General features: G+C 36.4%; 2 protein-coding genes across 4 annotated transcripts; one reads left to right on the plus strand and one right to left on the minus strand.

The window, feature by feature from the left end:
- The first annotated feature begins 20,128 nt into the window (after positions 1-20,128).
- LOC104241721 (probable indole-3-pyruvate monooxygenase YUCCA10) lies at positions 20,129-28,350 on the plus strand. The gene is made up of 4 exons (XM_009796655.2): positions 20,129-20,755; positions 26,265-26,498; positions 27,208-27,330; positions 28,174-28,350. The coding sequence occupies exons 1-4, from the start codon at positions 20,129-20,131 to the stop codon at positions 28,348-28,350; spliced, it is 1,161 nt and encodes a 386-aa protein (XP_009794957.2).
- Positions 28,351-28,611: 261 nt separating this feature from the next.
- Positions 28,612-46,739, minus strand: LOC104218561 (protein HESO1-like). 3 transcript variants are annotated; one of them, XM_070168036.1, is made up of 10 exons: positions 46,644-46,733; positions 46,503-46,573; positions 44,755-44,943; positions 44,410-44,586; positions 43,989-44,173; positions 31,648-31,743; positions 30,754-30,799; positions 30,284-30,390; positions 30,111-30,215; positions 28,612-30,030 (listed from the first exon to the last, which is right to left on the minus strand). In XM_070168036.1, the coding sequence occupies exons 2-10, from the start codon at positions 46,525-46,527 to the stop codon at positions 28,999-29,001; spliced, it is 1,962 nt and encodes a 653-aa protein (XP_070024137.1). In that variant the 5' UTR covers positions 46,528-46,573; positions 46,644-46,733; the 3' UTR covers positions 28,612-28,998. The 3 variants fall into 3 exon arrangements, with proteins under 3 accessions (XP_070024137.1, XP_070024163.1, XP_070024180.1); XM_070168062.1 differs by having other exon boundaries at positions 30,114-30,215; positions 46,503-46,739; XM_070168079.1 differs by lacking the exons at positions 44,755-44,943; positions 46,503-46,573; positions 46,644-46,733 and adding an exon at positions 44,655-44,748.
- Between the last annotated feature and the right edge of the window lie 25,350 nt (positions 46,740-72,089).

The raw sequence follows: 72,089 nt of genomic DNA on the forward strand, positions 1-72,089 counted from the left end.
TGTTTGCTTGAATTATATATTTTTAAAAATAATTTTTGCTATCTAACCAAACACCGAAAAAATAAGTAAGAAAATATTTTTCAAAGAAATTTTCCATTCATACCAAACACAATCCGAGCAATCATGCAAAACTTTTACATAGGTTATAACTGTTGAATTTGGCAAAGTCCCACATTGGTGGGTTAGCCATTTGGTTGGGAAATTTTCCCTATAAAAGAAGGTCTAATATTTAGGATTTAAACACACCTCTTATTTGCCTTCTCATCTGTTTAAGGCATTTGTATCTTCTCTCTTTAGTATTATTTCACTTGTATTTTTGGATTGGAATAAAATATTGGTTGTGTCCGAGGAGTAGGCAAAATTAGCCGAACCTCGTAAATTCTGGTGTTCCCTTTATTGTTGTTTATTGTCTTATTTATTATTTGGTGGCTGTCATAATTTTTGATATAGTAGTTGTGACTTATTCACAATATATACATTTGGCTTCCGCAACAATTGGTATCAGAGCCAAGGTACTGTCTAAGTATGCGCTGTGGTTGCAGCATAGTCTGATCTTCCACATCAGAAAAGATTTATCTTGGTAACTGAGTCAAGGTTCTGTCTGAGTATGCTCTGTGGTTGTAGCTTAGTCTGATCTTCCACACCATAAAGGAAATAATCTTGATTTGTGTCGTCAGCTATTAAATAATAGTGTCAAAGATGAGAGACAATAAACAAGAAGAATCTATATCAAGTATCAACAATATGTCATCATTGGCATCTTCGCTTATGACAAGAATTGTGTCAAATGCGAAATTTGCGGTAGAAATATTTGACGGGTCCGGACATTTTGGGATGTGGCAAGGCGAGGTTCTAGATGTCCTTTTTCAACAAGGGCTAGATCTGGCCATTGAAGAAAAGAAACCAGATGTTATTGGAGAAGAAGATTGGAGAATTATCAACCGTGTTGCTTGCGGTACCATTCGATCCTACCTTGCTAGAGAGCAGAAATATCCATACACAAAGGAAACTTCTGCAAGTAAATTATGGAAAGCACTGGAGGATAAATTTTTGAAGAAAAACAGTCAAAATAAATTGTACATGAAGAAGAGACTGTTTCACTTCACCTATGTTCCTGGTACCACGATGAATGAACATATCACCAGTTTCAATAAGTTGGTCACAGATTTGCAAAATATGGATACAACTTATGATGATGGTGACTTGGCCTTAATGTTGTTGGCGTCACTTCCTGATGAGTACGAGCACCTTGAAACTACTCTACTCCATGGAAATGACGAAATTTCTCTCAGAGAAGTTTGTTCGGCTTTGTACAGCTATGAACAAAGAAAGCGAGAAAAACAGAAGGGCGGAGAAGGAGAAGCACTATTTGTGAGGGGTCGTCCTCAAAATCAAACGAGGACAAAGAAGGGAAGATCCAAGTCAAGATCCAGACCCAGCAAAGATGAATGTGCCTTTTGTCGAGAAAAAGGGCACTGGAAGAAAGACTGTCCGAAGTTGAAGAATAAGGCCAAATATAATAATGGAAAGGCCATTATGGATTCAAATGTAGCTGATTGTGATGATTCAGACTTCTCATTAGTTACAACAGAGTCATTAACATCATCAGACATATGGTTGATGGACTCGGCTTGTAGCCATCATATGTGTCCCAACAGGGACTGGTTTGTGGAATTTCAAGAAGGAGAATATGGAGTCATCCACACAGCGGATAACAGCCCTCTTACCTCATATGGCATTGGTTCAATACGATTAAGGAACCATGATGGAATGATCAGAACATTAACAGATGTTCGATATGTACCAGACTTGAAGAAGAATCTCATCTCTGTGGGAGCCCTAGAATCAAAAGGGTTCAAAATCATTGCAGAAAATGGAGTGATGAGAGTATGCTCAGGTGCACTAGTGGTAATGAAGGCTAATCGGAAGAACAATAATATGTACCGTTATCGTGGTAGTACAGTTATTGGGACAGCAACAGTGACATCCAGTGACGACAAAGAGGCATAAGCAACCAAGCTATGGCACATGCACTTGGGACATGCTGGAGGAAAGTCCTTGAAAACTCTATCAGATCAAGGATTGTTAAAAAGAGTCAAGGCTTGCAACTTGGAGTTTTGTGAGCATTGTGTTAAAGGGAAACAGACAAGGGTTAAATTTGGTACAGCGATCCATAATACTAAAGGCATTTTGGATTATGTATACTCTGATGTTTGGGGTCCTTCCAAAACACCTTCAATGGGTGGAAAGCACTATTTTGTAACCTTTGTTGATGATTTTTCTCGAAGAGTGTGGGTGTATACAATGAAGAGCAAAGATGAAGTGTTGGGAATTTTTCTCAAATGGAAGACGATGGTGGAGAATCAAACAGGCAAGAGGATCAAGTGTATTCGCACAGACAATGGATGTGAATACAAAAATGATCATTTCAATAAGGTCTGTCAAAATGATGGCATCGTCCGACACTTCACTGTCAGACATACACCACAACAAAAATGGAGTGGCTGAACGTATGAACCGGACCTTGCTGGAGAAGGTACGGTGCATGTTGTCCAATGCTGGCTTGGGCAAAGAATTTTGGGCTGAGGCAGTTACATATGCATGCCACCTCATTAATCGCTTACCATCTGCTGTTATTGATGGCAAGACACCATTTGAAAAATGGTATGGAAGTCCTGCTGTAGATTATGACTTTTTGCACGTGTTTGGCTCAACTGTATATTATCATGTGATGGAATCAAAATTGGATCTAAGGGCAAAGAAGGCTATTTTTATGGGAATTACTTCTGGAGTCAAAGGATATCGCTTATGGTGTCCTATGACAAAGAAAGTAATATTCAGCAGGGATGTTACCTTTGATGAATCTGTTATGGTAAATAAGGTAACAGAAGATACCAAACAAAATAAAGGTGATTCTAAGTAGGTGGAGTTTGAGGGAAAATTTATTTTTCCTACACAAGAAGCTTAGGAGGAACAAATGAAGATTACCCTCTGGAAGGAGAGCCAGCAGAGGAGATTCCAACTCAGGAACCTCAACAACAACTTGAATCAATAACAACCAGCAGGCCAAAAAGAACAATAACGAAACCTGTTCGTCTCATAGAAACGGTTGCTTGTGCAACCTCAATTGTAGTTGATGATGTTCCTACTACTTATAAAGACGTTGTCCAAAGTTCAGAAGAAGATAAGTGGAGGATTGCCATGAATGATGAAATACAATCCCTTCATCAGAATCATACATGGAGATTGGCCAATCTCCCGAAGGGAAAGAAAGCAATTGGGTGCAAATGGGTATTTGCAAAGAAAGAAGGATTTCCTAACCAAGTAGATGTTCGCTACAAAGCAAGATTGGTGGCCAAAGGATATGCTCAAAAGGAGGGAATTGATTACAATGAAGTGTTTTCTCCAGTTGTAAAACATTCCTCCATTAGAATTATGTTGGCTTTGGTAGCACAATTGGATTTGGAACTAGTTCAGATGGATGTAAAAACTGCGTTTTTACATGGAAACTTGGAGGAGGAAATCTACATGACTCAGCCAGAAGGATTCAAAGTTGCTGGAAAAGAAAATATGGTGTGCAAACTTGAAAAATCATTGTACGGATTGAAACAATCTTCTAGACAATGGTACAAGCGATTTGACGAGTTTATGTTGCGGCAAGGGTACAAGAGAAGCAAATACGATCATTGTGTGTATTTGCACAAGCTTAAAGATGGTTCCTTTGTATATCTTCTCCTATATGTTGATGATATGTTGATAGCTTCCAAGAATTTGGAAGAAATTGATAAGTTGAAGATTCAACTGAAGAAGGAGTTCGAGATGAAGGATTTGGGTGAGGCAAAGAAAATTCTTGGCATGGAGATAATTAGAGATAGACGTTCAAAGAAACTCTGTTTATCTCAAAAGGAATATTTGAAGAGAGTACTTCAACGTTTTGGCATAGATGACAAGACTAAGTCAGTTAGTACTCCACTTGCTCCCCATTTTAAGCTAAGTACTACTATGTCGCCAATGGATGAAGCTGAACGAGAGTATATGTCAAAGGTACCATACGCAAATGTTGTTGGTAGCTTGATGTATGCAATGGTTTGCACAAGGCCTGACATTTCACAAGCTGTTGGAGTTATTAGCAGATATATGCACAATCCAGGGAAGGAGCATTGGCAAGCTGTGAAGTGGATTCTACGGTATATTCATAATACTGTAGATGTCGGGTTAGTTTTTGAGCAGGAAGACAATCAGTCTGTAGTTGGATATTGTGACTCAGATTTTGCGGGTGATCTGGACAAACGAAGATCAACTACTGGTTATGTGTTTACTTTTGCAAAGGCACCAGTTAGTTGGAAGTCTACTTTGCAGTCAACAGTTGCTTTGTCTACAACAGAGGCAGAGTACATGGCTATTACAGAGGCTGTGAAAGAGGCAATTTGGCTTCAAGGATTGCTAAAGGAGCTTGGTGTTGAACAAAAAGGTATCACAATTTTTTGTGATAGTCAAAGTGTTATTCAATTAGCGAAGAACCAAGTTTATCATGCAAGGACGAAGCACATTGATGTTCGGTATCATTTCGTACGAGAAATCATAGAAGAAGGTGGAGTCACGGTGAAGAAAATTCATACTACGGAGAATCCTGCTGATATGCTGACAAAGGTGGTGACTGCGGTCAAGTTTCAACATTGTTTGGATTTGATCAACATTGTTGAACACTGAAGATTGAAGATGAAGACACAACCAAAATTTGTTATTGAGAGAAAATTGAAGATGTGGAATTTTGCCAAGGTGGAGATTTGTTGAATTTGGCAAAGTCCCACATCGGTGGGTTAGCCATTTGGTTGGGAAATTTTCCCTATAAAAGAAGGTCTAATGTTTAGGATTTAAACACACCTCTCATTTGCCTTCTCATCTGTTTAAGGCATTTGTATCTTCTCTCTTTAGTATTATTTCACTTGTATTTTTGGAGTGGAATAAAATATTGGTTGTGTCCGAGGAGTAGGCAAAAATAGCCGAACCTCGTAAATTCTGGTGTTCCCTTTATTGTTGTTTATTGTCTTATTTATTATTTGATGGCTGTCATAATTTTTGGTATAGTAGTTGTGACTTATTCACACTATATACATTTGGCTTCCGCAAAAATAACAATAAAAGTTTATAAGCATTCAATGTTATATTTAACCAAATAATTTATCTCTAGTAGTTAAAAATTGTAAAAATTGCATGGGCGCCTGAAGTGAAAAATGAAGCAACCCTACTTTGGAAAAGGAGATTTTGATGTTTGGTTATGTATGGGAGTGTTGGGAAGTGATCTTTCTTTGTTTTGCAATATTCCAAAAACGCGTGCCGAAATGTGGGTTATGAAGGAATACGGGGTTGAAGAATCTTGGACAAAGATGTTTACCGTCAATTGGCCTGATTATAAAGTGCAGTATGCATTCTGTCCTCCCTTTTGTATGTCAAATAAAGGTGAAATTTTGTTTTGGTTATCAACTTTCATGATATACAATCCAAAGGATAGCTCTATCAGATATCCAGAGGTTACCAATCTTGGTGTCATTTATGAGGCAGATATCTACATTGAAATCCTAGTTTGGCCTGTTTTTACAAAACAAACAAGGATGCAACAACAACGAAGGTTGAAAAAACTCAGATGAAGACGATCGTGTAATTGATAACTAGTAAGAGTTCTCTTATACATTTTCCTCAATATGCTGTTAAATTCTGTTTTCTTTGTCAAATTTAGTACAAGATATTGCATATTACAAATATCAACCATATTTGCTGGGAGAATTTGTTGGTCCTTTTTCGGGTTTGCTAAACAACAATTCCAGATAGAACAGTTATTTGGTTTAACTACTTGGTATTCTTCATCTTCTAACTAAATGGCACTCAACATTATTTCTCTTCTTGTTCAGTATTTAAGGGGGATGTTATGCCTCTAGACCCAGGGACATGGAAATAATGACACGTGAATGCGCCAATAACGCCTGTGTGTTGCCCTTGCCAGGATTGTTGTTTGATCTAGGGGGTTTCTTCAGAAACCTTCTTTAGGTGAAAACTTAATAAGGGAAAAGGAAGAAATACAAGAATTCTTCAATGATCTTCTTTTGGTGAAAACTTAATAGGGGAAAAGGAGGAAACACAGGGATTATGGAACAACTGTTAAGGTCTAACGTAGTCTCTAGTTTTGGTACTGTTCTTGCTGCTAATAGCTAATTTGTTTCTGTGCTACTAATAGCCACTGTATAATCTATTATCATACTCTGAAAATTTGTACTTAGGTCAATGTAGCCAAGCTATACAAACAAGGAAAAATAGCTAATCCGTGTAAGAAACAATGTCAAGAATTTGATAGACATGCATTGACTTAAATTTTGGTTCAATTTGCTGATATGTGTCCTTTGTGAGCCATTAAATTGAGGAAGCAAGGGAGAAATGCCGCTAAGCCCAAGGTAACTTATTGTGCATTAGTGGAACAATATTAAGGAGAAAAGGGAAAGAAGCCAAAAGGTTTGTATGTGGAAATTCTTTGCAATTTAGATTTACTGGAGCTGGAGAGGGGCATAGTTTCTTAAGTTGCTCGGACTCAGGTGCGGGTTTCCTATACGGGCACGGATCCGAGTATCGGATTCAGCAAAATCTAAATTTTAAGATTTGGGGGTGCGATCCAGGTATATATATGGGTGCGGGAATTTGGCTAAGAAAATTTAAAATTATAAAAAATAGAGCTATAAAGATGTTATAAATTTTGAGAGATATTCTGTAAAAAACCATCCATCTATATCGCTGCTAGAAATCCAACTCAAAAAACAACCCCTTAAATTCTTGATTTTTCTGAAACATAAAGCAGCAAATATGAGACAAAAGTACTACAATATTGGAGGTATGTCATTTCTCATGTCTTAAATCCGTTTTATTTTTAATTTTGAGAAATCAAAATCTCAATTTTCCCCCAATTTGTCGATGAACTGGGGTCAGAGTATCCACCAAATCCGGGTCGTATGCCGCGCCCACACCCGCACCTGTGTCGAAATGGGTGTTGCACCAAAAACGAAAAGTCTGCGCAACTTAGATGGTTTCTACGTAAATCTCCAGCTTTAAATCAACTATGAACTACCTATCCATTTTTGTGCAGCATAATATGTTGGATCAGCATGAGTATTGCTTTGTGATTTATTGTTAAGTTGTATCCATTCAGTACTTATAATAAACTAGATGTATACCACTTGACGTTGCACTCTGTTCCATCAAGACATCAGATAAGTCAAGACCAGTAAATTTGTTTGTGTTCATTGCTTAAGTGATGAACGGGAGCAACTTTTGACATGTCATAAATATAGTCGGTAGCGAAATGGAGCTCGTGTTTTTGCTTTAACAAGGCCTGCAGTTTCTAATGAAGTGATGTTAGTGTAGACCATGTATGGGATAACCCTGCATGAGGTGGTTTCTTAATCCACACTGCTTTTAATTTGTGAGGCGCTTTGTTGATTGTTACTCCCTATGTTCCGGTTTATGTGAATCTATTTTCTTTTTGGTCCGTTCCAAAAAAAAATAACCCCTTTCTAAATTTGGTAACAATGTAGGTTAAACTTACAATTCTACCCTTAATGAAAAGCTTTTACAACCGCACAAATATTTTGGCATCCTTTTTGACTTGTTTAGAACCACAAATTTCAAAAAATTTATTTTTTCTTAAACTCCGTGCTCAGTCAAACAGGTTCATATAAATTGGAACAGAAGGAGTATAGTATATACTATTGAACTTCCAAGAAGTGAATGCAAATGTTCGGAACAACTAACCTATCCCTTGTTGACTGCGGCGCTCCAAATGATGAAGCGTGGCTTTTCCCTATCTATCAATGTTTACTATGATGTACGAATGTTATTTCCATGTGTTTTGAGCAAGATTAACCTATGTTAGCTAATTGCATATCACATTTTGTTTGCAGTTTGAAGTTAAGTTTGTCGTGAACAAGGTTGAACAAGCTTCTTCTTCCCTTGAATATCTGTTACATGTAGTATCAGATTGTTTATCAATGTTCACTATGATGTATGAATGTTATTTCCAGGTGCTTTGAGCAAGATTATGTTTGTCGTGACAAAGGTTGAACGATCTTCTACTTCACTTGAATATCTGTTATATGTAACAACCACATACTCTTCTCCGATCTGCTTGATTACACATAAGTGCTATGTCTGCAGGTTGCCAAAATTGAATCAGAGAAAATGCTATGGTTGAAACTAAATTTTAGCAGAGGAAGTAGATGGGTGCATATGAAGGTCAACCTAAAGGGAAATCCCACTTTCTTGTTATAACATCATATTGTAGAAAGTGATTTGTTAGGACTTCGCTCTCTGTTATTAGAAGAAGCGGTGCGACCTCACTCAGCTGGAAAGAACGGGTCTGCTGCTCAGTTGAAAACTATGAAACAAGTCTGCGGTAGTTCAAAACTGGAATTGGCACAATATCGCAAAGTGGCCGCCCTTGCTCAATTTGGCTCAGACCTTGATGCTGCGACTCAGGCATTAATCCTACCTTTTCTTTATGCGTAAATCTGGTAAAAAAGCTCCCTTGCGGCTTTATAAGATAGCTTGAAAATCCGGGCATTTCGCTCCCTCCAAGTATTATATATGGTTTTCCAAAAAAAAAAACAGTTTCGTAATAGAGCTAATGAGACCATGCCCCGGATAATGGTGCATCACCTCTTTCAACTAATCCATACTTTTCATTTCCTTCTCCTCTGGTTCTTGTTTGTTTTTCTTAGCGGTATAGTACGGCACATGAGAAATCACAATTAGAGAGAAGTAATGATCCTTTATATCCACAGGAAATAGCGAAGTACATGAATTCTCTATCTCTTTCCTTAGTTACTGTGACATTTGCTTGCACCTCTAGTTATGAATACTGTTTATTTTGGTCCCTACTATATACTACTATTAGACATTTATAGTCCTTTGAGTATGCAAAATTGGTCATTTTTAGTTTAGGGATAAAAACTATATGATTCTTCAACAGTTATTTGTGTTTTACACTATTTGACAGTTGTGCTGGTTAAAAATTTCCATTGATCGTCTAGTAATCTATACTATATTAAAAGTACGAAAGCCCTTAGCGAAATGTCATTCGCCTTTTTTACCCTTTTTAAAATAGAGTTCACATTAGACAAAATAGTCATTTGATTATTTCCCTAATATTTAAACATAGTCATTTAATTAATTCCCTACTATTTAGGAATAGTTATTTAATGTGACGACCCGACCAGTCGTCTCATGAGTTACCGCTCCATTTCCCCCATTTCAGCTTCTTTACGCTTCATTATCCGTGTTTTATGTGATTGAGTTTATTAGTTCGAGTTCGGAGAGGATTTGGTAAGAAATGAGACACTTAGTATCTTTAAGAAGGTTTAAGTTGGAAAAGTCAACCGGATGTTGACTTATGTGTTAGAAGGCTCGGAAGTGAGTTCCGATGGTTCAGTTAGCTTCGGGAGGTGATTTGTGACTTAGGAACGCGATCGGAATGGGTTTTGGAGTTGTAGAGAAGATTTAGGCTTGAATTGGCGAAATTGGTATTTTGGCAAATTCTGGTTGATAGGCGAGATTTTGATATAGGGGTCGGAATAGAATTCCGAGAGTTGCAGTAGCTTCATTGTGTCATTTGGGATGTGTGTGCAAAATTTCAGGTCATTCGGACGAGATTTGATAGATCTTTTGATCGAAAGCATAATTTAAGAGTTCTTGGAGTTCTTAGGCCTGAATCCTATGTTAAATTGGTGATTTGATGTTGTTGTGAGCGTTCCGAAGTTTTGAGCAAGTTTGAACGATGTCATGAGATGTGTTGGTACAATTGGTTTGAAATTCCGGGAGTTCCGGGTAGGTTCCGAGATGTTTTAGTGCAAAAATCATAGCTGTAGCAGGTCTACAGGGGTTGCAGGCCCCAGAACTCACCCATGAGGTCCACACAAAAATGAGTGCGCCCGCGTTGAGTGTTGTACGGACCGCACAAAATGGTGTGCGGCCGCGGTGGAGAACGATCTGCTGGTCCTACTTCGGAAGCTCATATCTTTTGATCTACAAGGAATTGTGAGGTGATTCAAAAACGAAAATTATAGCCCTTCGTGTCTAGTTTTCAGAAAGGTAAAGACATTACAATTTGGACATCTGTAGCAAAAGGTATGGCCAAAATACTAAAGCCTGTCACTGAAGAGGGAGGCCTGTGCGGCCGCACGTTGCCTTTGCGTGGACCGCACTGGCTTGCGCGGACCGCGTGAGTTTTGGTGCGGCCCGCTGTAGCTGATACCTGAGGGGTACTTATAAATATGAGGTTTTGGATTTTATTTAATATTTTGACCTAGAGAGCTCGGATTTTGGTGATTTTTTGAAGGTTTTTCAAGAAATTCATCGCGCTAAGTGATTTTAACTCAGATTTGGCTAGAATACATGAATCTATCACTGAATTCATCATTTAATTCGTGATTTGAGATGGAATTTGGGAAGAAAATTGTGAAACCTTTCAAAAATGTAAAATGATGATTTGAAGGACCAAATGGTATCGGAATTGGATAATTTTGGTATGGTTAGACTCGTGAGGGTATGAGGATTCTGAAAATATAAATTTTACCCGATTTCGAGACGTGGGCCCGGGGCTCGGGTTTTGCTAATTTCGAGATTTTTGATATTTTTCGAATGTTTTCGCTTGGGCTTTGTTCCCTTAGCATATTGTGACGTATTCGTTCTGATTTTGGATAGATTCGACGCGCGTGGAGGCCAATTCGAGGGGCAAAGGCGTCGCGAGCTAGAGAATTAGCCAGTTCGAGGTGAGTAATGGTTGTAAATGATATCCTGAGGGTTTGAAAACCCTGATTGCACATCGTAGTGCTATATTGAGGCAAGATACGCGCTGGATGATGAGCGTGGGGTCTTTTACTACTGGGGATTGTGACTTGGTCCATCCCGATTGATGACTTTACTGAATATTTGACTGAAATTCATTTGTTATCATCATGATTTGGGCTGATTGCCATATTTGAGCTTCGTGCCAACTATTTGAACCCTTCGGGGATTTTTATCACTGTTTCCTTACTGCGTGACTTATTATTTGAACTCAGTCCTGTTGATATCTACTGTTTGACAAACTCATCCACTTTTACTCAGATTTGAAACTTAAATGATATTTCTACATCATGTTTTGGGCTGAGAACTACTGTTTTACTAATGCCCAAGGGGCTTATGATGATTTCTGGACTGAGTGAGGCCGAGGGCCATATGTGAGGAGATGCTGAGTGATGATGCCATGAGGTGGCTTGATATAGCGCTTGGGCCGTAAGGGGCCCCTCCGAAGTCTGCACACCCACAGTGAGCGCGAGTACCCATGTGATTTGAAACAGTGGTAACAATGACACTGTTTGATGCAATTTGGTCAGGTAACAATGGTTGACCATTATGCTGAGTGATTGTGAGGTAGCCCGAGGGGCTGATACTGTACTGAGAGTGAGCCCGAGGAGCTGATACTATGCTGAGTGATTGATATTGTGACCGAGGGGCGGATTTCTACTTGTTAATTACCTGTTAAATTACCTGTTTTACTTGTTTTAAAAAAGGAATACCATTTGATTTCTTCACTGATTTACTGTTTTAAGGGATTTTACTGCTTGATATGGAATTGCTTTGTGCCTTTACGTGTTTTCATACTTTCAGCCATTATTTGTAATTATTACTCACTGAGTCGGAGTACTCACATTACTCCTTGCACCGTGTGTGCAGATTCAGGTATAGCAGAGTCCGCACCTGACCGCTGATTCCTTCCAGGCTAGGCAGTGATTTGGAGTTACGAGGTAGCTGTTGACGTCCGCAGCCCCTTGTCTCTCTTATCCTCTATCATTTATGTTTTCTTCAGACTGTTGTATCGGATTCCGTACTTTGTAGACCTATAGCAGATTCTGTAGTAGCTCATGACTTGTGACACCCCGGTTTGGGTTGTGTCGGGATGGTTCCTGCTGTTATTATCGTTAATTCCGCAATTTATGAACATCATATTATATGTTACTACTGTTTATGATGGTTAACTGTTTAAAAGAGGTGTTCCGTTTTGGTCTGGCTGGCCTTATCTCCGCGAGAGGCGTCATCACGATCGGGTTCGGGGATTGGGTCGTGACATTTAATTACTATTCCTATAATACTTATAATTGACACACATACTAGGAAACATTTTCATTCTCTACACAATAGGAAGTTTTCGCCCAACTCTATATTTAGGAGTACTATTAAATTTTTCTTTCTAATTTAGGAGGATCTTTTTTAGTTAATAAAAATTTGTCCAATTTACACACAATACGAAGGTTTCAGTTTTTCTTTAGTTAATAAAATTTTAACTAATTCACATACTAGGAAACTTTTGATACTTTCAACTATATTTAAATTTAGGAGTATTAAAATTTCACACTTGAAAAGTTCTTAAATTTTGACTAATTCATGCATACACTAGGAAAGTTTTGATATAAATTTTTGACACTGAATTTTTTATAACTATATTAGATGAAGATGAGCTCTTTGAAAACTTATAAAAATCTTTTTTTTAATAAAATTTTCACCTAATTTTATATACGTCTTCTATAAAAAGAAGTTACAATTTCATCTTTTCATCATCATAATTTTGCCTTGTTGGAGCAACAGCTACAAAATTAAGGGTTTTAGGTTTTCTTTCTTTGAGCAATTTTTTTACTAGTAGTTGAATTTTGCATTCATGTATTTGTATTAGTAGTTGAATTTTGCATGCACGTACTTAACCAATACATCTTATTTTGTTGATCTGGATTGTAAAGCTTGGTTGAATAGAATCTTTTTTGCATTAGACTGTATGCTTTAACCTTTAGTCAAGTTATTTCTTTTACTATTTTTTCGTGCTCTTATTGGACCTTTTTTCTCCGTTTTTAGTTGCTTTTAATAGTTCTTATATTGGACAAAACTGTATTAAATTATTTTTCTTAAAATTTTAAGATTTTGCAATTAACTAAAATTTTAGTTATAATTTTTTTATTTGAACTACGTAAGAAGTCCTAATATGTAATACTCTAAAATCAATTAAGATTTTACCTTATCAAATTTTTAAAAATAATTTATTCATTGGAACTAAAAAGCACGAAGGCCCTAAACGAAATGTCGTTAGTCTTTTTTACCCTCTAAATATAAAGTTCACACTAGATAAAACAGTCATTTAATTATTTCTCTAATAATTAAAAATATTTTGTTTAATAGATTTCCTAATATTTAGGAATACTCATTTAATTATTCTCCTACTATTTAGGACTTTAATTTTTCTATTCCTTTTAGATCTACAAGTCGTGCCTTTTCAAATCCATGTAGATTTAGTAGTATTAAATTTTATGAACTTTCAATTACCACTAGGAAAATTTCTGAAACTTGTACCACTTTTATGTTTAAGATGATCTTTTAATAAATCACTTTCAAATTCCATTTAATTTTAGACTTATGATGGTTTTTCACTTTCTACCTCCACTTAAATTTAGCAGTATTAAATTTTAAACACGATTTATCCTAGGAAAGTGACCACTCTGTAACTCCTTTTAGTTTTAGGAGGCTTTTTAAATAAAATTTTGACTCAATTAAATTTCAAGCACTTTTGTTTTATACTAGGAAAGTTTCGATCACTTTGTACTCATTTTAGATTAATTTTTTATAAGTTATTAGGTAAAAAAAAATAAGTACTTTGAACTCCTTTTTGTTTTAGGAGTCTCTATTTTTTCTTTAAAATCTTTATTTATTTTAACTATATATAATTTTATCTTACATAATCTTTTCCTGTTTCAATTATATATGTAATGCTTCTATAAAAGAAACTTTACTATTCTATTATTTTTATCATCGAAACTTACGCAATTTTTCTTTAGAAAGTGTCAAAAAAATTGCACTGAACAAAATAGTTATTTAATTATTTTTTGAATATTTAGGACTTTAATTGTTTCTTAAATATTTAGGACGTCAAAATTAATTAAATTTATGTATTAAATTTTTTTCTATTCTGATTATGTACTATACCTTATTTGTAAAAGAAAATCACGTTTTTAAATTTAGAATCTTAAAATCCATATATTACAAATTCAAATTAGTACTTCCAAGTTCCAAGGCACGTAGGCCATATGCCTTGAAATCATACTTTTAGCTTCGAACATCAATTTTAGGTTCAAGGGTCTTAATTATTATAGTTTTAAAACTTTCAAAGCGGGTAGACACAAAATATAGTTTCATCTTTCAATCAAATGTTATTCCTCTGATATTTTTATATAATAAAGCAAGGGGTGTCAAGCGACACCTCTTCGCCGGAAAATTACATTATTTTTCTAGATAAATTTTTTTATTTTATGTATATTTACTATACGTTGACTCCCCTTGACTTTTCGATATATCTAATTATTTATATTTTGACACCCCTTGATGAAAAATCTAAATCCGCCACTGAAAGCAAGTATTAGAACAAACTAAAGGAAAAACTACTAGAATAGATCAAATTCCTAAACATGATTAACACAATTATCATTTAAAACTTATAATTTTTTGTTAATTCTTATATTATAACGTAAACACATTTTTTGAATAATATTTATGTTATTTTTAAAAAATTATTCTCATTAAAATCAGGTAACACCCAGTGAACGTACAATAAAATGCAACACGTACTTTCCATCTATTGATACGATATTAAAAGCAAGAAGCTCCTTAGCAAAATTTATTGTATTTTTTATCCTTTAAAATAGCTTTCATATTGGTCAAAGCTATAATTTAATTAATTCTATTATCTAAAATTTTAAAATAAAATAAAATTTTAATTATTAAAACTTATTTTTTCTTATTTTAACTATATAGAAACTCCTAATATTTAGAACTACATCGTCAATAAATTTTCTTTCACATATTTGACATAAAATTTTACTCTCCAAAATATTGTTACTACAGTTTTTTTTTCTAACATTAAATGTACGTACAATATTTTACTCCTATGATTAATATTTTTTTTAGTAATTTACGTGTATTTTTTACCCCACAATAATATACATGCATATTTACTTTTAATATTCTTTGCTAAAATATTTGGCATTTTAGTAAATGCATCATAACAAACTTAATCAAATTATTTATCGTAGGTCCAATTATTGTAACTCTAACTATTGCATTAACTTAATAAACAAATGTTTGCATCTACTTTAATGTCCATTACAATTTTACATAACTTGTTCTTTTACATAAATTTTAATTGATTGACGCGATAAATACGTGCAACGCACGTACCCTAAAGCTAGTACTATATTAAAAGCACGAAGGCCCTTAACGAAATATCGTTTGACTATTTTACCCTTTTAAAATAGAGTTCACATTAGATAAAATAGTCAGTTGATTATTTACCTAATATATTTAGGATCTTATAATCACCTAAAATTTTATATATTGAATCCTGCCTTATTTAAAATACTAATCTATCTACAAGAAGTTCAAATATTTAGGACTTTAAAGCAATTACAATTATAACTAATACAGTCTTTCCAAACATGAGTTGTCGACATAAAAACGTAAAGTTTACATGGAAACTTTACCTCATTAATATGGTGGTAAAACTAGAGCATCTTTATGAGATATATTTTAAAATTCAAGTATATGTTATATTCAACTAGATTATATGTATGATTGATATTATTTGGTTGAGTATTTAAATGATTGATTCATGGGTAAAATATTGGCACTTCGGTCCAAATTAGAATATATTGAATTTTCTGATAAGTCTATTCATTCATACTAACATTTATTTTACAAATTGAAACTAGATAAAAAGAGAAAAATCAGATTTATATAATTATAAAACCAAACAAAAAGCATGATTCAGTTGGATTAAAATAAAATACCACAAAAATTATATAGTGTTGGATTTAGTCTCAAATTTTTTTTGAATCGCAATACTTTGAAAGTTACGAATACCAATCTCAAGCTACCTTAAGAAATAAAAAAACTAATGTAAACATATACATCTTATAAATTTATTTAATATTTCAACTAAATCTTGCGCATTAGATCCTTTCCTTATTTTAATCATGTGATATAGTAATTTTATAAAAGAAAATTAATACCAAAATTGAAACTAGATAAAAAGGGAAAAGTCGGATTTATATAATTATAAAACCATACAAAAAGCACGATTCAGTTGGATTAAAATAAAATACCACAAAAATTATATAGTGTTGGATTTAGTCTCAAACTTTTTTGAATCGCAATACCTTGAAAGTTATGAATACCAATATCAAGCTACTTTGAGAAATAAAAAAACTAATGTAAACATATACATCTTATAAATTTATTTAATATTTCAATTAAATCGTGCGTATTAGTTCCTTTTCTTATTTTAATCATGTGATATAATAATTTTATAAAAGAAAACTAATATCAAAATTGAAACTAGATAAAAAGGGAAAAAACGGATTTATATAATTATAAAACTAAACAAAAAGCACGATTCAGTTGGATTAAAATAAAATACCACAAAAATTATATAGTGTTGGATTTAGTCTCAAAATTCTTTTGAATCGTAATACCTTGAAAGTTATAAATACCAATCTCAAGCTACTTTAAGAAATTAAAAAACTAATGTAAACATATACATCTTATAAATTTATTTAATATTTCAACTAAATCTTGCATATTAGGTCCTTTCCTTATTTTAATCATATGATATAGTAATTTTATAAAAGAAAATTAATACCAAAAATGAAAATTTTCACAGAGAATAAGTAAAAACATAACTATTACTCGTTGTAAGTTTGAATTATTCGTTGTATAAAATTATAATCAATTAGTTTTATATAATTTAATTATCTTTAAGTAAAAAATGAAAGTGAAAAAAAAGTAATTAGTAGGAAGCTATAACTAAATTAGATAGTGCCAATCAGCTCTCCTTCGATTTTTTTATTCTTAATTACAGATATATAATCGATCATAAGATTAAAATTAATTAGTTTATATAATTTAATTATCTTAGTAAAAAATAAAGAATAGAGAAAAAAATTGTGAAAATTTATGTTTAATTATCTAGGTATCGAATAGTCTGTCATTAGCCTTTAGTCAAAGATTCATATTATAAAATTTATGTACCAAAATATAAAACTTATAATAAATTCTATAATTAGATATAAATTATTTTAATATTTACAATTATTATACTCTTTAATCAACATCCAATTCTAAAGTTACTTTCTAAATGACACTTAATAATTGCACGTTCGGTATACAAAATTTAATAATATTTATATAGTTTTTTTTAAAGTTCTAAATTTTTTAATATGTGGTACACGCGCAAAGCGCGTAGGAATAAATTCTTTTAGTCTTTTATATTGTTTTTAATGTGCCACATATTTCAAAGTTATTGTAAAGTTTTTATTAGCTTTATGATATAATTCTATTAATTTATGATCCATGCTTTAATTATTGATTTAAACTCCATGTTGCTTAGTATTTTGTATGTTCATATGTAACTTTATTCATATATTTGATATTTTCTTATATTATTCTCATGCTGATTTTGGTTGTATAATTTTTTTGAGATGAGAATAAGCAGAAGAATCAAAAGAAGGGAATAAAATAGGATTGAAATGGTGAGAATAATCCTAAATATTTTTAGATGACTAGATTCATTTATCTTATTCAAAAACTGTAATTCTCCATTTTTTTCTAACTATTTCTCCTTTGAAATTACAACAATTGAAAATATAATATAATGTTAGTATATATGAAATCACAAATATATCAATGCAAAATCGTGATGAAGCATATGTAGTTAAACACATTGTTCTTGCACATATATTTACTTTACGCGGGGCACACGTGCAACGCACGTACACTAAACTAGTAAGAAGAAATGCAGGGCTTCTGCTAATTTTGCCTAATAACTTTGTAATTTCATTGGAATGTTAAACTTAATTAAGTATCGAAAGTTGCTTAATGACGTTGGTAAAATATGAATGGACTTAATTGTTTGGGGTTAATTAGACTTAATTGTTTAGTTTTTATGTGCCAATTTTTCAGGATGGTTTAGAATAAAGGAGTCTTAGAGAAAGTTTTCAATATTAAAATGCATAAAGGGAATAAACCTTGTCAAGACTAAGCCGTAATTTCATAAGAAGAAAAAAAAATAGGAGTATACAAGGGACTATGAACGTCTGTCATTATTTGTTGTCAATATATAGGTGTAGCTTTGTAGTTCATTAGAAATATTATTTTTGTGATATGACTTTTCTACAGAAGATTAGTAAAAAAAACATGAAATTTTTAAGTCATTTTCTTCTATTCAAATTGTAAGTGAACGTACGAAATTATTTTCACTAGATATATACAGATAGGATCGGCCTAAACCCGCAACATTTGTATGGCAGCTTTGTTCTAAACAAATAAAAAGACAAAAAATGGCAATTTGAGTTTGTGCAGTCAATAAACTTGATGACTTCAATTGATCTAATCCGCAGATTTCAGTTACAGCAAAATGCATGTCACGTTTAAGTTTAAGTCAAAGCTAACTTTCAATTAAATGCTTTTACACCTAACAAAGATTTGACAAAATCAAACTCAGATTTTGTTATAATTGTTTCTGTATAAGATTAACATCAATTAATAACATAAGACAAATTAATTCGGAAAGGAAAAAAGAAATTACTGTTTTACAATCCAAACAATTTTTTTGAAAGCAAACACATAGCCCAACCCCAGGCTGGCTACTAAATAACGTCAATTATTACTTATTTACATATTCCATTTTTATGTAACATTATTATCCTTTTTAATCCGTTTAAAAGAGAAAAATATATTTGTATATTTACAAATTCTTTAACTTCAATTTTTCATTTATCTTTACATGACACACGCTTATAGCTAACGGCGAAGTCAAGAATTTCATGTTTAAGATTTATTATTGTAACACCCCAAACTATAGACAGAGTCTCACATCGGCAAAATACAAGAGGTATACGGGGTATATAGGTTAACAAGTCTTAAACCCTAGTGACGCGTTTTAAACCCGTGAGGGTCCAGAGCGGTGAAATTAAAAAATAACCGGACTTACAAGTGGTAATTGAAAAATAGCCGGAGTTTCAAAAGTAATCGAAATTTAGCCACTTTTCATGTAAAGATAAATCTGAACGAAAATACTGTTCAAAATCTGGAAAATATTCCAGCATAATATGCTGGAAATTTATACACAGGTGCTCCAATCTCCAGTATATTATGCTGGAACTTTTCGTGTTGCGGCAAAATAGTGGCTATTTTTCAATAACTTTGCAAAAGCTGGCTATTTTTCAATTACCAGTTCGAAAACTGGCTAGTCCGTGCTATTTTCGTGACAATGTCACTAACCGGATGGGTTGTTACAGATGGTATTAGAGTCACTCTTATGTCAGCCTTGTCGTTGGTGGGTCAGAGTTCAACTGAGTTTAGGCAAATTCCGGTTAGGCGAGGCAAACCTCAATGCTGAGTCTAGGCAAATCCCATGCGGTGGGGCAAACCTCATCAAGGACGCATAGTCCATAAGAAGGGATGTATGTAACACCCCCAAACTTTAGACAGAGTCTCGCATCGGTAAAACACAAGTGGAATGCTGGGTGTATAAGTTAACAAGCCTTAGACTCTAATGACGCATTTTAAACCTGTGAAGGCCTAAGCTCAAAGCGGATAATATCACTAGTGGGTTGGGCTGTTACAATTACACATATATTTGACCTATAACACAATATAATTTTCCAATGAAAGGTTCAACCGACCACCCTGGAGCTTATGTGGCTCCTCCTTATAGTCACAAAATATCTATATCCAATCACCGTCACATAAAATGAAACGGATGGAGTAATTAAATTAGAGATGAGGAACAAAGAGGAAGAAACCAAGCTAATTGTCTCCATGTAAAACAAACTAGATGACAAAATTCCAAGTCTTACTTCTAATCTAGTATATATCATTTTCTTGCATGTAACGGTTGGTTTTGTGACATAAAACCAGCCAAAAAAATTCTCAATTTTCTACTTTGTTCGGTTCATACATACACCATTGTCTAAGTTTCTCAAAAAAAAAAATCTCTCTTTGTCTGAAAATTTTAATGGCTAGTTTTGCAAAGGAAGAAGTGGAAGTGGTTATAGTTGGAGCTGGTCCTGCTGGTTTAGCTGTTTCAGCTTGTTTGAATAAATTGGCCATAAAAAATGTTTTGTTAGAAAAAGAAGATTGTTGTGGCTATTTATGGAAAAAAAGAACTTATGATAGACTTCACTTGCATTTATCTAAAGATTTTTGTTCATTGCCTTTGAAGCCACATGCAAATTCAGCACCAAAATACTTGTCAAAAAATGAGTTTATTCAATACTTAGATGAGTACGTTGAGAATTTTAATATCAACCCAAAATTCCAACGTTGTGTGGAGATGGCATTTTATGAAAAAGAAGAGAAAAAATGGAATATCAAAGTAAGAAATGTGGCTACTAGAGAAATGGAATCTTATGCTTGTGATTTCTTGGTTTTGGCTAGTGGTGAAAACAATGAAGGTTATATACCAAAAGTGCTAGGGCTTGAAAAATTCAAAGGAGAAATTATTCATTCAAGTGAATATAAATCAGGTCAAAAATATGAAGGAAAAGAAGTTTTAGTTGTTGGTTCTGGAAATTCTGGAATGGAGATTGCTTTTGATCTTTCTAATTATAAGAGTTGCACTTCAATTGTTGTTAGAAGCCCGGTACACCTCTCTACCTTGAATTTGACTCTTTCTTTTTTTGCATGCATGTAGATTTGTGTTTGTCTATTTTTATTTTTATTTTTTTACAATAACGATAGTGTTTGGGTCAGTTTATTCGTATCTATATTATTCTACTTGGTTTACTTCTCACCAGCACATGTATCGTAACTTAACAAGCAACAGATAGGAAGATTATAACTTAACGTTGCTTCTGCTAAGATTTGAACCTTAGCAGAGGCGGATCCATGATTTAAATTCTATAGGTTCAACTTCTAAGGTTTTAGCATTGAACCCATTATATTTTTAAAGTTATGGGTTCATATCTACTATCTTTGCAATTTTAATGAAATATTACATATAAATGTTTACTTCGCGTCGAAAATTATGGATTCAATTGAACCCGTTGAGAACACACTACCTCCGCCCCTGAACCTTAGTCATTTATGACAACAACAACAAATTCAGTGTAATTCCACAAGTGGGATCTGGGGGGAGAGTAATGTATATGCAGACCTTATCTCTACCTCCAGATATTGTTTCTGGTAGACCTTCGGCTATATGGTTTGAACCTTAGTCGTCTATGATTTTTATCCAACTGCATTATTAAATGCTGGGTCACACCCTTAACTACAGATTTGTTGATTTAATTGATATTTCACTTCTAATTTTTTGGTTGGAAATTTTTTAATTTCTTTTTCCTTTCTAAGGAATAGAGGAAGGAAAACCAGCCTATACAGGAATAACTTCTAAGGGGAAATAATAACAAAATTGCTTAATAACGTGGTCGTGGTAAGATTTTTTAACAGCTTTTCTAGCATAGCAAATTAGTAAATAAATTAATAAATAAAAGAATAACTAATATGGTGAATATCTTTCCCTTATCGTCTCATCATCTTTCCTATTTACAAGCCACAACTTATTTCGCCAATTTTAATTTCTCATAAAATCTCTTGATTTTTATCGGGTGTTGCATTTTTTTTTTCTTTAATCCTGTTTTCTCAAACATAGATTTGATTTGCTTCACCTCCAATTAGTTGACGGAGTCAGATTTCAACCTTATGATTTCTGGTAAAGGAACACAACTTCAAGTATTAATGACTAGGTTCTAGATTTAATATTTGTACATATTTAATAAACTCTAAATACCAAATATATTATTTTAGCAAAAGCGGCCTCTATTGAGTATGCGTTGGTTGAGGTCATCTTATTAATGTGAAAATACCTTGAAAATCTACTAAGTATTATATTTGAACTCACAATTCTAAACGCACAATGCAGTATTAAGAAACTTAAATAACAAATTAATCAAATTTAAATTCTGATTCCGTCTCTGCCTACTAAAAGAAAGCGGTAATTCCTTGTTTTGACGAAGGAGAGCAGCGGAAAGGTTGATGGTTCGGCTAGAAGAGGAAGGGAAGATATAAAGAGAGAAGGATTCTTTTTATTTTAATATATTATTTCAACTTAGGCAAGAATCCATACCACATATATCGAAATTATTATTCTGCTGATACTTTTCTTAAACCAAATATAAACATCACATTATAGGGACATGATGCCTAATTTAGGCACATGACAAAAAAGATATTAGTCATGTAAAATCTGAGTATAGATGACTTACCTTAAACGAATATAGATTTAACCCTATATATACTCGGATGACAAGACAGGATAATATACGAGATATTGATGTCCCATTGATATCAGCTTAAGAAAGCTACGAGGAGACCTTCCTATATACGAGATATAGATGTCCCATTGATATCAGCTCAAGAAAGTTTCAAAGAGGCCTTCCGTTGGTTAATAAAGAGGGATGACAAGGCAGGATAATATACGAGATATAGATGCCCAATTGATAATATACGAGATATAGATGTCCCATTGATATCAGCTCAAGAAAGCTTTAAGGAGGCGTTCTGTTGGTTAATAAAGAGGGATGACAAAGAAGGATAATATACAAGATATAGATCTCCCGTTGATATCAGCTCAAGAAAACTTCAAGGAGGCATCCCGTTGGTTAATAAAGAGGAATGACAAGGCAGGATAATGTACAAGATATTGATGCCCCTTGATATCAGCTCAAGAAAGCTACGAGGAGGCCTTCCGTTGGTTAATCAAGAGGGATGACAAGGCAGGAGAAGATTTAGGTGCCTCATTGATAATATAAGAGATATAGATACCCTATTGATATCAGCTCAAGAAAGCTACGAGGAGGCCTTCCGTTGGTTAACAAAGAGGGAAATGGCAATTGTCCGTACATTTTCCAAAAATGATGGAAATATAGTTCAGTGCCGCCAAGGCAAAGCCAGCTGAAGGGTAAGGCAGCCCAAGCAATGGCTTTGGGCCCCTAAATTTTGGGGGCCCCACTTTCCATTGGTAGTAATTTTATAAAAAAAATTAATAAAAAATTGAGTATCTGAACGTTAAATAGTAAAAAAAACTAATACAAAAAGGAAAAGAAATTTTTTAATTTGCTATTAACATTGATCGTTGAGATTTGAATAATCTAAAGGGTATATGATAAGAATCTAAACATAATATTGCCTTAGCCTTGATTAAAACATAATAGTCTGATATGGTAATTTAGACTTATTTTTAAATTATATAACGCTAAAGAAAATACTACAAGTAGAAGATAATATGTTCATCGGTATACTCAATAAGATAACAAGAATCGATTTTTTTTTTAAATGGATCGGATTAGCTATATTATTAGCTAAAAGGGGCTTATTAGAATAACTCGTTATAAGAAAATTATTAACTTTATATCTAAAAGAGTTAAAAAATAATAGACTTCAAACAAAATATTTAAATTTATTTTGTTAACAAATTAGAGTCTCTCATCGAAATTTTACTTTAGGACACCAACAATATTAAGCCGCCCCTGTGCCAAGGGCCCGAAAACATAATGCAATATTTACCCCTTGTCATAGAGGTTGATGCAAAGTCAATACTGGAGTTAGTGCAATAGTACGACTATGGTCATACCAAATTCCTTATTAGGTAATTTATCTTAGCATAATCTTCTAGATAAAGAAGGATATGCACACTAAAGATTGAAAGATCTTTTGTCTCATGGTAACCTGCTTCAGTCTCCTTACTAATTTTTGGTTATTGGGTTAGCCCTACTCTTCCCATGCATATTTCAAGTGATAGCTTGTTTTTGTCTCAAACTTATTATATGGCTACAAAGACTAATACATGGGACATGCATATGAAGTTGGCTTCTTTTTTAGGGTGCAATTCAATTTGCATTGAAGTTGATTCTATGGTAGAAAGAGTGGAATTAAGGGTGGCATTGGGGATTAAAGGAATTATTAAGGACATATTCCTATTACTCGGGTATGAAGGTCAAACTGCTGGGACCTGTATATAGGGAGGATTTTTTTCCGGATGGTTAAAAAGAGTAATTTTACTAATTAGTATGTGTCATAACAAATTAAAATACAAGTTCATGGTGGGCACCATGCCCTTGTAGTCTACTACTAGATATATATATGTCGATTGTCTAACAAAAGTAGTTCCTAGCTTGTCTGCTCTAACATGTTCCTGAGCAAACAAATTAAAGGACGAACTACTAGATATACAATATTATCAAAAAGGTGCCCCACCTTGTTCTACTGCTAGAAACCCTAGCTAGTATATCAACCACACGCAATCATTTATAATATTATCATAAGTCAAGTGTTTTATTTAAGTTAATGTGATTAATTACATGTTTCGAGTCCATTGAAATTTCCAATTCAGTAAGATTACTTTCCATTTGGAGGGAATTCAACTTACCGATAACTTGACAATTTATGGGAGTTGATGGATTATCCACATTCTCCATCTCCAGGTTTACAGAGCTATCTGGCCATGCACGTTGTTGTTCGCTTAACATGGAAAAGATTGTGCAAGAGAAATCATACAAAAATGTTCGAATCTTCGAATATGTTCTAAAGCAAGGGTGCAGCAGCTGCACAAAAATCGTCGTTTCATATATGGAATGACGTGGCATTTTTCTCTTACTTGCTGCAATTGCTTTAGTGCAAGATGCAAGGAAAGGATAGTCGGTGCACAAAGAGAAGGACATGATAGAAATCATCTGGTGACTTCATAGTTCCAAAGAAGCTCCAAGAAGCATCAATGAGATCCTTGAAGCAATTCTTAAATAGCAAGCAGTACCTCTCGATGCAACCTCACACAAAGCAATAAAAATGATATCGAAGAAAATGAAATACATATATGTTACTATAGTGTTTTCTTCTTTTCTTAGAAAATATTCGAAACGGTCTGGTTAAGAAGCTAACTCTATTATCAACGAAATAAGGAAAGGGACGACAATTTCGCACCAAATATTCCATAATGGTTAAAAAGAGTGCCCTTCACCCTTCTTCATTACATTAGTGACATAAGTCATTGACCTCCTCACCTATTATTGCATTTTTTATGTATCTATTCTCTCACGATTAAATTTATATAGATATTTCTCCATATTTCACATACACCACACAAATGGATATATTTTCCAATCAATTTTGATATTATTCTTTTGGTTATTTCCCACATTACAATTTCTTATAATGTCTTTTTTCATTCATGCTTTTTTTTCTTAGACGAAAGTGCATTAATTAGAGTGCAATAGAATAACTAGGTATATTTTCTTCTTGTTATCATTCTAACATTATCCAAATTTCAAGCAATTTTTATCATATGCTCTCAAGTTTCTCTAAAATCATTCTTGTTGGTTTAGTTTATTCTTGCGAGGAGAATGAAAATATGATAAAATCATAATTGTATGTATTTTTTGTTTTACTTATACGTATTTTAAATTAACAAGAATAAATGTTTAAATATAATTAAAACCGACTATGTTTTAATTAAATCACCCAAAAAAAACCCATTGATTCTCATGAGATAGCAATATGTTTGTTATATAACCTATTAGAGTAGATAATTCAAAATTAATCATTGAGATATTATTTTATCTTAAGAGTTGTAAATGATAATGTACATCTTAGGAGTTCAAAAATTCAACTTGATCTTAACTTTGTACTTGTATACAACTATAAATTACATTGAACTTGAAGCAAAATGATGTACATTTTTATCTCGAGGTCGAAAATTAATAATTCAAATTTGGATGCGAAAATTTTCAAAAAAGGTTGAGTGAGCTAGGAGGAATTTCATATCATATCCTCGTGATGAAAGTATTTGTATCAGATTTAAATTTATACACTGGCAACATAGAATAAATTTTACACTAGTAATGTACGTAGTTTAACATCTATAATATATAGCATGTTCATCATCATTTTTATGTGGTCACCTATTAATGTTTATCATAAAGATTTATCTGTAATTACCTAATAATTGATCAATCTTTTTCATACCGTCAGTGCATAAAATTCAAATCTATTTTTATATCCACTATCCCTGATATTCTCCAAAAATTAAATATGGTTATTAATTAGTTAATTACCTTTTACTAAAGGATTAATGTTAATTTCTCTTAATGTGTTTACAGATTCATGTTCTAACAAGGGAAATGGTGCATACTGGAATGTTATTGCTAAAATATCTACCAATACCTTTGGTGGATACTCTGATTGCAAGGTGTGCTAAGTTTAGATTTGGAAATTTGGCTAAATTAGGAATACCTCAACCAGAAGAAGGCCCATTTTATATCAAAATATCAAAAGGTAGATCTCCAGTAATTGATGTTGGTGCTATTGACAAGATTAAACTTGGAGAGATTAAGGTAAGAGTACTAAATTTTTCATTCTATTTTGTAAAAATATCATGTGAAAAACACGTGGCTTGCAAATGATTTGCCCACGCGCAGAGTATTGGTCTAGTGGTAAGCGCACAACTCGTGATGTGTTGATTAGGCAAACATCATGTGTTCAAACTCTGCTCTAGGCAAAAGTCCGCTATTAATAAAGACGGAGCCAGGATTTGAAGCTTATGAGTTCAAGCTTCCAATCTTTTAAATTACTGAGTTTTGAATTCATAATTTATATATATTCAATGAATTTCTTAAGGCAAATACATAGTTTGAACCAAATTTACCGGGTTTGACCGAACCCTTAGCTTCTACTCTCCCTCTGCCCCTAGGTATTAAAGTGAAGAAGAATAGAGAAACAGGTTCATTATCCAACGAGTTTTGAATTGTGTGCCACTAGTTGGTTAAAAAAGAAAAGGCTTGATTTGCCTTTTGAAACCATGAAGCTTACCATTAGCAAACTATAGTTTAGGATTTAACTTACAATACTATAGTGTGTGAGTAATTTTTATACTGTAAGTAAAATTTAGCATTTTGTAATTGTGATTATCTTTTAGGTGATTTGACAGTGTAAAATTCTTTTACTATTGATATATAGAAGTTGAATTCTTTTAGTTTATTGATTTAATTTGATATTTTTTTGTGAAAACACCTGATTGGCATGCTGGTTTTGGTGAATGTTTAGGTACTTCCTGGAATATCAAAAATAAAGGAACAAACAGTAGTTTTTGACAATGGGGAAGAACACCAATTTGATGCAATAATTTTTGCTACTGGATATAAGAATGCAGCTACCAAATGGCTAAAGGTACGTGTTATAAATTGTCGAGACAATTATTAAAATTTACCCACAGAAAAAATAGTTGTTAAATAAGTTTTGTTCTTTGTCTTAATTGTTCTATGGTTTTTCTGTATGTTTGAGTCTTGAAATTGTTCCACTTGCCTAATAGAGACTACTCCTAAATGGAATTTTTTTATTTTGGTTTTTCTGTACTCGTATCCGTATTGGGGTCCAACTAAATTCAATTTCGTACTGAAAAATCTCACATGGATTTAATTTATAACTGTTGTTTGTATACACTATATTATTATTGCATATATTAACATGTTGTAACAAGTAACTTGCCTTATTTTTCAGGTTACTTTGGGTAGCTACCTGTAGTTATCTTTTAAGTAATTTCATAGTGTAAAAATTCTTTTACGTTGTCAGTGTCAGAAATTAAACTTATCTTAAATGCTTGTTCTACTTTTTTCTAAATTTTTACTTCACATAATATTTTGATGCTCTTCTACTTAATTTGAAAGAAATTCGACTCTTACCTTAGTAGATGTATGGTGTAAGAGTAAGTTTTCTAAATACAGATTATTAAACATGTTTAATTTAGAGGAAACAAGAATATGTGCGTGTTCACTTAATGCATTTTTCTCATTCACATAATTATTTTATATATTTAACTCGTATCTACATAAATGAAACTTTAGACATCAGTATAATTTAACTTATTGTAAAAAATTATCACCTAATTTTTCAACTTATAATTTCACTTATTATAAGTAACTATGACTTTAACTTACATTGTCATTGTATAGAAGTTAAACCGTATTTTTATTTTATTTTTTTCTTCTAAAATTTGTGAAATATTCTTTGCAGGATTATAGCTCCATTTTCCTTGATGATGGAACTTTGATAAATGAATTTCCAAACCATTGGAAAGGAGAGAATGGGCTTTATTGTGCAGGTTTTTCAAAAAGAGGGCTATTTGGCATATCAATGGATGCTAAATCTATAGTAGAAAATATAAACATTGTTAGAGTAGAGAAAATCTAGACTCTTTTTATTGTTATGTCAAAATGCCAAACTATGTTGGTGATTATTTACTTAACAGCTAGAAACTTAAAACCTTGTTTGTTTTAATCTGTTTTTGTTGGATTTTAGCTTCTATAATAAAATAAATGCGATGGAATTATCTGATTGATTGTTTCTGTCTATCGATTTCCTTGTTTTTATAATGGTAGAATCTGGGCCAGCTTGCACACATCTTTACTTGCTACCTCCTACTAAGTATCTGAGTAACTCTAGCCACCAAGCTGACATAGAAGGATGGAAAGAAATCATCTAACGATTACATCATAGTTGTTGTTACACTTGCATTCCTTGATGCTCCTTAGGTACATAGAATTAATGTACATTGAGCAGTTAAAATACTCCATTTTGTTAGGTCATTGCCTGTACAAAAATGTCCTAACAAAACCAGTACAAAACAAGAGGATAACAAGGGGATCCTAGCTCATACAAGATACTCCTAAGTCCTAGCAAGAATGTAAAAGTTGATGGGCAGATGATTCAACTACATACGCGCAAAATACTTCTGGCGTATGAACGAGGACAAATCAAAGAAGTTGGTATGAATGATAACCAGGCAAAGCTAGCTAGCTATTCAACCAACCAGAAGCCAAAGCCGTCGAATCAAATGGTTCATCGTCTTCCTCCCCAACCTCGTGTCTGCGTGTTTGACAACTTAGCCTTAGGTGCACACTTATTGTTCTTTCTTGCGAACCAACGTTTAGTGTCTGATTTTATCAACCATTGAGCAGAAGAAGTTCCTCCTGTGGTTTCTTCTGATGTTTTTCTTTTTGTCCAGAGAGAGTCAGGTGTTACACCGTCCTCCTTTGACCGTCCCCAACTCACTGAAGGTAATCTTTCCCAACCTTCACTAGACCATTTCCTCTTGGTTGTGGTAGGTTTAGAAGCGAATCCTTCCCAACCCTCAGCAGACCATTTCCTCTTGGTCGTGATAGGTTTAGAAGCTAATCCTTCCCAATCTTCGCTAGACCATTTCTTCTTGGCCGTGATAGGTTTAGAAGCTAATCCTTCCCAACCTTCGGTAGACCATTTCCTCTTGGTCGTGATAGGTTTAGAAGCTAATCCTTCCCAACCTTCGGTAGACCATTTCTTTTTGGCTGTGATAGGTTCAGAAGGTAATCCTTCCCAACCTTCGGTAGACCATTTTTTTTTGGCCGTGATAGGTTTATAATCTAATCCTTCCCAACCTTCGGTAGACCATTTTCTTTTAGTCGTGATAGGTTTAGAAGCTAATCCTTCCCAACCTTCGGTAGACCATTTCTTCTTGGCCGTAATAGGTTCAGAAGCTAATCCTTCCCAACCTTCGGTAGACCATTTCCTTTTAGTCGTGATAGTTTCTGAAGGTATAGCCTCCTGACTTTCTTTCTGGCCTTCTGTACTTTGATCCTCCTTATTCTTGATATCTCTACAAGGAATTGTGATGCTATTTCCATTTTCTTCAATGTTACTTGTCTGAGAATCCACTTGAAAGGGAGCAGCAGCATGGCGGAATAATTGATATCTTAATGCTGGTAGTTCGACGAGGCCATCCATATAAGCAGAGATGTATTCGCTTGTACGCTGGATACACTTGTATATCTGCTTTACTTCTCCTTTCCCAACAGCCCTTGCGACATTTTGAGATTGATCCGTGAAATCCTCAACCTGTGAAGATCAATATCAGACATTAATTCAGCGCCTCAAAGATTGCTAAGCAGAAAGGAATTGAATAAGCGAAATATAACTACACTGATGCAGCAAACTTTAGAATCCCATGTTTTAGATAGCCAAGATGCTTCATAGGTGCTTGCACATAGTCCTTTGTCCCATAGTTTCTCGACCGACAATAACTGCAATGAAATGAAACAATACTTAGCACACTTCAAGATATGGCCAGAGTTACTAAAATTCACTATACCTTGATTATTAAAGTAACTAGCAGCTCAGCCACCGACTCTTTATTGCTCTTCCCATAGTTCACAAACTTATTCAACGACTTTTCCACTGAATCAGGATCAGAGCCATCTACAACATTCCCAAGCCAAGAAATAATACCAAGCTACTCAAAACCAAAAATCTCATGAAAAAAAAATTAGCTGATTTAGAAGCATCATTTAGAATCTACTTGAGTAAAATATCTCAACAATGTTTTTCTTGAAATTTAGAATCTAGTCTATTGATATGGTTTAAATTCCTCACTATCTATAGCAGACTGAAAAGATATAAGGATTTCCTATTTGACCCTCATTCTTGGGAATTTTGCTTTGGGAATTCTGTTTTACTAATACAGTACTTCACTGCACTGTGTACCGAATACCGATACTGAAATTAGTAAATACCTGTCAAGAGGCGTTTGAAAAATGAACAAGTAAAGATTCATAGCATTACCTTTTAATATGGCAGAAAATGGCGGTAGTATTGGAGGATTTCGTGTCTGCAAAGTTCATTCATTAGATGGAGAAGTTCATATGAGCCCAAATGAGAAAAACAGCAGATTCTTAACTAAACAACTACATGACTAGCACTCTAGGAAGGAACGAGATATCTACACATACTTTTCAGCACACATAAAGTTCCTTTCAGAAAAAGCAAAACAAACAAAAAGGCAAGGCTTTCAAAATATATGTCCTCCTCGAATTTAAATCAAAAGGCAGAATTCGTAAATAGGCAGCAGAAACATTAAAGTTATTCTGAATAAGCTAAAGCTATGAGGAAAAGAAATTGAGAAGAAGTTAAATAAGCTATTGGCTTCCTATATAAGTATAGACTTTTACATTTTTCTTTTTCTATAAATTGACAAATACAAGGGTAAAATCCAGTAATAATAAAGTTTACAAGAGCAACATCACTTGTACAAGAGGGTGCCCAAATTTGGCGTTCAAAGCACATTTTTAAATTTGGGAATTTTATTGTGCTTAGAGTTGCTTTCATATAAGGTATTGTATCCCATAGCATTGGAAATTTCTAAAATGAAGGTCCCTATAGGATTACAGGAAGCTAAATGCAACATAATCATGAAAGAGCATTGAATAAGTTGAAAAACCACAGCAGACTAGAATCAAATAATATGATTTCACCGTAGAGTAAACTGTGTATGGTTATGTAAACTATTAGTTCACCACTAGCTCCTAGGCTCAGACTGATTAACCACAGTGACAAAACATTCAACTTAAGGCAAAATTCATATTGACTCAAAGTAATCTGCACGCGAATTCCTCAATATGCAACCAAGAAACAAAGAGTAAGATAGCAACAGAGAAACAATTTGTACTTGGCTCATACCTGTAAATGAAAAGCAACCAAAAGTATTATAGATAATGAGTTTAAAGTTTTGTCTCTTGAGCTATTAATATTCTGAGCTTTTGCCCAAGCTTTCATCTGCAAAAACAAGAGATCATATCTTCTGAGGACGTAAATACAATGATGCAAACTAAAGATATCTGTCAGCATATACATAAGTTGACCCCTGTATCTTCTTCTATGAACAAGAACTGACGAGCAATTTTTATAAGAGAAAGGAAACCAATATAGCAACAAGAACCGATGAGCATTTGGACCACTAGACCATGGTTCCAGAGGGGGGGGGGGTATATTATCAGAACGTAAACCCAAAAATATATATTATAGTCTTTTACAAACCACAACTTTGATTTCCATCTTTCTTCTTTTTGTACCTTTCGAGTTTATTCTAAGTAAAATTCATCCCATGTGCTACGGAAGTCACATGGCCTTTCTAATGTTTATATTTACCACTACCAATCCATATATTTTCAGAAAATTATTTATCTCAGAAGTAGGAGTTAGAGAAAGTGATATAATGAATCTCCTATTTCATTTAAGTACTAACACATAATGCTGTATTCTGGGCAGGGCCCGGGCCTAAATGGGCCAAACGGGCCGGGCTCGGGTGGTCCCGGGCCTCACGGTCCCGGGCTTCGTGGGCTCAACGGGTGGAACCAGCCCGTGACGGTCCTAAACCCATATGGTCCTGGGCTAAACGGGCCGGGCTCGTGGGCTTAGCGGGCCTAACGGACTTTTTTTTTTAATTTTTTTTGTTTAAGGCAATTTCTTGTAAACCATATCATGGCTATATGAAAAATATATATGTAGTATATATGTAGAAATCTAATTATTAAAGTGCTTGACGAAAAAGTAAAATAACAAAACAATAAGTAAAACTAAATTGTCATGCATAATAAATTAATAAGAAAGTACAACATGAAGCATAAATACGTCTAATAATTTTAAAATAACACAAATTGTTGAAAAATCTTAAAGACGAATTTGCGGATAAATACCATCAACACAATACGTTATATGCCTCCTTAAAATGCTTGTGGTACACCTTGAACGAAAATTTAAGACTCTTCCACAGTTCTTGCACTTTAATATTTGGTTTTCTTCATTTTCTTCAAGCACTTCATAGTAGTGCGAAACAAGTAAGCGCACTCTTTCCGAACGAAGCATGATGTAACTTGAAAATTAAGATTGAGACTTGAAGTCTTGAAAATTGGAGATTGAGAGATTGAGAGAAATTTAGATTGAGAAATGAGTATTGAAATGAAGAAGAGGGAGGGGGTATTTATAATGTTAGAGAAGGTTAGTTTTGTAAATTGAAAAAAAAACGGCTATTTGTGCAATATGGCCGTTGGTGGTCATTGGGGGTGGGCCCTCATTTTGAAAAATCTTGTTTTGTAGTATATATAGTATACTAGTATAGTATATATAATATATATATATATATATATATAGTATACTAGTATATGGTAAGCTTATAGGAGTTTGTACACAAGAAGGATTGAAATTGTGTAATGAGCTAAGGCTTTCTAGACAGCTTAAGATTGATAAGCTTAAAGAGAAATCCCAATTAGGTGACTTCTGTACCCAGTTCGGTTTACCCGGAACTTCCACTCAAAGTAGGAAGAAGAAAAACAGATATCATAGGTATCCTTACCCGGATAGCCCGTATAAGAAAAAGAGGTCTAGATATAGGCCTAAGGAAGAACGTGATACTAGAAAAGCGCATCGGAAATCTACTCGATTTGAGAAAAATAATTCTCTACCTGAATTTTCGACTAAAGAAATTTCTGAATTTTCTAATGATAAAGGAAAAGATATTTCTGATCTAACTGAAGAAAAATCTGATTTGTTTTTAGGTATGATGCAAATTATTACTGCACATAAATGGTATATTAAATGTACTATTTTGATCGATAATAATTTTTCTATAACTGATATAGCTATGATTGATAGTGGTGCAGATGTAAGCTGCATTCAGGAAGGATTAATTCCAACTAAATATTTTCAAAAGACCACTCATTTGGTTAAATCCGCTTCTGATCATGCTTTAGATATAGAGTACAAACTGCCAAATACTCATATTTGCCAAAATAAAGTCTGTATTCCTCATTTCTTCTTTTTGGTAAAAACCCAGTTATACCCTCCAATTATACTTGGAACCCCTTTTATTAATGCTATTTATCCGTTCAATAATATAGATGAACATGGGTTTTCTGCTACTTATCAAGATAAAAAGATAAGTTATTCTTTTGTTACAGATCCCGTAACTAGAGATATTAATGCCTTGATTAATATGAAACAAAGGCATGTTGATTCATTACAATTAGAAATTCTTAGCATGAATATATTCGATACTTTACAGTCTGCTAAAGTTCAGCAAAAGATTAAATTGATTGCTGAAAAGATGGTTGTTGATGTTTGCGCCGATCACCCTAGTGCTTTTGGAACCGGAAAAGGCATATTGTAACTCTTCCTTACGAAGAAAACTTCTCTGAGGATGATATTCCTACTAAATCTCGACCTTGCCAGATGAATGCTGAACTAGTTGAATTCTGCAAAAACGAGATTGATAGTTTGTTACAAAAGGGTTTGATAAAACCCTCAAAATCTCCTTGGTCATGTTCTGCCTTTTATGTTAATAATGCGGCAGAAAAAGAACGAGGTATCCCTCGATTAGTTATAAATTATAAACCATTAAATAAACATCTAAAATGGATTAGATATCCTATCCCCAATAAAAGGGACTTGCTATCTAGGTTATATGACGCCAATATATTTTCAAAATTTGATTTAAAATCTGGTTATTGGCAAATTCAAGTATTTAAAGAGCATACTTATAGAACTGCTTTCAATGTTCCATTTGGGCAATATGAATGGAATGTTATGCCATTTGGTTTAAAAAATGCCCCTTCTGAATTTCAAAAAATTATGAATGATATTTTTAACCCTTATTTAGATTTTGTCATCGTTTATATTGACGACATATTAGTATTTTCTAAAACTTTGGAGATGCATATTAAGCATCTTGATATTTTCAAGAAAATTGTTATACAAAACGGTTTAGTAATTTCTAAACCAAAGATGAGTCTATTCCAAACGAATGTTCGTTTTTTAGGTCATAATATTTGCCAGGGAAAAATTACCCCTATACAAAGATCAATTGATTTTGCCTCGAAATTTCCTGATGTTATTACTGACAGGACTCAATTACAAAGATTTTTGGGAAGTTTGAATGGCCCATGAAGGGTCCATTCTACATAAATAGCAAGCGTGCTATTTTGGCTGGGGAATGGCCCATGAAGGGTCCATTCTACATAAATAGCAAGTCATTAGTAATTAAAAAAGATATCATAATTCTATCGCCGATATAATCTTGGCTGGGGAATTCATTTTCAATTAACTGAAGAATATCAGTAACTTCATTAAAATTAGAGCATTCATCTTCAATTTTATTAATAATGTCAGTCATAATTTTATCAAGTATGAGTTCCTTTAAGTCTCTGTTTAAATTAATCACTTTAAGAATAGTGATCAACACCTTATCATCAAATAACATGGTATAATAATTCATAATTTATTCTAAATATTCCCGGGATAGAAAATCCGGAAGGGAATTATCAATTCCTTTTTTGTATTGTATTTCAAAATCGAAAGGCGTCAGCTGAGCCTGCCATCTAGCAAATATTAATTTAGAAGCATCGTGCTTAAAATCTTTGTCAAACATATATTTAACAGATTGAGCATCAGTTTTTATCAAAAACTTTTGGTTATACAAGTCGTCTTGAAATTTTAAAACACATTTAACAATTGTTAACATTTCATGTGCCACAGTAGCATATTTCTTCTGGGCTTCGGTCCATTTACCAGAGTGAAATCTTATTAGGTATTCACTCTTATTGTTGGGATTCACTTGTTTTAAAATCCCTCCATAGCCAACATTAGACGCATCTGTCTCGATAACCTTTTGCCAAGTAGGATTAGCAAGGGTTAAACAAGGTAGAGATTTAACACGTTTAATACTTTTGACTAACTCAGTATGTTGGTCAGTCCAAGGCTGTCTATGATTCTTTTTCAGCCTATCGTATAGAGGAGCTAGATCTCGTGATAAACCTTTATAGAAAGGGGATATATGATTCAAACTTTCCAAAAATCTTTGTAATTGAGTCATGTCAGTAATAACATCAGGAAATTTCGAGGCAAAATCAATTGATCTTTGTATAGGGGTAATTTTTCCCTGGCAAATATTATGACCTAAAAAACGAACATTCGTTTGGAATAGACTCATCTTTGGTTTAGAAATTATTAAACCGTTTTGTATTAACAATTTTCTTGAAAATATCAAGATGCTTAATATGCATCTCCAAAGTTTTAGAAAATACTAATATGTCGTCAATATAAACGACAACAAAATCTAAATAAGGGTTAAAAATATCATTCATAATTTTTTGAAATTCAGAAGGGGCATTTTTTAAACCAAATGGCATAACATTCCATTCATATTGCCCAAATGGAACATTGAAAGCAGTTCTATAAGTATGCTCTTTAAATACTTGAATTTGCCAATAACCAGATTTTAAATCAAATTTTGAAAATATATTGGCGTCATATAACCTAGATAGCAAGTCCCTTTTATTGGGGATAGGATATCTAATCCATTTTAGATGTTTATTTAATGGTTTATAATTTATAACTAATCGAGGGATACCTCGTTCTTTTTCTGCCGCATTATTAACATAAAAGGCAGAACATGACCAAGGAGATTTTGAGGGTTTTATCAAACCCTTTTGTAACAAACTATCAATCTCGTTTTTGCAGAATTCAACTAGTTCAGCATTCATCTGGCAAGGTCGAGATTTAGTAGGAATATCATCCTCAGAGAAATTTTCTTCGTAAGGAAGAGTTACAATATGCCTTTTCCGGTTCCAAAAGGCACTGATCGGCGCAAACATCAACAGCCATCTTTTCTTGTAGTATATATTGTATGTTATGTATATATATTACCTTATATATTTTCTTGTAGTATATATTGTATGTTATGTATATATATTCCCTTATATATTTTCTTGTAGTATATATTGTATGTTATGTATATATATTATAGCTTATAAATAATTGCAAGTTAAAGACAAAAAAATATTGCAAAAAGATATTCAAGGGCATGTCTTATAATTTTTATTACCAAAAATGGCATATCTTTCTTAGTCTTCCTTCCCCCAATGGAATGAGCACAACAAGGTACTAATACCACCATTAAAAGGGAAAAAACTAAAAGAAGATGCGCCAAAGTACAAGTTACACCATAATCTACATTGTATCTCTAACAAATCTCATAAATCCTTCAAGGTTCGGAGGAGGTTGCGTTGGTGGAAAAGAAGCTTGTTCATCACCACTTCCGGGCGAAGCACATCCTCCGCAAGTTCCGCCATCATTTCTTCATAAGCTTCATCTATCGCCGGTTGTTATTCCGCAATTCCAAAGTTTCTTCTTTCCGAGCGGATTCAATCTCTGAACAGTACAGATTTTTCCAAGCTCTCCCTCATAGACGCTCTATAATCACCTATTTGAAGTCTTGCTTGACTGAAAGCGCTCTCTGATGCAACAGTTGAAGCTTGAATAGATAAAATATCCCGAGTCATCCTTGCAAGAACCGAAAAATGTTTTTCCCTTGCCTTCCACCATTCCAAAAGATCAAAAGTGCCGTCTGGATTCTCCTTTTCAAGTCCCTGCGACAAATAAACTTGAAGCTCATTTAGATGTGAAGTTTCATCATAATTATCACCTTGAGAACCCCTGAACTCCGTCCAGGATTTAAGTGCTTTTAAGCCCGCAGCTCTTTTAGACGATTGTGAACTAGACGAAGTAGGGGTTGGAACATTTGGCCTAGCATGCTCTAAGGCAAGTTGATAATCATTATAAATTGTTTGAGCATTAATTTTAATTGAGGCTTTTGCATCTGCAAGTGTAGCAAATTCCTCATTTGAAAGATCTAAAGCCTTATAAATATTTGAGTACCAAAAATGAGGACCTCCTAATTTCATTGTAGGATTTAACATTGCAGCAACACCATAAATAGGAGGGATAGGGAAAAAATATTTTTTAAACTTTTCTTTCATTTCATTTATAGCAAGTTGATAAATTTCCCCACCCTCCGAAAATTCAACAAACAAATCACATAGTGCTGCAATATAAACTAAACAGTTTGAAATAGTAGGATAATATTGCCCAGAAAATGCATTTGTAGCAATTTGAAAATGTTCTAAAAAATCTATAAGAATTTTAACATTCGTCCAATCTTGAGTAGTAAGCATTTCATCATCATCCTCACCACCTACCCGAGCATTAAACGTTGCATTAATTGGGTTTCTATATTCATATGCAACTACTAAACTTTCGTACATACAATTCCATCTAGTCGGGCAAGCTTTAGGAACCTTTCTTTCTATAAGGCCATATTCATCACATTTTTTAAAATAATCTCTAAGTCTACTTCTACGGTTTGAATAAAAAAGCCAATTAAGAGCCATTCTAACCTTTTCAATTTCTAAATTTAAAATTCGCATACCATCACCGACAATTAAATGATAAATATGACAAATACATCTAACATGGAATATATTCCTAAATGCAGGATTTAGTGTTGTTGTAAGTATGCCTATAGCACTAGTGTTACTAGAAGCATTATCCATAGAAATTGCCATTATTTTATCTCTAAAGCAAAAATATCTACAAATATCTGCAACAGTGTTAGCTATAAACTTACCTGTGTGACATGAATTAATTATTCTATACGCAATAATGCGTTTTTGCATTGTCCACTCCTCATCTATCCAATGACTTGTAACAGTTAGATAATCACAATCATTACCACTTCTACCAATATCAGTAGTAATAGAAATCCGATTAGTTATATGAGTAAATAAATACCGCAAATATTGTTCATATTCATGTTTATATTTATAAATATCGCTCTTAACTGTTGCGCGAGGCCAACCTTTATAAGTAGGATTAAAAACTCTTCTAATATAATGCACCCAATTAGGATTAGAAGGAAAAGAATAGGGTAAGCACATAACGGTAACCATCTTTGCTAATTCTTCACGATCTCTATTTGGATCGTAATATAAAATACCTCCGGTCACAGTGTTAATTCCTGGTTGAACTAGATTTGAACCTGTACTAGGGTTAACATCAGAATCTACATGTGTTCCCTCTAGCTGCGCTTTCATTTGTAAATATCTAACTTTATCTCTAGGGTGTGTTTTTATGTGCCTAGTCAAACTATCCGTGCCGCTACGGTCTCCAGTATATTTATGCGCCAGTAATTTCCCACATGTTTTACACTTAGCCTTATTTTGTTCTCTTACTTGAGTAAAAAATTCCAAACTAATGATGTTTCTAGGCGTTTAGGAGTTGTCTATTAAAACTAGGGGTTTCTACAGGTGGGTCGTGCGGTACATCAGTTGAGTTATTAAAAGGACTAGTAGGTGTATCATCTAAATCCGGTTGGGTTTCATCTTCATCCTCATTTTCCTCATCATTTTCAAAGATAGTTTGATTAGGATAAAGAGCATTCATAGTTTCATCATCTAAATTTTCACCTGGTGCAACATTATAGCAAAATTGACTATCGGAAAATTGAAAACAAGGGTTATCACTATCAAGAATAATAGGAGCAGCAGGACGTCTACCAGGTCTGGGTTGGGGAGCCGGGGGAAGGGTAGTAGGTTGGCCACTACTTTCACCAGTTTTAGCTTCCCTTACCACCGAACATTTTTATCAAAGATGTCATATTAATTACAATTATGTAAACTAAAACACACAAAAATATATTCTTAAAACTTAAGAGTTGAAACGAGTTTACCGAATTGCCGAACAACTTCTTGAAAATTGAAAATCGTTGAAGACTTGAATACTTCAATTCACCAACTTCACATTTTTTCACGAAATTTCAACAATAAAATAAGCAATTATAGTAGAGAGATTGAGAGAGTTGGTGAATTGAAGTATTCAAGTCTTCAACGATTTTCAATTTTCAAGAAGTTGTTCGGCAATTCGGTAAACTCGTTTCAACTCTTAAGTTTTAAGAATATATTTTTGTGTGTTTTAGTTTGCATAATTGTAATTAATATGACATCTTTGATAAAAATGTTTGGTGGTAAGGGAAAAGCTAAAACTGGTGAAAGTAGTGGCCAACCTACTACCCTTCCCCCGGCTCTCCAACCCAGACCTGGTAGACGTCCTGCTACTCCTATTATTCTTGATAGTGATAACCCCTGTTTTCAATTTTCCGATAGTCAATTTTGCCATAATGTTGCACCAGGTGAAAATTTAGATGATGAAACTATGAATGCTCTTTATCCTAATCAAACTATCTTTGAAAATGATGAGGAAAATGAGGATGAAAATGAAACCCAACCGGATTTAGATGATACACCTACTAGTCCTTTTAATAACCCAACTGATGTACCGCCCGACCCACCCGTAGAAACCCCTAGTTTTAATAGACAACCTCCTAAACGCCTAGAAACATCATTAGTTTGGAATTTTTTACTCAAGTAAGAGAACAAAATAAGGCTAAGTGTAAAACATATGGGAAATTACTGGCGCATAAATATACTGGAGAGCGTAGTGACACGGGTAGTTTGACTAGGCACATAAAAATACACCCTAGAGATAAAGTTAGAAATTTACAAATGAAAGCGCAGCTAGAGGGGAACACATGTAGATTCTGATGTTAACCCTAGTACAGGTTCAAATCTAGTTCAACCAGGAATTAACACTGTGACCGGAGGTATTTTATATTACGATCCAAATAGAGATCGTGAAGAATTAGCAAAGATGGTTACCGTTATGTGCTTACCCTATTCTTTTCCTTCTAATCCTAATTGGGTGCATTATATTAGAAGAGTTTTTAATCCTACTTATAAAGGTTGGCCTCGCGCAACAGTTAAGAGCGATATTTATAAATATAAACATGAATATGAACAATATTTGCGGTATTTATTTACTCATATAACTAATCGGATTTCTATTACTACTGATATTGGTAGAAGTGGTAATGATTGTGATTATCTAACTGTTACAAGTCATTGGATAGATGAGGAGTGGACAATGCAAAAACGCATTATTGCGTATAGAATAATTAATTCATGTCACACAGGTAAGTTTATAGCTAACACTGTTGCAGATATTTGTAGATATTTTTGCTTTAGAGATAAAATAATGGCAATTTCTATGGATAATGCTTCTAGTAACACTAGTGCTATAGGCATACTTACAACAACACTAAATCCTGCATTTAGGAATATATTCCATGTTAGATGTATTTGTCATATTTATCATTTAATTGTCGGTGATGGTATGCGAATTTTAAATTTAGAAATTGAAAAGGTTAGAATGACTCTTAATTGGCTTTTTTATTCAAACCGTAGAAGCAGACTTGGAGATTATTTTAAAAAATGTGATGAATATGGCCTTATAGAAAGAAAGGTTCCTAAAGCTTGCCCGACTAGATGGAATTGTATGTACAAAAGTTTAGTAGTTGCATATGAATATAGAAACCCAATTAATGCAACGTTCAATGCTCGGGTAGGTGGTGAGGATGATGATAAAATGCTTACTACTCAAGATTGGACGAATGTTAAAATTCTTATAGATTTTTTAGAACATTTTCAAATTGCTACAAATGCATTTTCTGGGCAATATTATCCTACTACTTCAAACTGTTTAGTTTATATTGCAGCACTATGTGATTTGTTTGTTGAATTTTCGGAGGGTGGGGAAATTTATCAACTTGCTATAAATGAAATGAAAGAAAAGTTTAAAAAATATTTTTTCCCTATCCCTCCTATTTATGGTGTTGCTGCAATGTTAAATCCTACAATGAAATTAGGAGGTCCTCATTTTTGGTACTCAAATATTTATAAGGCTTTAGATCTTTCAAATGAGGAATTTGCTACACTTGCAGATGCAAAAGCCTCAATTAAAATTAATGCTCAAACAATTTATAATGATTATCAACTTGCCTTAGAGCATGCTAGGCCAAATGTTCCAACCCCTACTTCGTCTAGTTCACAATCGTCTAAAAGAGCTGCAGGCTTAAAAGCACTTAAATCATAGACGGAGTTCAGGGGTTCTCAAGGTGATAATTATGATGAAACTTCACATCTAAATGAGCTTCAAGTTTATTTGTCGCAGGGACTTGAAAAGGAGAATCCAGACGGCACTTTTGACCTTTTGGAATGGTGGAAGGCAAGGGAAAAACATTTTCCGGTTCTTGCAAGGATGACTCGGGATATTTTATCTATTCAAGCTTCAATTGTTGCATCAGAGAGCGCTTTCAGTCAAGCACGACTTCAAATAGGTGATCATAGAGCGTCTATGAGGGAGAGCTTGGAAAAATCTGTACTGTTCAGAGATTGGATCCGCTCGGAAAGAAGAAACTTTGGAATTGCGGAATCACAACCGGCGATAGATGAAGCTTATGAAGAAATGATGGCGGAACTTGCGGAGGATGCTGCTTCGCCCGGAAGTGGTGATGAACAAGCTTCTTTTCCACCACCACCAACGCAACCTCCTCCGAACCTTGAAGGATTTATGAGATTTGTTAGAGATACAATGTAGATTATGGTGTAACTTGTACTTTGGCACATCTTCTTTTAGTTTTTTCCCTTTTAATGGTGGTATTAGTACCTTGTTGTGCTCATTCCATTGGGGGGAGGAAGACTAAGAAAGATATGTCATTTTTGGTAATAAAAATTATAAGACATGCCCTTGAATATCTTTTTGCAATATTTTTTTGTCTTTAACTTGCAATTATTTATAAGCTATAATATATATACATAACATACAATATATACTACAAGAAAATATATAAGGGAATATATATACATAACATACAATATATACTACAAGAAAATATATAAGGTAATATATATACATAACATAACATACTCTATATAAATATATATATATATACTACAAAACATTATAAGAAATTATATTTGGAAATATATATACATAACATACTATATATAGTATACTATACTAGTATACTATATATATATATTATATATACTATACTAGTATACTATATATACTACAAAACAAGATTTTTCAAAATTCAAAATGAGGGCCCCACCCCCAATGACCACCAACGGCCATATTGCACAAATAGCCGTTTTTTTTTCAATTTACAAAACTAACCTTCTCTAACACTATAAATACCCCCTCCCTCTTCTTCATTTCAATACTCAATACTCATTTCTCAATCTAAATTTCTCTCAATCTCTCAATCTCCAATTTTCAAGACTTCAAGTCTCAATCTTAATTTTCAAGTTACATCATGCCTCGTTCGGAAAGAGTGCACTTATTTGTTTCGCACTACTATGAAGTGCTTGAAGAAAATGAAGAAGGCCAAATATTAAAGTGCAAGAACTGTGGAAGAGTCTTAAATTTTCGTTCAGGGTGTACCACAGGCATTTTAAGGAGGCATATAACGTATTGTGTTGATGGTATTTATCCGCAAATTCGTCTTTAAGATTTTTCAACAATTTGTGTTATTTTAAAATTATTAGACGTATTTATGCTTCATGTTGTACTTTCTTATTAATTTATTATGCATGGCAATTTAGTTTTACTATTGTTTTGTTATTTTACTTTTTCGTCAAGCACTTTAATAATTAGATTTCTACATATATACTACATATATATTTTTTATATAGCCATGATATGGTTTACAAGAAATTGCCTTAAACAAAAAAAAATTTAAAAAAAAAGCCCGGAAATAAAAAAGCCCGTTAGGCCTGCTAAGCCCGCGAGCACGGCCCGTTTAGCCCAGACCATATGGGCTTAGGCCCGTCACGGGCTGGTTCCACCCGTTGAGCCCACGAAGCTCGGGACCGTGAGGCCCAGGACCGCCAGAGCTCAGGCCCGCTAAGACCAGGCCCGTTAAGCCCGGCCCGTTTGGCCCATTTAGGCCCGGGCCCGGCCCAGAATACAGCATTATCGTGGGCTATTTTATGTGACCCGGCCCGCCGCGTCGTTTTAGCCCGTTAGGACCGCGGCCCGGTCCGGTCCCGGTCCCAGCCCGGCCCACCATACAGCATTACTAGCACAGGCCTTCTCACCAACTTGATGACTTTCTGATTGGGTAGCACACAGGCAACTGTGTCAAGAACTAGTGAGCCCTATGGTACTGCTACTGTGCATCCGCGAATCACATAAGAGATCTTCCAAACTATTGCACAAGCAGAACTAAACTTTAACTTCGTTTCATGAACAACTGTGCATATTGCATACCATACAAGAGAGCAGAATTTTACCAAAAAACTCAGCTTCTGAAACCTTTCATCGAGTGAACAAATCATGTGGATTATCTTAGACTTTGAAACTCCATCCCTGTTTTCAACTGATATATCGCACTCAATTTTCGTTCCACAATCAACAACTTTCAGAATGGGCACCTTGGCAGCTGTTATTGGATGAACGCCAGAAACATGCCCATCTCCTGAAGCACAGAAAACCATAGATGAAAAGCTTTATTTAAATGGTTCTACTAATGGAAATAGCCATTTCTTGGAAGTGGCGGCATAATTATTTACCTAGAAAATAATCAGAGCAGTTAATCTACTTTTCTTCTAGAATTAGTCCTACTCTTCAAAGTAAAATGTTGGACACAAAGACAGTGACCCATGAACTGCAGACAGTATCAAGGAAAAAGAAGGAATTAAATCAAAGATTTACTTTGAAGTGCATACAACTTCCTTGCAAATTTCCTGAGAGTTTGAATCTTCTTCTCATGCGAAATCTTAACTGAACTGTTGTCAAAATTCACAGATATATCTAGATCACTCTTTGAATGGAATAGATCCATCACGAAAGATCCAAACTCCTCCACAACAGGAATATTACCAGAACGCCCTGAAAAAAAGAACTGTCACATCATGCTGTAATATGTAAAAATATAATCCAATAAATAGCCTACTCACTCAAATTTGTGTAGTTGATTAAGTCTATTAACAAAGCTACTACAAGCCAGTGCACAGGATCCATTTGCTGAGTTACACTATAAAAGGTTGCAGAGGTTACCGTAGATATCCTTTGCTATCTCATTGAAGACAGAAACCAAATTTCTCCTAACTTCATAATCACTTGGTTTAGGGCGGCAAATTGTATAAATCTCATTAAGCAATTCTTCAAGCGCAGATAGTCGCTCCGGGTGCACTTTATAGTTTTGCATTCGCTTCCGCTCAGCCCTCTCGACTCTCTTACGAAGAACTGTCATCGCAGTTTAATCAAATGATGATTCAGCCAATAGTAAAACAGATGATAATTCAACAATAGAGACTTTCCTACTGCAAGAACCATTACATATCACAGTTGAGTTATCATATACTACTTGGACCCAAAGTATGTTTCTAAGATGCAACTTGCAAGGATACAACCAGCCCAGAAAATATAAAGTTACAAAGTAATGGTTACCTTCCCTTAAAGCATTTTCTACTGTGAAAATCATATCCTTTGACTTCTCTAAGATAACTATCATCTAAGTCAGAATTCATAATTGTATTTATAAAGAGAATTAGTACCTAAAAGGAAGCAAATGGTTTTTTGGTGATAATACTCATGGTAAATAGATCAGAAAAAGCTGTCGGATATATTTATTATCACTGCATACAGATTGAGATTAGTTTCTTTCCTCTTTGTCTCCGTTGCAACCAATCAAGCATTCCCAAGGCGAAAACCATATCACTTGTTATAAGCAGGAGAATTTATGCCTCATTCACCTAGTGTGTGCTGTATAACAGTCTTCATTACATAAATTATGTATTAACCAAAAAAGGAAGTAAAATTAGTAATTGTGCACAATAAGCTAAGACAGAAGTAGAAATTTCTGAGTTTAGAAACTCCGAAGTTTCAAGGCTGTGCATGCTCCTATTAACGTGCTGTGCAACCACCTCAACAAATTGGCATTCCACCTTACAACCTTTATCTCTAACAAGTTGCAAGTTTTTTATAACCCAGCATAAACACATTGCACCCATTTAGCCAAAACTTTTGCACTTTCAAGAACATTATGTGTACTTCCATCAACTCTTTCTCAATGTCACTTGATCTATGAACAACTCCAAAGCTCTCCTACTAACACGTTGTGTAACTGTTAAAGAAGCATCTTGCCGCTTTACCACCTTCCCAACTAAGAAGTTGCAATTTTTCAAAGATTTTACGCACCCCAAAAACATATTGCATGCGGCATGCCTTAAACCAAAGAAGCTTTTTCACCTCCAACAGGATCATATGTAGTTTCATCAGATATTTTTCAACATTTACTTTATTTATGAACAATTTACAAGTAGTAATAATCTTCTTTTCCTTTTTTTAATTAACAGTAGTGTCTAGACCAGCTTGAGCTTTTTCTCTTCTTTTGTTCTACTATGGTGTCAAGGCCAGCTTGCGAGCACTCCAACTGTTCTACTGAATACCTATTAACTCCCACCAGCACAGGTACTAGGTAAGTATGTTCATCAAACCTTAGGTACGGACTCGAACCCGTTCTCCAAGGTTTGTATCCATTCATTAACCACTAAACCATACCCTTGGATACTAGTAATAAACTTTCTTATTAGGGTTAAAAATTAATGTGCACAATATTACTGGTAATTGAAATAAACAACTAACTCCTCTTCAATTCTATCAAACAACCTAGGAGAAATATCAGAAATGAGAATCTTGAAATTTATAAAATAAAATAAAATAAAATAGAAATTAAAAAAACGAAGAAGAGAGAGATAGACCCTTTAGCAGTATAAAGTAATGGTATTTCAGAAAGTACTGACCTTTAACGCGATAAACCTTAGACATATGGGAAACTGATGATTTCGTATTCAGCTCAAATGCTTACTGATAGCTGAAAGGAAAAATTCAATTAAAGAAAGAAGAATGTAGCAGAAATGTACTACAAAGGTAGCATATGGTACAAGTTATGGAAGCAGAGTGAGTGTGTATTTCTCGAAATCATCACTGTAATTACTTTCCATGGAACAGACCAACAAGAACAGGAAAGAAAGGGCCGCGCGTGGTTTTTTGTTTTCTGATATTCGCTAATCTAAACTTTCTTTCTATGTGAAAAGACCAAAATAACCTCCATAATCTCAACTCTTTTTATTTGAAAGACCAAAATAACCTCCACTGGTTACGTGTTTGGAGATGAATGTTAAAATTCATATAAGCAGTAGTACTTACAAGTTATTCTTATGTTAAAATAAGTCAAAATACATAGTTTACCCGTTAATCTTATAGCAAAATCCTTATTACATATTTTTCTTTCACAGGAAATATCTTACACACTCAATTTTTTAAAAGTGTGTCTAAAACATACTACTTTTGACCAGATAGCACTTGGGTGTTTACCCACAAAAAAACACGTGAAACCCGTAAAAAAAACCATTTTTTGTCTCACCTCCCCCAAGAACCCCTCCCCCTCCCTCTGGTCTTCTTCCTCACCACCCTCCCCCTCATTTTCTTCCCTAAATAGAATTTTTGAAAGAACATATCAATTTTAAATCTAAAATTGAGCGAATTTTGTTGGTTTATTTGTCCAAATATTGGAAACTATTCATTTGTGATAGATTTAAAAGCTTTAACAGTAGTATTGAAAGTTTGGTGAAAAAGTCTAGAATCTACCATTGTTGGGGTAATGAAAATTCAATTGGGTCTTGTTGATTATTGTGTTATTAAACTCAATTTGTTGCTCGATTATTTTCGGCTAGTTGTTTAGATAGTATGGTTGAATTTTGGTGTTGTTAGAAACTTTCTCACAAAAAATTATGGTGCTTAAGATAAAAAATGGAAAGGTGAAGAAGATGGGTTTTAATTTTAATTTCTAATATTTTTTTCCTTTTTAAAGTTAATGACACGTGTCACGGCCCTATTAGGGCGTGACTTTCACATTATCTGAAAAAATTGGTCAAGCACAAAAGTGGTGCGCCTTAGACATACTTTTGAACGGTTGAGTGTGTAAAAGGTTTTCCGAGAAAGAGAAGTATGTAACAGGGATTTCGCTATAAGGTTGTTGGGTAAACTATGTATTTTGCCAAAATAAAATACCCTTAATTTTTTTATAAACTTAAAAAGTATCTTTGTCAAGAAAAGAAGAAATAATGAATATAGAAAGACAACAACAACAACCCAGTAAAATCTCACTAGTGGGGTCTGGGAAGGGTAGTGTGTACGCAGACCTTACCCCTACCTCGAAGGGGTAGAGAGATTGTTTCTGAAAGACCCCCGACTCAAGAAAACAAAAAAGACAAAAAGAGACAATATTAGCATCACCATAGAAATCATAGGAAAAATAGGAACAACATAAAATCCAGAAGAAAGATGCAAAGCAAAGCAAAGCAAAAACGATAGCTACTAAATAGGTTCTACACTGAAAAGTGAAATAGTAAGACACAACGTTGTCACTATCTATCTTAGACAAAAATCCTACCAGCCTAGTAGTAAGGCAAAAATCAACTACCTTCTAACCTAGAACTCTAATACTCGATCTCCACATCTTCCTATCAAGTGTCATGTACTCGAAAATCTGAAGCCTCGCCATATCCTTCCTGATCACCTCTCCCCAATACTTCATAGGCCGCCTTCTACCTCTTCTCATGCTCTCCAGAACCAGCCGCTCACATCTCCTTACCGGAGCATCTAGGTGTGACGACTCGACCAGTCGTCTCATGAGTTACCGCTCCATTTCCCCCATTTCTGTTTCTTATTGCTTTGTTTATTGGTTCTATATATGATCGGGGTTGGTTGGCTTAGGTTCGAAAAGGTTTTGGTAAGGTTTGAGACACTTAGTCTCTTTTGAGGAAACTTAAGTTGGAAAAGTCAATCGGATGTTGACTTATATGTTAAAGGGCTCGGATGTGAGTTCTGGTGGTTCGGATAGCTTCGGGAGGTGATTTGGGACTTAGGAGCGTGATCGGAATGTGTTTTGGAGGTCCGTAGTAGATTTAGGCTTGAATTGGCGAAGTTGGTATTTTGGCGTTTTCCGGTTGATAGGTGAGATTTTGATATAAAGGTCGGAATGAAATTTCGGGAGTTACAGTAGGTCCGTTGTGTCATTCGGACGTGGTTTGGTATACTTTTTGATCAAAAGCGTAATTCGGAAGATTTTGGAAATTTGGGCTTGAATTCGATGTGTTTTGGTTGATTCGATGTTGTTTGAGGTGTGTTTGAAGATTGGTATAAGTTTGGATGGTGGTATATGATGTGTTTGTGCTTTTGGTTGAGGTCCCGGGGGCCTCGGGGTGATTTCGGGTAGTTGGCAGAAAGTTTGGAAGTTGATTTTGGCAGCTAAAGATGTTCCATTGCTATCATAACCGCACATGCAGCTAGGGGACCGTAGGTGCGGTCTCGCAGAAGCGGAAAGAGCCTAGGAAGGTAGAAACCGCAGATGCGGTTGAGGGACCGCACCTGCGATGGCGCATGTGTGGATTATGCATCACAGATGCGGATTTTGTCCACTTAAGTGAGGACCGCAGATGCGGTGCTTGGGACTGTAGAAGCGAGATCTGGACCACAGGTGCGAAAAGCCTGGGCCAGAAGGTACAAAAGCATTCTTTCGCGATTTTTGAGTTGTTCTTCACCATTTCAAGTCGGTTTTGGAGCTTTTTGGGAGATTTTGAAGAGGGAATCAAGGGATATCGTCTGGAGGTAAGATTTTTGAGTCTAATAATCGATCCTATGGTATTATTTCATGGATTAGAGCACTAATTAATGGAAATTTAGGGTTAACAATTAGGAAACTAGGGCTTGGTATTGGAGACCTTGACTTGAGGATTTGAGGGGTCATGTGTGGTCGGATTTTAGGACTTTTGATATGTATGAACTCGTGGGGAGATAAGGAATCTATTGATGTAAATTTTATCGAATTCCGAGACGTGGGCCCGGGGGTTGGGTTTTGGTTAATTTCGGGATTTATGCTATAACTTGATTATTTTCGCATAGGCTTCGTTGCCTTAGCATATTTTGACATCGTGATTCTGATTTTGGATAAATTCGACACGAGTGGAGACCGATTTGAGGGGCAAAGGCGTCGCAGACTAGAGTTGGACTAGATAGAGGTGATTAATGATTTTAAATGTTGTCCTAAGGGTATGAAACCCCGGATTGCACACCGTGGTGCTATATTGAGGTGACACACATGCTAGATGACGAGCGTGGGGTCATGCACCGTTGGAGATTGTGACTTAGTCTATCCCAAATGACTGTTTTACTGCGTATTTGATTGAAAACTATTTGCTATCATCATGTTTTGGGTTGAATGTCATATTTGGGCCTCGTGTCAACTATTTGGATCTTTAGGGGACTTTTACTAATATTTCCTCACTGTTTTGACTTTATATTTGTACTCAGTCATGCTATATTCTATTGTTTCATAACTCAGCGATGTTTACTCTGTTTTAACACATTAAATGATATTCTAAATGATAATTTGAGTTGAGCATCATGTTTTTACTGTTGTCCGAGTGGCTTATGAGATTCTGACTGAGTAAGGCCGAGGGCCTGAGATTGTATGCCACAAAGTGGCTTGTTGATATGAGGCCGAGAGCCTACTGATTATGCCATGAGATGACTTGATATTGCGCTTGGGCCGTAAGGGGCCCCTCCCGGAGTCTGCACACCCCCAGTGAGCGCGGGTACCCATTGTGAAATGAGATATAGCCCGAGGGGCTAGTGTTGTTCCATGTATTGCCCGAGGGGCTAATTCTGTTGGTATTGTGCCCGAGGGGCTGTTCTTTATGGGTTTATCTTTTCTAGCTGCATGTCATTTACTTGCTTAATTATTAAAAAGAGATTTTTAAAGAAGCTTAAACTGAACTAAGGTGACTTTACGTGTTTGCATTGTTTCATTGTCTCCACTGGCTTTATACTGCTTCTTTATAGCCTGTTGATGTGCCTTTGCGTGATTTCTCATCGCTCAGTCTTCATTAATTATTATTACTCACTGAGTTGGAGTACTCACTTTACTCCCTGCACTCCGTGTGCAAATTCAGGCGCTTCAGGTCCTCCTTGCGATGGTTGAGAGCTTCCAGCAGATTCCGGAGTTCACTAGGTAGCTGCTCGGCGTTTCGCAGCCCAGTGTCTCTCCCTTTTATCATCATTGCTTTCCCTTGTCCTAGTTATGTAATAGTTTGTGTAGACTCGTTCAGACTTGCAGTATTATGATAGATGCTCATGACTGGTGACACCCCGATGTTGGGTTGTGTTGGTTCTATTTCCGCAAATTGTACTGTTTCACTGTTTATTTTGGGATTATTATTATTATGTTAAAGACTTAATTCATATTAATTTAATTGATTAAAAAGAATTGGGTGTTGTGTCGGCTGGCTTTGTCTTCACGAGAGGCGTCATCACGATCGGGTCTGGGTTTAGGGTCGTGACACTGAGCTTCTCCCCTTAATATGCCCAAACCATCTGAGTCTCGCTTCCCGCATCTTGTCATCAATATAAAAAGAGATTAAGATAAAATTTTATTTTGGGAATGGTCAAACATTTGGTTGATTTTGGTGTGCTTATAACATTTAAATGTTTACCAATTGCATAGATAAGTTAAAATTTAAACGTTCAACTCAAATGCTTATTGATAGCTGAAAGGAAAAGTAAAAAGGAGTGAAAATACAATTAAAGAAAGATGAATGTAGGTGAAATGTATTTGACAAGATAGCAAACACATAGTACAAGTTATGGAAGCAGAGCGGAGCATATATTTGTCAAGATCATCATTTTAAGGAGTCGTTTGAACATATTAAAAAAATCCCAAAAAATATTTTCAAATTCAGTGTTTAATTATATAATTAATTGAATTTTTAGAGAAGTGGTTCGAGGGGAGGGGGGATGTTTTTTTTCTCTAATATATTCACTATCTGAAAAGTAAAATATTACGTCGTTGTTTTTTCCAGCGACCTTAGGTCTCGTTACGAGGAATTTATATAGAATACAACTTCTTTAAAACTTATTTAGAAATATTACAACTACTTTTTATAAAATTCCATAAAATGCAATTTCTTACAACTTTTGAACTTTTTAATTTCATAAATTCCTAAAATTACTCCCCTAAACGTGGGATAATGACACAAATAAACTTTTAAGTACTCAATTGCAGAATGACTAATTTTTTAGACTCGTATAATGTCTCAACTATCCATCTACTAGTCATTAATACAATCAAAGTATATCCACTTTTAAAACAAACATGTTATAAAATAATAACAGAAGAAGAAGAGTATTGCAGAGCAAAGTAGAAAGAGAGAATTCTTATTGATATGAGATGATTTACAATGGAATAGAATCCTCTATTTATAGGGAGAAGATAACTTAGCCACCAAGTAATAAACCCTAGAATCTCTCTAAATATAGACATTCACCATAAATAAAATTCTATTTATAACACTCCCCCTTGAATGTCTATTCAACAGATAATGTTCCTCGTTAAAACCTTAACTAAAATAAAACCCAGTGGAAAAAAATTCTAGTAAAAAAAAAGAGTACACATATCTAATAATACGCCTTTTGGTTGCCTCGTTAAAAACCTTGTAAGAAAAATCCAGTGGGACAAAATCTTGTAAGGGAAAAAGAGTACAACGCGTATTAACTCCCCCTTATAAGAACATCAATTCACATCCTTGAGCCTTCGCATCCCAATCTTGTGCACCATCTTCAAAAGATTGTTGGTAGAGATTTGATAAACAAATTCGCCATATTAACTTGAATGAACATATTGCATCTTGAAATCATCATTCTTGATAGAGATGTAATGTCTTCATAAAATGCCGTGGAATGGTCTTTTCAATATCTCCATAGAGGTATTCTCACTATCACATTATCATGTTTATAGTTATAGCAAGATAATTTGTATGCAAATTGTACTGAGGAATTGGTACTTCAATATCAAGAATTGTATATGCTTTAAGCAGTTTAAATCCTTCAAGGATTGTCATATAAGTCATCTAATGGACTTTAATTAGATGCATATCAAGTTTTTATGTCATGCTAGACATATAAGATAGATAAAGGTGATTGCACACACCGTTGACTTTACACTTTCAAGTATTTGAACGACATAGACAAAATTATATGTCTTTCATATGTAATCAATTCTACTTGAATTGTTTCTCTTCCATTTGGCCAATATTTTTGTGTCTGTATTCGATAGACTTGAGGTCCGACAGACTTGAGATCCCCATCTATACTTAGCGCTATCATAGATGTTGTCGACGAATATTTTATATCAGTTTCAATATTTTTTCATAAAGACATAACATAGAGATCTCTTCATTCAAATTTTCAGGTACCTGAATCTCTTTTGAGATTTTATGAAGTGTTATGTCATGTGATCTTCTAGATCACTTGCCTCTTTTGCTCATCTTCTTTATCAAGAAGTTTATTTGAAACCGATTTGTCTACACGCTTTAACCGTACCATAGACTTTGTCCTTTTAGGACTTAATAGGAGCATTTTCAGTGAGAATATAGTAACTTTATTTGGGTCAACAAATGCGTTCGGCATGTTTTGCAATATATTGCAAATGAATTATCCTTTTATGAACTCAAGTTCATATTATTTTATTCGAGGGTCTAGAGGTACACATGATAATTCATTCCACGTAACTTTTTCTCAAGTGTTTATCATGTCTCCCCCTCATGTTAGAAAAACTAACTTGCTTCCTCAATTTTGGAAACTCATCTTTGTGCGTTATGGTGTTAATCCAAATACACTGCACAACAATAATAATAAGATGGAATTATTTGGTTCCTGGCCCTGAACCACTTGTGAGGGGAGAATGAAATATACTTTCGTATATAACCTATATCAAACTGATATAGATAACTTTGTTCTCATAAGCAATAGTTTAGCTATTAAGTGGAGACACTTAATGAATTATTTTTGCTAAACCAACTATGATGTAAACCAACTTATCAAGATAAACTATCTTGAATAGAAAATCCGGAAATTATGCTCTAAATTAAATTATTGAGCAATTTACCTCGCAAATACCATGTTGCGGGTTAATAATCACACATGTAACCATCTCATAGATGTATCTTATGTGGTATACATGGCAGGTGAATGGACTCATATTCACCTTTGATATTTCCAGCATTCATGGGATTCAATCCCAATTTTAGTTGGTCTATTAAGTAATGAGAACAAGCAACATAGGAGAATTCGTAAAGAACTTTCTAGTTCTTTAATGTTTACTCATGTGAATTCTCTTTTATTTTTGTACATCATACTTAAATTGATATGACTAAACTAGATATGCCAACTGGATATCAATAAACTCCAAGTTTATTATGATATGAGTTTTATATCAATAAAGTTCTACTTTATTGTGACATTCTTTTATTTGTGTAGTATAAACTGGAGAATAAAGCGGGTAACTTTTCATATACATATTACCCCACTACAAGTTGTAGTAATAGAAGATATTAAATCTTTCCTTTATTTATAGCCTCAATATAATCAACTGCTTTCGCGTGTACTTTGGAAAGTGAATAAGTTTCTTTGAGACTTACTACAACACAATATCTTATTGATAATCAATTTTATTTCTCCAAAATAGTGGTAATTGGCTCTTCGAGAGCTCTCAATTAATTTTGTACTACCACATATTCATCAACATCCATATGGTCATATATCTCTTTCAAGGAGAAAGTTATACCATTATGGTCATGGTCAAAATTATATGCAAGATATGTTTCTTACATTATTGTTGTCCTTTAATAATCACATTGCCAAAATATTTTGGCGTACAATAGGTACGTGACCAATGATCATTCATGCCATAATAATGACATTATTTTCTTATATCATCTCAAACCTCCTTCTAGAGGTGAGTAAGGTATATTCGCTACCACTAGCATTGTAACGACCCGACCGGTCGTTTTGAGCTTTAGCACGCCGTTCAGTAGTTTGAGGCCATGAGCAGCTTCACTTCAGGTATTATCACTTGTGTACATGGTCGGAATTGAATTCCGGGAAGTTCGGAGTTGATTTGGAAAGAGAATTCTCATTTCGGAAGCTTTAAGTTGAAAGAATTAGCTAAGATTGAATTTTGAGTAAACGGCCTCAGAATCGGGATTTGAAGGTTCCAGCAGGTTCGTATGATGATTTTGGACTTGGGCGTATGTCCAGATCAGGTTTTGGAAGACCCGGGAGCGTTTTGGCGCTTATTGTGGAAGTTAGCATTTTGAAAGAAATTTCATAAGTTTGGGTTGAAGTGCATTTCAGTGTTATCGATATCCATTTGGGATTTCAAGTCTGGGAGTAGCTCCGTATGGTGATTCTAGAGTTGGGAGCGCTATCGGAAGTGAATTCTAGGTCTGTAGGTCATTTTGGAGTCATTTGGCTAAAGATAGAAATTTTAAGGTTTTTGAGAAGTTTGACCGAAAGTTGACTTTTTGATATCGGGGTCGTATCCTAATTCCGGAAGTTGGAGTAGGTCCGTAAAGGCAAATATGACTTGCGTGCAAAATTTGAGGTCAATCGGACATAATTTGATAGGTTTAAACATCGAAAGTAGAAGTTTGAAATTCTAAAGTTCATAAAGCTTGGATTGGAGGTCGATTCGTGGTTTTAGCGTTGTTTGGTATGATTTGAGGCCTCAAGCAAGTCCGTAATGTGTTTTGCGACTGGTTGGTATGATTGGTTGGGGTCCTGGGGGCCTCGGGTGGATTCCGGGTGGTTAACGGATCGAAAATGGAATTTTGGAGAAGGCTGAAGTTGTTGGTTGCTGGTGTAACCGCACCTGCGAAATTAGGGCCGCAGGTATAGAGACGCAGAAGCGGACTTCGTGCCGTAGAAGCGGAAATGGACGGCTAGGCTAAGACTGCAGATGCGGTCATTTCGCCGCAAATGCGGGACCGCACCTGCGGAAGGAGAAGCACAAATGCAGAAGTTGAAGGCTTGGGGAAAAACCGCAGAAGAGGCAATTGGTCCGCACCTGCAGCATCGCAGAAGCGATCAATAGACCGTAGGTGCGAAAGGACTGGAGGCAGTGAGTGTTTTAAAAATTGAGATTTGGCCATTTTCTCTCATTTTTCTCTTGGCTTGGGCGATTCTTAGAGGGTTTCAAGAGGGGGTTTTCATCATCAACGACAAGGTAAGCTACCCCCACCTATCTTGAGTTAAATACATTGATTATGTATGGAATTGAGCATGAAATTTGTAGAAACTAGGGGTTTGAGGGAAAACCTAGAAAATCGATATTCTTGGAATTTGACCACGATTTTGGGTATGAAACTGAGAGCAAATTATATATTTGATTTCGTGAGGTTATGGGTAAAGTTTATCTTCGAAAAATTTAGGAATTCGGGCACGTGGGCCCGAGAGCAATTTTGTCAACTTTTCGATCAGGGTTAGGAATTGTTATAAACTGGATTGTAATGAGTAATTGAGCGTATATTAATGGATTTGCATAATTATTGGTTAGTTTTGGAGCATGGTGCATCGATTCGAGTCTTCGGAAGGGCGTGGAATGCCAGTTATGGATCTTCGGAGCGAGCTGAGTCTCCTTTCTAATCTTGTAAGAGGGAATTGTCTCCATAGGTGAAATAATTAGTTATGTGCTCCTATTTGTGGGGGCTACGTACACACGAGGTGACAAGAGTCTATGCATAGCTACTATTATGTTATTGTCTGGGTAGTTTAGGACCCAAAAGCATGCTGTACTTGGATATATTTGTAATCCTATTGACGGTTTGAAGTGCTTAAATCCTATCGAAGTAGTAAATGAATTTCTAAAAGGAATAAACTTCATTTTATAAAGTTGTTAAAAGAGAATTGGCTTTTCTTTGGATAATTGTTCCTTGTTGACTTCTTGATTGACTGTCTGTATGTGTTTAATATCGGAACGGACTGAATGCCTGCATTTATGGTTCGCGCCATTCGACCCTCTGGTAGTGCACAGTTTAAATATTGTTGGATCGGGCCGTATGACCTTGGCATGATTTGCGCATGCTTGTATTGCTTGCCTTGAAACTTATTGAAGTTGTTATTGCCTCTTCCCGGTTTGAGAATATTTGTATAAATGATGAAAAGTAATTTGGAAATTTTCTATAAAAGAAAGAATTGTTTACATGTTTCACCCTATTGAATTACAAAGCTTGTTTATATAAATCCTTGATTCATTATATTACGGACGTATCATTATTGGACCACTAGTAAGTCGAAGTCGACCTCTCGTCTCTACTTCTTCGAGATTAGACGGGATACTCATTGGGTACATGTTGTTTTCGTACTCATACTACACTTGCTGTGCATTTTTGTTGCACATGCACATGCATCACTAGTGGCCTGGTGGGCGTAGTAGCATGGTTGATGTGGAGACTTAGGTGAGCTGCACTTCTCGAGATGACCCGCAGCCAGCAGAGTCTCTTCCAGATTATTGTATTTATTTTCTGTCCAATTTGTATTCCAGACGGTTGTTGTATTGTATTGCTTCCTAGAAATAGCTCATGCACTTGTGACACTGGGTTATGGGATAGTTATGGGGTATTTTGTATTGACTTCTTGACATGTATATTTAATTCGAACTGAGTATCTTTTATTAGTAAAAATTGAAGTAAAATCAGAGTTTTTTACAATTGTTTAAATGAGAATTTAATTAAGTATTTATGGTTGGCTTGTCTGACAGCGGTGTCCGGTGCCATCACGCCCCTTAGTGGATTTTGGGTCGTGACAACATGGTATCAGAGCATTAAGTTCCTTTAGGTCTCAGGAGTCATGAGCAAGTCTAGTAGAGTTTCGTGGATCGGTACAGAGACGTCTGTACTTATCTTCGGGAGGCTACAAGGCTGTGAAGAGCACTTCCCTTCTTGATTTCCTCATCGTGTGACTTGATTCCTTGAGGCTTATGCCCTTGTTTCCTTCCTACTCAATCTTATGTGACGCGAACCGCTTGTTATAAATCAAGAATTGAAGAATTTTAATAGTACTACAGATGTTGTGCGGGATGTTTCTCCCGGTATAGTTGGGTGAGCTATTGTCATCACCTTACAACAACAAACAAACAACAACAACAACAACAACAACAACCTAGTATAATCCCACTTAGTGGGGTCTGGGGAGGGTAGTGTGTACGCAGACCTTACCCCTATCCTGGAATAGAGAGGCTGTTTCCCAATAGACCCCCGACATCCTTCCCTCCAAGAACTTCCCACCTTGCTCTTGGGGAGACTCGAACTCACAACCTCTTGGTTGGAAGTGGAGGTTGCTTACCATCAGAGCAACCCCTCTTGTCTGAACCCAGTATAACCCCTATTGTCATCGCCTTGCGGAAGGATTTTTCTATCGTTTCGGCTCGATAGTTGTTCTTCTAAGAGCTTGGAGGCTATGCACAGGTTGCTATGATGCTCGTGATTGGTTATCGCACAGTATTCACTTGATGGTAGGAGACTTGCCTATTTTTTGGGGCGGTGAATGAGTTGAAAGGAAATCTACTCAGTGCACGATTCAGGGATATGATATTTCACTTTCGGTGGAGGAAAAACAACTAGCCTATGGATGTCCAGATTTGGGGTGATGGAGTAACAAGACTTGGTAATTTTGAGCGTGGTGGAATTTTTATCTGCGATGTAGTGTCATCATCCTCGATTGTATGTGTTAAGTTCGCCGGTGTTATGGTCTTCTGCAATTCTCCCTTGGGGTAGGATATTATGAGATAATATTGGAGAAACGACTATTGGATATCGCGAGGTGCGGTGGTACAAGATTGAATCGGTGTTTCTAATGTCGACAACTCGAGAAAAATGATCTCCGGAAAGGTTTAAAGTTAGTAGTGATTTATGGGTTCAAGTGCTACGAAGATAGATTTTATTAAGGCAACAACTAAGCAGCAAAGGATGCGGAAGTACATGTGAGGAGTGTCAGGCGGTGGTTAAAATTTCTAGAAGGTCAGGTATAAGACGCAAGGGTCGAGTAGTCGATTAAAGGGGTGAGTTCTGCCAAAGTGGAAGAGTGGCGGAGTTGTATATGAGCTTTGTGGTAGGATGACTACGCACCTTAAGGAGAGTTTGTAACGACTTGGGAATTTTAGAGATTGATGTTGGGGTCTACGGATCTAATTTGAAGTATGGGCTATTATGCTGCAGGAGATTTGATATAATGGAAATGAGCTACTTGAAATGAAGAAGGATACAACGTAACTTTAAATTGGAAGGATGTTGCCGCACATTTAATTGATGTCCACAAGGGGTGAATGGACTTTTGCAGCTAGAGAGTGAGCTCGGACTTAGGATGGGTTATTGATGTCGTAGTGATTGTACCTCGTGCAGTAGCGTTGGAAGATGTCGGCACGTAAATTCCACAGGTGGGTTATCTCCAGTGAGCAGATCGGCGGTCGCATGGTTGACGAAGCTTCTGCGAAGAATTCTATTAGTTATACAGCAAAGAGACCGGTCGTGCAAATGTGGTTGATGATTCAGAGTATAAAAAGGGGTTTTTACAGAAAGATTCCGCGAATTATGGCGGTTGATTGTGCAAGGTTATGTCAATAAGAGATAAAAAATCCTGATGAATTTCAGAGTTGTGTAATAGTGGCTTCAAGCTAAGTGGTAATTTGAGCAAAGGAATTGTTAAAGGTATGCTATGGTTGGCCTTATTGTCATGTTCAGACTTGGGGAAGGATTCAAGATTTATGCCTTGTATAGATGCGGGTTTCAAGGGAAGTGATTCTGTCGGGTGCTTCGTCGAGAGGGTATTCATGTGCTAGAAGATTCATGGAGTTGATTATATTTGGGGCCAAGTCAGAGCGGGTGGCTCTCAACAACGGTCCTAGTGGATTCAAAGGGGCAAAGTATGGTTCCTAATGATTACGAGCCTATAGGTACGATTAAGAATCAAGCTTTGTAGCAGCTTATGAGAAGAGGCACAAAATGTTCTATGATGTTTTGACTTGCAGTGTAGCATTTGGAAGGTATGAAATGGTTCATGGGATTGAGACAGCATGGTCTTGTGATTCAAGGTCACTCAGGATGAGTGCGAATGGAGTGTGTTATGTGTTGAATGGAGTTATTATTATTTCTAAGGCAATCAAAAATTAATTTGGAAGAAAATAAATTGGTTAGCCATAGTTGAATTGGCATATTGGTGGTATTGATTAGTTCCTTCAACATGATCAAGTTATGCAAGTGATTTGTGATAGCATATGTGAGGCTTGTCGACCGCCGTAATTGATGTTATATAGAAGTATTCCACTGTTATGGCCTTTCATGTGTAGGCGGATCCCGAAAGGGCTATGGTGGATTAGACCACTACTTAGAGATTTGCATATTCTACGGTTATGAGAATTCACCTGTGTGTTGCTATGGTTCTGCTGAAGTGAGTTAAGTGAAAAGTTTTATATGATGAAGTGTTAATCTATTAGTGGTTACAGAGTTATGACGAAAATCGTGTTCTATCGTGTATTGGCATGTTGGGTGCAGTGAGTGGTATGGAATTTGAAGTGAGGATCAAGGTTATAGTTTGGTGTTGACAAGGATGTCACGAGCTCGGATGAGTAGTAAAGGAGTTTCGATGTTTAAAGTAAGTGGGTATCGTCTTCAGCGTCACCTGAGATCGGTGTTTTGTGAAAAAGGCCTTGCATCCTGGTTATGGATTCTTGAATGCTTTCTCAGTGTTAGTGCGGCTGGTGGTATGGATACGCATACTTGTTGTCTGTTACGGAAGGTTATGGGAGCATGCTCCACAGGAAGATTGTATAAGTGTGGCATGTAGTCACTTGATTGATTGAAGATTTAAACCAAGTATGAAGACGGTGGTGATATCATTAATTTGAGAATTTATGCTTGGAAGGCACTCGACTTATTGGGTTGTGGACCGTGGAGGATTTCCCCGGTTATGATGGTAGTTTTCATTTGTTATGAGAAAAAGGGAGTTATTATGGACCTTCGAAAGGTTATTAGCCTAGTTCAGTGTGATCGGAATTAGCTTGAGGTATGTGGATGGATCTAAATGTGAATATGGGCTCTATATCAGGTCAGATGAGTTCATCTCAGCAATGCGCTCCTTTGGGCAAGTAGTCGAGGTACTATTTCATCGTCAGCTATTTCATGTAATGATATATTACGCTGTATGAGTTGTGAGACAGCTTGGTGAATTTCTTATGTGTTGAGGTTCCGCATAGAGATGATGTTATATGAGCAGGATGGCTCTCGAGATTCAGATCATATATCGCACCTCAGTTGTGCTTGAGTTTTGTAGCCTATGACACTATATGTCTCCCCAGGGATGGTATTATGCACTTAGCGTGCTTGTGACCGATATTCATTATTTTGTTGTGATGTGCAATTTAGCTTGATGTATATCTCTTTTTGTGAATTCTATATGTGGATCGGGTGGCACGCCGTCATGGGTGTGTTATTTGGATCGGGTTGCATGCCGCAACAGTGTGATGTTGAGTACAGTTTTCTATATGCTATTTTTGTATGCCTTGTTTCCCATTTTCTAAGGATAGTCCACATTAGTGCCTAAGTTGAGTAGTTCCTTCCAGAGTTTGTTTTCCTTTTGTCACGTTCGAGTTCATAGCCTATTGGCACATTGGGCATCATATGAGACTTTTGATCTTGTTCGGGGTGGCTTATTGTCTGAGCAGTTCATACTGGGTGAGACGAGATCATTGGATTTATAATCAGTGCAACCTAATTATATGAAGTATATTAAGGAGCAAAGACCATTATTTGGTTCGGAATGAGGTGAGGGTTCTTGTCAGGCGTATAGACCCAATGATTTGTTGATTCGGCGGTCGGTTATGAATTTCTACACATCTCTTCCATCGTGGCAGTATTGTAAGAGTTAGAGTAAGACCTATGTAGGTTATGTGGTACAATGAGAGCATCAGATTCGTGAAATTCCGAATTATTTGATCAGAGAATGTTATTGTAGTCCTGTGAGTAACGTGGTGCAAGTTGTGAATTCAGCTAAGGTATGCAGTCATGTTCTGGTGCTGCGTGTAGTTATTGATACGGTGAGCGTATGTTGGAACAGGCCTGGCAGAGAATTCCGGATGTTGGAATTAGGCTCTAAGGCTTACTTGCTTAAGTGAAAAAGAATATCTTCAGATTGATCGAGCTAGGGTGCCCAGCTGAGTTGTGGTAGCACGAGTAGGTGCTCGAGGTGTTAAACAGTGAATTCGGACAACCCCAACACAGTTCTTAGCACGTTCGAGGACGAACGTATGTTTAAGTGGGAGAGAACGTAACAAGCCGACCAGTCGTTTTGAGCTCTAGCGTTCCGTTCAACAGTTTGAGGCCATGAGCAGCTTCACTTCAGGTATTATGACTTGTGCGCATGGTCGGAATTGAATTCCGGGAAGTTCAGAGTTGATTTGGAAAGAGAATTCTCATTTTGGTAGCTTTAAGTTGAAAGAATTAGCTAAGATTGGATTTTTGAGTAGACGACCTCGAAATCGAGATTCGAAGATTCCAGCAGGTTCGTATGATGATTTCGGACTTGGGAGTATGTCCGGATCGGGTTTTGGAAGACTCGGGAGCATTTTGGCGCCTATTGTGGAAGTTAGCATTTTGGAAGAAATTTCATAAGTTTGGGTTGAAATGCATTTCAGTGTTATCGATGTCCGTTTGGGATTCCGAGTCTGGGAGTAGCTCCATATGGTGATTTTGGATTTAGGAGCGCGATCGGAAGTAAATTCGGAGGTCCGTAGGTCATTTTGGAGTCATTTGGCTAAAGAGAGAAATTTTAAGGTTTTTGAGAAGTTTGACCGAGAGTTGACTTTTTGATATCAAGGTTGGATTCCGATTCCGGAAGTTGGAGTAGGTTTGTAATGGCAAATATGACTTGTGTGAAAAATTTGAGGTCAATCGGACGTGATTTGATAGGTTTAAACATCGAAAGTAGAAGTTTGAAATTCTAACATTCATAAAGCTTGGATTGGAGGTCGATTCATGGTTTTAGCGTTATTTGATATGATTTGAGTCCTCGAGCAAGTTCGTAATGTGTTTTGGGATTAGTTGGGGTCTCGAGGTCTCGGGTGGATTCCAGGTGGTTAACGGATCGAAAATATAATTTTGGAGAAGGCTGAAGTTGCTGGTTGCTGGTGTAACCGCACCTGCGATACTAGGGCCGCAGGTGTAGAGCTGCAGAAGCGGCCTTCGTGCCGCAGAAGCAGAAATGGACGGCTAGGTTGGGATCGCAGATACAGTCATTTTGCAGCAGATGTGGGACCACACAAGCGGAAGGAGAAGCGTGGATGCGAAAGTTGAAGGCTTGGGGAAAGACCGCAGAAACGACAATTGGTCTGCACCTGCGGGACCGCAGGTGCGAAAGGACTGGAGGCAGTGAGTGTTTTAAAAATAGGGATTTGGCCATTTTCTCTCATTTTTCTCTTAGCTTGGGTGATTCTTGGAGGGTTTCAAGAGGGGGTTTTCATCATCAACGACAAGGTAAGCTAGCCCCACGTATCTTGAGTTAAGTACCTTATTATGTATGGAATGGAGCATGAAATTTGTAGAAACTTGGGGTTTGAGGGAAAACCTAGAAAATCGATATTCTTGGAATTTGACCACGATTTTCGGTATGAAACTGAGAGCAAATTATATATTTGAGTTCGTGAGGTTATGGGTAAAGTTTATCTTCAAAAAATTTAGGAATTCGGGCACGTGGGCCCGAGGGAAATTATGTCAACCTTTCGATCGGGGTTAGGAATTGTTATAAACTGGATTGTAATGAGTAATTGAGCATATATTAATGGATTTGCATAATTATTGGCTAGTTTTGGAGCATGGTGCATCGGTTCGAGTCTTCGGAAGGGCGTGGAATGCCGGTTATGGATCTTCGAAGCGAGCTGAGTCTCCTTTCTAATCTTGTAAGAGGGAATTGTCCTCATAGGTGAAACAATTTGTTATGTGCTCCTATTTGTGGGGGCTACGTATGCACGAGGTGATGAGAGTCCGTGCGTAGCTACTATTATGCTATTGTACGGGTAGTCTAGAACCCAAAAGCATGATGTACTTGGATATATTTGTAATCCTATTGACGGTTTGAAGTGCTTAAATCCTATCGAAGTGGTAAATGAATTTCTAAAAGGATTAAACTTCATTTCATAAAATTGTTAAAAGAGAATTGGCTTTTCTTTGGATAATTGTTCCCTATTGACTTCTTGATTGACTGTCTGTATGTGTTTAATTTCGGAACTGGCCGAACGCCTTAGTAGATTAAATAGATGCATCTATGGTTCACGCCATTCGACCCTCTGGTAGTGCACAGTTTAAATATTGTTGGATCGGGCCATACGACCTCAGCATGATTTGCGCATGCTTGAATTGCTTACCTTGAATCTTATTGAAGTTGTTATTGCCTCTTCCCGGCTTAAGAATATTTGTATAAACGATGAAAAGTAATTTGGAAATTTTCTATAAAAGAAAGAATTGTTTACATGTTTCACCCTATTGAATTACAAATCTTGTTTATTTAAATCCTCGATTCATTATATTACGGACGTATCATTATTGGACCACTAGTAAGTGTCGAAGTCGACCTCTCGTCTCTACTTCTTCGAGATTAGACGGGATACTCATTGGGTACATGTTGTTTTCGTACTCATACTACACTTGCTGTGCATTTTTGTTGCACAGGCACATGCATCACTAGTGGCCTGGCGGGCGTAGAAGCATGGTTGATGTGGAGACTTAGGTAAGCTGCACTTCTCGAGACGACCCGCAGCCAGCAGAGTCTCTTCCAGATTATTGTATTTATTTTCTGTCCAATTTGTATTCCGGACGGTTGTTGTATTGTATTGCTTCCTAGAAATAGCTCATGCACTTGTGACACCGAGTTCTGGGATAGTTATGGGGTATTTTGTATTGACTTCTTGACATGTATATTTAATTCGAACTGAGTATCTTTTACTAGTAAAAATTGAAGTAAAATCAGAGTTTTTTACAATTGTTTAAATGAGAATTTAATTAAGTATTTATGGTTGGCTTGCCTGGCAACGGTGTCCGGCGCCATTACGACCCTTAGTAGATTTTGGCTCGTGACAAGCATGTTCATATTCTTTGAAGAATGAATATGTATTCATAAAAAATCAGATGTTGTCACATTCACATCATGAATGGACCATAATCATCTATATATGCTTTACAAAATCTCATGTCAAATCAATGGCAAATATTACTTTCACAAAGTGAAATATTATTTTGAGAATCCTTATTATTCCCATTATTACAATGATGACGACTATAATTTCGTCTATTGCCACGTCCACATTCATTGATACATTCATAGTAATAATTTTGTCCTTTTTCAGATTTATTACATACTGCTATCACATTCTCTTAAGGGAATGATAATGGAGCAAATTCAATGGGACGAGTTTTCAATTCTTTGCCCACAATCATACATGAATTTGATCATGGCAAGGCATAGAAATTTTATCACTTCGGATGGTTATAATTTCTTTCAAACTCCATTAGAGTTACAATCATAATTTATCGTCTTTGCTTGTAATTATAATCAAGTTATAAAATGTCACGACCCAGATTTTCTACCCTTGGGAGTTGTTATGGCACCTACTAATGTGAGCTAGGCAAGCCAAACCTTTGATCTAATTACTTTATTAACCAATTATTTCTTTTTAACAAATATAAGACGATAACGTGGTAACAGCGGAAATTCAAATTTAAGCGAAAGACAACAATAAGATTATGAAAACTACATCTATTACAAATACCTACGCCTTAATCACCCAAAACCTGGTGTCAAACTGTCACAAACTGTCTAAGATTTCTACATAAAAAGTCTAAAGAAATAACAGTACACTGTTTCTAAATAAAAGGAAAATAAAATAGGAAATAGGGATAGAGGGAGACGCCAGGCATGCGGACGCCTTCAGGTCTACCTTGGGTCTCCGGATGGACTGAAGGAAGCCTCCAAGCTACTGTCTAAAAGCTGCTCCGGGATCTGCACATAGTGTAGAGTGTAGTATCAGCACAGTCGATCCCATGTGCTGGTAAGTGTCCAACCTAACCCTGGCGAAGTAGTGACGAGGCTAGGACCAGAATACCAAATAAACCTGTGCAGTTCAAATATATATAGCGAAAAAGAAATACAAAAATAAACAAATAAAGATAGGAGGGGGAAACGTGCTTCGGGGAATAACAGGTAAAACAGAATATCAAAAGAATTATAAAGGAATCAAAATCAATCACTAACAAGAATAAGGAAAACAAAGGCGGATTTCACTTTCTTTTCACATCTTGTTGCACGCGTGCAACCCGATCCCAATTCCTGTATCTCGTGGCAGGCGTGCCACCCGCTCCCATTTCATTTATCTCGTGGTAGGCGTACCACCCGATCCCATTTCATTTATCTTGTGGTAGGCGTACCACCCGCTCCCATTTCTTTATATCATGTGGTAGGCGTACCACCCGCTCCCATTTCATTATATCTTATGGTAGGCGTACCACCCGTTCCCATTTCATTATATCTTGTGGTAGGCGTACCACCCACTCCCATTTCATTATATCTTGTGGTAGGCGTACCACCCGCTCCCATTTACAAGCCAACAATAATCACAAGGAATCTCGGCAAGGGAACAAGAGTAATATAACAACTTCCCGGCAAGGGAACAATGATATTTCAACAACATCCCGGCAAGGGAACAATGATATTTCAACAACATCCCGGCAAGGGAACAATGGTGATAATAACATATGAAGCGCAATAAACCACAACGGAGTCATAACAATTATAATACACGACTCATGGGCATGCTTGACACCAACGTATAGATACTCGTCACCATGCCTATACGTCGTACTCCATAATTAACATGTAGCAAATAAGACACAACTTCTAATCCCTCAAGTTAAGGTTAGACCAAACACTTACCTCGATGTCACGAACACAATTCACGTTTCAATTATATCTTTACCCCTTGATTCCACTGGCAATTCGCTCGTATCTAGTCACAAGTTACTTAATTACATCAATAAACGCTAAATGAATCAACCCCAATGCATGAAAAATGAGTTTTCTAAAGTTTTACCCAAAAAGTCAAAAATCGCCCCCAAGCCCACATGGTCAAAACCCGAGGTTCGAACTAAAACCTGATTACCCATTCCCCCACGAACCCAAATATATGATTTGTTTTGAAATCGGACCTCAAATCGAGGTCCAAATCCCCAATTTTTGAAAAACCTAGGTTCTACCCAAAATACCCAATTTTCCCCATGAAAATCATTGATTTTGACTTGAAATCACGGACATAAGAAGGAAGTACCTAAGTCGGAAAAAAGATAGGGATAACGGCTCCGCATATCGGACTCGGACTCCCAGGTCGATGCCTCAGTGGGCTGACCTCTCCACTGAACACGAATAGAAGGAAAACTCTTCGATCTCAATTGACGAACCTGCCGGTCTAGAATAGCTACCGGCTGCTCCTCATAAGACAAGTCCTTGTCCAACTGGACAGTGCTGAAATCTAACACGTGGGATGGATCATCGTGATACTTTCGAAGCATGGACACATGACACACTGGATGCACGGCCGATAATCTTGGCGACAATGCAAGTCTATAAGCCACCTCTCCCACGCGATCAAGAATCTCAAACGGGCCAATGAACCTAGGGCTAAGCTTCCCCTTATTCCCAAATCTCATCACGCCCTTCATAGGCGACACTCGAAGCAATACCCGCTCACCGACCATGAATGCCAAATCATGAACCTTGCGGTCGGCATAACTCTTTTGCCTGGACTGAGCTGTACGAAGCCTATCCTGAATAATCCTGACCTTGTCCAAGGCACCCTGAACCAGATTCGTACCCAACAACCGAGCCTCTTCCGGCTCAAACCATCCAACCGGAGACCAATACCGCCTACCATATAAAGCCTCATACGGAGCCATCTGAATACTCGACTGGTTTCTATTGTTGTAGGCAAACTCTTCTAAGGGCAAAAAATGATCCCACGAGCCTCAAAAGTCAATGACACAAGATCGGAGCATATCCTCTAAAATCTGAATAGTCCGCTCGGACTGCCCGTCCGTCTGATGATGAAACGTTGTGCTCAACTCAACCCGTGTGCCTAACTCTCGCTGAACTGCTCTCCAGAAATGGGAGGTAAATTTTATACCTCGATCCGAGATGATAGACTCGGGCAATCTATGAAGACGAACAATTTCCTGGATATAGATCTCAGCTAACCTCTAGGAAGAGTAGGAGAATGCCACAGGAATGAAATACGCTGACTTGGTCAGCCTATCAACAATAACCCACACTGCATCGAACTTCCTCTGAGTCCGTGGGAGTCCAACAACAAAGTCCATAGTGATCCACTCCCACTTCCACTTAGGAATCTCAATCTTTTGGAACAAACTACCAGGCCGCTCATACTTGACCTGCTGACAATTCAAATACCGAGCCACAAATGTTGCGATATCCTTCTTCATTCTCCGCCACTAATAATGTTGCCACAAATCCTGATACATCTTTGCGGCGCCCGGATGAATAGAGTACCGGGAGCTATGAGCCTCCTCTAAAATCAACTCTCGGAGCCCATCCACATTAGGCACACAAACTCGACCCTGCAATCTCAAAACTCCATCATCACCTAAGCTAACCTGCTTGGCACCTCTGTGCTGCACCGTGACTCTAAGGACACACAAATGGGGATCATCATACTACCAATCACGGATACGCTCCAATAAAGAAGAACGAGCGACCGTGCAAGCTAACACACGACTGGGCTCAGAAACATCCAACCTCACGAATTGATTGGCCAAAGTCTGAACATCCAAAGCAAGCGGTCTCTCACCGACCGGAATATAAGTAAGACTGCCATACTGGCTGACTTCCTACTCAAAGCATCGACCACCACATTGGTCTTTCCCGGATGATATAAGATGGTGATATCATAGTCCTTTAACAGCTCCAACCATATTCTCTGCCTCAAATTCAACTCCTTCTACTTGAACAAGTACTGCAGACTCTTGTGATCCGTGAACACCTCACATGCCATGCCATACAAATAATGCCTCCAAATCTTCAACGCATGAACAATGGCTGCCAACTTCAAATCATGAACCGGATAATTCTTCTCATGAATCTTCAACTGCCACGAAGCATAAGTAATGACCTTGCCATCCTGCATCAACACCACACCAAGTCCAATGCGAGATGCGTCACAATAAACTGTATAAGAACCTAGGCCTGTGGGCAAAACCAATATCGGTGCCGTAGTCAGAGTTGTCTTGAGCTTATGAAATCTCGCCTCACACTCATCCGACCATCTGAACGGGGCACCCTTCTGGATCAACCTGTTCATCGGGGCTACGATAAATGAAAACTCCTCCACGGACCGACTATAGTAACTTGCTAAGCCCAAGAAACTCCGAATCTCTGTAGCTGATGCTGGTCTAGGCCAGTTCTTGACTGCCTCAATCTTCTTCGGATCAACCTGAATACCCTCTGCTGATACAACATGACCCAGGAATGCAACTGAACTCAACCAGAACTCACACTTTGAGAATTTAACATATAACTGACTATCCCTTAATGTCTGAAGAACCACTCTAAGATGCTGCTCGTGCTCCTCCCGGCTGTAGGAATATATCAAAATAATATCAATGAAGATTATCACGAATGAATACAAGTAAGGCTTCAACACTTGGTTCATCAAATCCATAAAATCTGCTGGGGCATTCGTCAACCCAAATGACATCACCAAAAACTCATAATGCTCGTACCGAGTGTGGAAAGCTGTCTTAGGGACATCGGATGCCCTAATCCTCAACTGATGGTAGCCAGATCTAAAGTCAATCTTCGAAAATACCTTGGCACCATAAAGTTGATCAAACAAATCATCAATCCTCGACAATGGATACTTATTCTTGATTGTAACCTTGTTCAACTACCGGCAATCAATACACATCCTCATTGATCCATCCTTCTTCTTAACAAACAACAACGACGTACCCCAAGGCGAAACACTAGGCCTAATGAAATGTTTTTCAAGCAAGTCTTGCAACTGCTCCTTCAACTCTTTCAACTTAGGGGGGCCATATGATACGGCGGGATAGAAATGGGCTGAGTGCCCGGAGCCAAATCAATGCAAAAGTCAATACCCCTATTGGGTGGCATACCCGGCAGGTCTGAAGGAAATACCTCAGGAAACTCACGAACAACGGGAACAGAATCAATAGAAGGAACCTCAGCACTAGAATCACGAACATATGCCAAATAGGCCAAACACCCCTTCTCGACCATACGTCGAGCCTTCACATAAGAGATAACACTACGGGTAGAATGACTAGGAGTCCCTCTCCACTCTAAACGAGGTAAACCCGGTAAGGCTAAGGTCACAGTCTTGGCATGACAGTCCAAGATAGCATGGTAAGGTAATAACCAGTCCATCCCTAATATGACATCAAAATTGACCATGTCCAAAAGAAGCAAATCTACACGAGTCTCAAGACCTTCAATCACAACTATACATGAACGATGGACTCGATCTACCACAATAGAATCACCCACCGGCGTAGAAACATAAATAGGATCACTCAAAGAATCACTAGGCATGACCAGATACGGTGCAAAATAAGAGGACACATACGAGTACGTAGACCCTGGGTCAAATAACACTGAAGCATCTCTATCACAAACCAGAACCGTACCTGTAATAACTGCATCGGAAGCTTTAGCCTTGGGCCTGGCTGGAAGAGCATAACATCGGGGCTGGGCCCTACCACCCTGAACTACATCTCTAGGATGGCCTGCTGCTGGCTAACCTCCATCTCTAGCGGCCTGAGCTCCACCTCTAATACCTCTACCTCCACCTCTAGCACCACTACCCCTACATCTAGTTGGTTGGGAGGGTTGTGGAACACCTAGTGTCTGAACCATGGCACAGGAACCCTGATGCTGAGAGCTACTCAGTGCTCGAGGGCAATACCTAGCAATGTGGCTTGTGTCGCCACAAGTAAAACAAGCCCTCGGCTACTAGGGCTGACGACCCTGGAAACTTTGAAGCAGCGGTGCACCGATAGGAGCTGGTGGTGTACTATAGGACTGTTGATCAGAATACTGCATCTGAGAACCACGGCCACCTGAAGCACCGTGAGAAACCTGAAGTGCTAACTGAAAAGGCCTGGGAGGATGTCCTCTACCATACGAATCCCTACCTCTAGACGAGGTACCACTATATCGGCCTGAATGATGAGGCCTCTTGTCAGACCCCTGACCACCTCCCTTCGATAGAACCGTATCAACTCTCCTCTACATTGGTCGCCTCCATGAAAGAAATCTCACTCCTAGTCTCCCTAGCCATCTGAAGACGAATCGGCTGAATAAGTCCATCAATGAACCTCCTCACTCTCTCTCTCTCTATCTCTCTCTCTCGGTGGGAAGTATGATAAGAGCATGACGAGCTAAGTCGATGAATCTGGTCTCACACTAGGTAACAGTCATAGAACCCTGCTGAAGATGCTCAAACTGCCTCCGATAGGCATCTCTTTGAGTGACGGGGAGAAACATCTCCAGAAATAGCTGAGTAAATTGCTCCCAAGTCAAAGCTGGCGATCTGGATGGTCTAGCCAAACAGTAATCTCTCCACCAAGTCTTGGTGGATCCAGACAAACAAAAAGTAGCAAAATCGACCCCATTGGTCTCAACTATCCCCATGTTCCTAAGAACCTCGTGAGAGCTGTCTAGATAATCTTAGGGATCCTCAATAGATGCACAACTGAAAGTAGTAGTGAAGAGCTTGGTGAACCTATCCAACCTCCACAAAGCATCGGCGGACATAGCTTCTCCATCGCCGGTTTGAGCTACCACACCCGGCTGAACCGCTCCAACTGGCTGAACTGTTGGAGTCTGAATCTAGGGAGCTACCTGGTCTAGAGTGTGAGTAGCAGGAGTCTAGGCTCCTCCTCTAACCTGAGAGATGACTGGCACTACAGGAAGCAAGCCTGCTTGGGTGACACTCTCCATGAGGCCCACTAAACGGACCAGAGCATCCTGAAGAACTGGGGTAACAATAAACCCTTCTGGGACCTGAGCGGGGCCCATCGGAACTGCTGGGGCTGGAACCTCATCATCAAAGCCAACCTGAGGCTCCGCCGCTGGTGCTGCTGCTCGGGGCTAAGATCTGCTCTTACCTCGGCCTCTAGCACAGACTTGGCCTCACCCTCTGCCCCTGGTGGGAGCTGCTGCTAGGGGATCGGACTGCTGGTCAGTGGATGAGGAAGCGCGTGTTCTCGCCATCTGCGAAAGAACAGAGTAGAAGTTCAATTAGCATTGAGAAACCAAATCGCATGACATGAGAGAATAAATGTGAAGTTGTTCCTAACTCTATAGCCTCTAGGGGATAAATACGGACGTCTCCATACCGATCCCTCAGACTTTACTAAGCTTGT

Source organism: Nicotiana sylvestris, chromosome 1, assembly GCF_000393655.2.
Source record: "Nicotiana sylvestris chromosome 1, ASM39365v2, whole genome shotgun sequence".
NCBI classification, from domain to species: domain Eukaryota; kingdom Viridiplantae; phylum Streptophyta; class Magnoliopsida; order Solanales; family Solanaceae; genus Nicotiana; species Nicotiana sylvestris.

Bases quoted from the DNA above. Each gene is read 5' to 3' on its own strand.
- LOC104241721 (XM_009796655.2), top strand. From the start codon at position 20,129: ATGGCTAGTTTTGCAAAGGAAGAAGTGGAAGTGGTTATAGTTGGAGCT. The intron at 20,756-26,264 runs GTACACCTCTCT...ATGTGTTTACAG, and splicing joins CAATTGTTGTTAGAAGCCCG to ATTCATGTTCTAACAAGGGA. The intron at 26,499-27,207 runs GTAAGAGTACTA...GTGAATGTTTAG, and splicing joins TTAAACTTGGAGAGATTAAG to GTACTTCCTGGAATATCAAA.
- LOC104218561 (XM_070168036.1), bottom strand. From the start codon at position 46,527: ATGTCTAAGGTTTATCGCGTTAAAG. The intron at 31,744-43,988 runs GTAAAATTCTGC...TTGTTTTTGCAG, and splicing joins TTCAGAAGCTGAGTTTTTTG to ATGAAAGCTTGGGCAAAAGC. The intron at 30,216-30,283 runs GTATAGTGAATT...ATTTCATTGCAG, and splicing joins TAGTTACTTTAATAATCAAG to TTATTGTCGGTCGAGAAACT.